This window comes from Arachis hypogaea, chromosome 11, assembly GCF_003086295.3.
Source record: "Arachis hypogaea cultivar Tifrunner chromosome 11, arahy.Tifrunner.gnm2.J5K5, whole genome shotgun sequence".
In the NCBI taxonomy this organism is placed as follows: domain Eukaryota; kingdom Viridiplantae; phylum Streptophyta; class Magnoliopsida; order Fabales; family Fabaceae; genus Arachis; species Arachis hypogaea.
This window is the reverse complement of record NC_092046.1, coordinates 37526967-37599055: the sequence shown is the minus strand read 5'-3', so window position 1 is coordinate 37599055 and position 72089 is coordinate 37526967. Positions and strand designations below refer to the sequence as shown.

The window sequence follows — 72089 nt, the reverse complement described above, 5'->3', positions numbered from 1 at the left end:
AATAACTCTAAAATACTCCAAATAATACAACAAAAACACATAAATAATTACGCACCTTATGTTTATAGGTCAATGATGCCAAAAAAATAGTTTGAAATGTGTATCAAAAAGATGTAAAATAGTTAGTAAATATAAAATAATGTCCAAAAAATTTATGAAATTCAACAAAATTTTCCCAAACAGTTTTATCACAAAAATTAATTTAAGATGATTATATTATACACTAATAATATAAGATAATTAGGTGAACCGACTGAACCGGTAGGGTTTATCAAAAGACCGATTCTCTAAAAAAAATTGAAAACCCCACCCCCCAAAACACCCGACCCTCTCTCCCATCTGTCTCACTCTCACATAGAAAACAAAATCTCTAGTTTGCTTAACCTAGGGGAGAAAAGACCGCCGCCAACATTAGCCCCCAGGCAACGCCCCACTAGCCACTGTCAGGTCCCCCAGCCACCGCTACTCATCTCTTCCTCACCGTATATGCTCGTCGCGATTCCCCACCAACCATCGTCACCCGTAGCCGCCGCCAGTCTTCTATTCACCTTCTATTAGCTCGTCGTGAACGCCGCCTCTGTGATCGTTGTCATCGGTAGTGACAGCGGTCAACATCGCAACCACCGCCAGAGCGAGTTGCTGTCGCGAGTGTCTTCCTACCGGCGCCAGCTCTGTTCGACCGTTCTACCCCAGCCACTGTTCCCGTCGCCGCCAAATCTGCAGTCTTATCTGTCTTTCAATAACATTAGGTAAAAACCTAATTTGAAGTAATAATCTGCAGTCTTATCTGTCTTTCCTGGAATATTTGTTCAATATTTGGATGCTGTCAGTGCTACTGAGATTGAAATTTTAAATCATTAGTTAAATCTACTCCTGTTGTGTATTATAGTTTTTTTTATTGATTCATTGTATGATTTGTTGATTTTTCTTAGTTAATGTTTCTAAAAATTACTGCTTTAGTTCATTGCTGAATCTTGTTAAGCTTGCTTTAGTTCTGAAGTTGCTTGTTGCTTAAATTTAAAGGGATTGTGAATTTGGATTTAAGCTGTTATTGAAGTTTCCTTCGTTAGGGTGTTCTTCAGTTTCCAAGTGAAACTTTCCCTTTGGCAATCTAAGCATACACGTTCGATTTAGAGCACCCGATAATGCTGATTGTTAGATATTTCTTTCGTTGATGCTTTGTTTTCAATATTCCTATAGGTGTTGTGTTGTTGTTGTGTTTTAAATATTCTTTTGATTCTTTGTTGTGTTGTTGCTGTGTTGTATTTCTTTTTAATTGAACATTTCTACTGATTAGCTTTCTGAGGACCTGCACACCGACTAGTATTATTGCAATAAAGCTTTCCCTGTTAAAACTTTTTGGCAATAAAAACTTTGACACAATGCGATAAATTTAAATACATCTGGAGTTTTCTTATTGTGTAGGAGAGATTTTAGAAACCTATTTAAAAATTTAGGTGAAGCACTTAATAACTAACGAGTTTCGGGGGATAGAGTTTAAAGATTTAGTTTGGAGCATAGCAATTACTCTTAAAGACGAAACCGGAGCTAATAGGATAAAACAAGCAATATTGTCATACGAATGAAAAAAATTAGTTAAATAACTCTAGTACTGAGATTTTGAATTACTTGAAAAATTAAGTACAACGAAACCTTGATTTTGACAATTGAAAAGGAGATTAGAGTCTAACACTGAAAATGGTGGTACCTGGACGAATGTGTAGTTGGAAATTGATGAAACCCACAGACGACTGTTGTTGGCACCCAAAATTTAAAAAGAAGAAGAGTGGAGTTAATGAGTTTACAATTATACTTAAGTGAAATCTGTTATTATATAGTCGACCAAACTCATTTAAAATATAAGTTATTATCAAGTCTGTTTTGAAGATAAGTAAAGAAAAAAATGAATTTGCCTATATTCTCCGGATTTACAGTCTATTTTTGAACAGAAGGCTTTTTTTTAGTTACAAATAATTAAATAGGAGGATAAATTAATTAAATAAAAGGTTAAATTAAGTAGTAGGAGAAACGGGCTACTCAACTCAGATAACAAAAAAATTTAAATTTGAAATCAAATAAGCTAGTTAAGTAAAAGCCGAAAAATCTGATTGAGATGAAGTTGTTAGGATTTCAAAAAACCACCCAACGTTTTAGCAAAATTTGAAATCAAATAAGCTAGTTAAGTAAAAGCCGGAAAATCTAATTGAGATGAAGTTGTTAGGATTTCAAAAACCACACAATATTTTAGCAGTCAGTGTTTCCCCTCTTCATAACCTACTCTGCGCCTCCTTCACCCCGAACCACTTTATAATTCTTATTTCAGATAGATTTTGCACGAAAACTGAGCTTATTCCTATGCACAGTAATCATGTCATTTTAATCATTGAGAAGAAGGCTCTTAAATTTAACCAAGGGGTTGAACTGATTCTGAAACCGTGATTTTTGGTTCTATAATTTCTGCCCGGTCACCTAAGGTGAATAAATTTTCCATCATTGTTCCTTTTTCACTCTTATGTAATTAATTTATATTGTTTATATCTTTCTGCAATTCATGATTAGTTTGATGATGATTTCTCCTATGTAACAGATTTTCGTCTTTTGCATTAGCTCTTTTTCGTAATGTTTTTCTGTTGTTACTGCAACATAGTTCCAAACAACAAAGATAAGCATGGGTCACGTTGTTATCATTTTTATTCTCTAAATTGTGCCTTCAAAAATTTTTATCTTCTTTTCACGGAGTTCCAGCACTAGCAGAACAAGCAGTTATAGCACAAGCACTACAAGCAGGAGCCCTTGATTCTCTTTTTTCCACAGAGTTCCGACACAGTTCCAGCACACCGGCACTTGCCGCCTGTATCAGCGTCCTCCATCCACCACCGCTGCAGCACCCCTGTCCCCTTTCTTTTTGCCCTGTTCTAGTTCTATTCTTCTAGATTCTGGTCCATTTTTCTGTTTAATTTTACTAAGTTTGATTAATTTGGTTAATTATTTGATTTTGGAGCGAACACACTTGGACCCAACTTCTCAAAGTTCTTCATTCATCTTCGAATTAACTTGAGGCAAACACTTTTGTGGCCGAATTTCTCCTTTCCCATTTATTTATTTATTTATTTTTATCTATTAATGTCTTTTATCTATTTGTCTCTCTCTCTCTTTTTTTTGTCTTACAGAACATACACACTCTCCCTCAGTTTAACCCAAAATTCGAACCCTTTTTAATACGATAGATATTTACATCTCAAATGTTGCTATTTAACAAATTCTCTAATGCTCGATTTGCTTTGATTTAATCAAGGTTACATTAATTTCTCATTTTACTTAGACAAATATTTGTTGGGGATGAAAAATTGTTGCCATGTCATCTTTAACACCACAGAGTTTGTCTCCTTTATTAGCACCTTTGAAAGTTGATAACAGACTTTTCATGATTATTTAATTTCATTTATTTATTATTATTCAGCAACAAAATTGCTATATAATGTTTTAAATGTTGTTTGAAACTTGATTGATATAATTGGTATAGTCATTGTGCACTATTTGGTTTTCCATTGGCGTTCTATTGCTGGTTCTCTAAGGACCTTGTGTTGTGTAAAGGAATAATCAAATGCCAAGGAAACCTTGGTACACCATTAGTAATGCATTCGGAACTGTAGCTGGCCTTAATAGTCAAACCCATGCTACTCCAGTGAGTTATTTAATTCACCAGTTATTTAAAATGTTCATTTGCCTTGTAGTATATACACTTTTTCAATATAATTTGTGGGAAATTTGAATAAAATAAATTGATATTCTAACTACTTTTTTTTAGCAAACGGATGGAACGCATGATACAGGAGCAGATACTTCAAGTGCACAGCGACGTGCAAGAGCCCCTCCACCTCCGCTTTCCGGCAACGGTGCTCGACAATCCGTGTTAACGCTATACCGTTTTGACCACCTCACAATGAAACACGGCTGGCTTCGTCAAGTGACATTGGGGACGCTCGAGCTCCTGCGACAAATAGAAAGCATCCACTGGATTCACATGAAGGTGTAGATGACCATTAAGAAGATGAAGACTATGACCCGGAGGTGGATGAGATCGAGTCATTCGATGACCATCTAGACAACATATTTGCCGCACATGAAGTTGAACATCAAGGCAATGCCAATAGTAAAAAAAAAAAAAAAGACACTGATTATTGGGTTGTTGATGTCATAGGTATTCTTCTGATGCTTTCTTCTTAGTAAATGTAATGATTCTTCTCCGTGCATTATATTCTCTTAGTAAACTAACATTTGAAGTTTGTTCATTGCTGTTAGAAAATGGTGTGATCTCTTCTATGGAGCTGACTGTTTAGGAGGCATTAGCACTTCCTCCTGGAAAGAAGATCATTCTACACCATAACAGAGAGTTGTAACAAGTTGGTCAGGCAGCGGGCTTATTGAGCGGGTTCTTGGGGACATTAGGGTCTAATTTTTAACAATTACCAATTTGTGCAAAGAGTTAGAAGACAATGAGAAAGGCTTCCAAGGAGCATGCGTATGACCATGTTAAGGTAATGTTTACTCTTTTGTTTGATAAAGTAAGGCACTACCAATGCTCGATGTAAATTGCTGTTTTTTTACATATTAAATGAACAATAGAAGGAAAGATTAAGACGCACACACATGATATCGACCATACGGACTTTTATAGAATATTCAATAAATTTCTAAGGAATTTTTTGTATAGTTTAAATTGCACTATATAATTATATAGCTTAATCCCCAATTAATCTGATCCTTCGTGTATAGCAATGTAACTAATAATTATAGTAATAATAATAACAATAATAATGATAAAACTTATAAACCTCATGAGAATGTTAAAGCTGCTCCTATTGCTATTAGTTAGAGAGTGACTAGCTATTATTTATGATTTTCGGTTAGATGAAAATGTCTGAGGAAAATAAATTTGGAACACATTTGCACAAGTTGATTATGTTACCGTCCTAACTTTAAAATTTTGAATGTTTATGTGGTTTTAATTTTTTCTTGAGAGATTATTTCATTGTTTCCTAGCTATGGGGATGCTATTTTTTTGTGATGCAACTCTCCGTTAGTAGGTGGATTTCTTTGGTTTTCTATTTTATTTGTTTTAGTTTGATAAATTAGAGAAGGATAGTGCATGTTGGGTTTCTTGTAGTTGATTTCTGTGAATTTTGTTGTCGAGAATTATTGATGTCATAAAGTATGTCTTTTGATAATACATTAGTCTGTTTGAGGTGGTTAATTATTACATGTTGTCTTTTGATCTGAACTACTTGTAGCGAGTATTCCACTATGAGGACGATAAAAAAGGGTGGATAAAGCTGGGAATTTTACAAAGAATAGGAAGCTGCTGGAGGAATTCAAGAAATCATTTGTTCCATAAGGTTTATGACGAAGAACTAACTTTTGAGCAAAATATCAAGCGTAAGCCAGCAAGAATAGAGGCAAATCACTGGAAAAAGTTTCTTCAATATCGGTTGGACGAGGACACGAAGGTAACAAATATGTAGTTGAAATTTCATTGTATGCGATTTTAAATGGTAATGAATTACTACTAAATATGCTAAATTTATTGTGATAGTGGAAAAACTACTACCAAAAGTTCATCACCAAATCATTTTTTTGTTTCCTGAAGTTGTACGCTCAAGGCTGATTTATAAAATCATTAACAGTGTAGTAATTTATCCCGATAACATTTATTTTTCTTCGTTTTGTGTGTAGGAGAAGTGTAGAAAAAAATACCGTTAATCGTTCAAAGCAACAATACACACATACTGGAAGTTCTAAAATGATGGCAAGAAAGAGACACGAAGAAGTAATTAATTTAACTTCAGTTCAAGAATATTGACGTGTTTCTGGTAATACAGTGTTGTCTTTAATACAAATGTGTGTTGATGATTGTTATAGGAGCAATGACAGGGAAGGCCTATTGGGAGAGGAGAGGGATGGACCATGAGTCATAAAAAAAAGAATGGAAAGTATATGAATGAAGAAGCACGTTTGGTTGGGGTAAATCATGTTCATTACTTTTTCAAATTTCCCTTTGCGATTACTATCATTGAATTTAGATTAGTGTAAATCTGGACCTCACATGTTTGCAGGAAGCAATTGAACTTATTGAGAGCCAAGACCCCTCTAGCAAGGAATTTTCACAGAATGATTCCCTTGCACAAGTGCTTGGAAAGGAGCACCCAGGAAGAGTTTGTGGACTCGGTATTGGTACATGTCCGAGTCGGTGTTTTCGTAACATTCCAGAGCAGTCGGACTACGGTGTACAGATTGAGGAGTATCAGATGGAGATTGTGAAACTCAAGGTGGAGGCAGCAGAACTCAAGGCGGAGGCAGCAGAACTCAAGACGGCAGCAGCAGAGGAAAAGGCAAAGAGACAGAGAATGGAGACAGAGGTAGTTGAAGAGAAGGCAAAAATACAGACAATGGGAAATTTGTTGACATACGTAATCCAGCAACAAGGAGGTAATTTGCCACCTGAAATAGTTGCGGATTTGGATTCTTTGAGAAGTGCACCAACCTCATCCCATGCAAGATGATGTGTGGGCACTAATGATTTGACTTATCAGTGTTGGAATCGGAATACTCTTTTATTGTTTACTTTCATAATGACTTTTGAGATATTTATTTGTAGTTTTTTATCTTGTTGACTTTATTTGTAGTTTACAGTAATGGATGCACTGAATGCAAATTATCATTATAATGATTCACCTTCGCAAAATTAATTATGTTTCGTTTCGTGTGTTGTTTTTGGATTGGCTGTTGGTTATTTTAATAAATTAACGCAATTGAGTGGATGAACATATAAAGAATAAAAGAGTTGTCATATTTTATTATAAATTCTGGTTTTTTTTTTTTTAAAAAGTGTTACTCGACATTTGACAGCGGTTTTAAATTCGCTGCTATATTCATAACAGGATTAGTAAACGTATGGCATTTTGCAGCGGTTGACAACCGCTGCAATCTCCCGTAAATGATATTTTCACGATTTAGTAGCGGAAGAAACCGCTGCAAAATAATGTCGCTGCAAAATACCATTTAGCAGCGGTTGTACCAGCGGTTACTAATAACTAGTAACCGCTGCTAAGGGTTTGGCCGCACACTATCTTCCATCGGATTTATCAACCGCTGCTATCCGTTTGGCAGCGGTTAAAAACCGCTGCTAATCCTGTACATAACCGCTGCTATTTGTCGGATTTGGTGTAGTGATTACATCAACACATTTATCTGCTAATTTGTTGATACATGCTTTTTAACCATCTTTTTGTTTTCATATTTTACACACATTATTCTTATAAAAGACGTTTATTTTATTTTATTAATATTAAAAGATTTGATTCTTTATGTTAATACAATAAAATAAATATTTTGTTATGCAAAATTTCTACACTTAACTTATTTTTGTTTGTGGTTTAGTTAACTTAATTTTGTTTGTGATTTAGTTCGGTTTTTTTAAAAAAAGTCATCCAAATTAATTATATGTAAAATGTTCAGTTTAATTTAGTTTTTTAAGCCAACTAAATCAAATAAATCCAACTAGAATTTGATTGATTTGGTTCATTTTTTATTTTAAAATAATATATTAAAGTATCAAAAATATATGTTTTTCATTTTAATGAATTTTTTCTTTTTTCTTTTTTTTTTAGTTTTTCGAAAACACTTGTTAGAATTTCATTTTAATAGTTTTTACCTTTATGTAATAAGAAGAAACTTACTTTGTGCTTAATTTTTCTATAACTAGATCTATATTTTAGTAAATTAATTTATGTAATACGTTTAAGTAGTGTTTGCAAAACTTGTATTTGTATAGATTTTAAGATATGTAAATAATTGAGTCAAACATATTTTTAAATATGGAATATAATAATTATATGTGTGTCATATATAAAATAATTTTTTGTACTTATAGAGTTATAGTTATAGTACATAAAATTTGAATTCTAATTTTTTAAATTATAAAATTATTTTTGTACTTATAGAGAGTTATAGTTATAGCACATAAAATTTGAATTCTAATTTTCCTAAATTATACTCTCAATGAACAAATGAGGGATATTTTTGCAAAATTAAACTAAAACTAATAAATAATTAAATATCGAAGTAAAATTTGACAAACGGGAGCAGTAATTATCACTTCTCTAACTACAGGAAAGTTCAAATTTAAATTAGTTAAAATAAAATTTTTAATAAGTTATATTTTATTGAATTAGACTTTAGATATATTTCTTAAAATTAATTAAATTCAATACAAATAGTATAATATATCATAATTTATTATTTTATCAAAACTAGAATATTATTTATAATATATTTAATTTATTACATAATTTGTTATATAAGTAAATGTAAAATTAATTTATTTATATTATTTTATAAAATATAGGTTGCTTAAATCTAAATTTTCTTTTACAAATCCAAATAAATCGATACAATGTAAATTATATTAAATTGTAAACTTTAAATTAGATTGATTTTTTCTTTTAAGGTTGAACATTCCTTATTATCTATATGAGAGACCTTTTTATTGATAAATTTTACTTTGTATTTTTGTTTAGAAACTATAGTTTTCTTGCAGAAGTGTAATCTCTCTATGTACAACAGCAAAAATGTTAAAATTAAAAAAAAAATAAAAGAAAAAATATAGAGGAGCGTGGAAACACAGCAAAGATGCGAGTGAAAAAGTGCAAAATCGCCGAACAATCTAATATTACATGCTCTTTTATATTATTTTTTTGCTAAAACTTCTATGGTTTCTCTTTTCGTTTCTATATTTAGTCAAAATTTACTTTAAAAAATATTTTATAGAAACTTATTAAATTTAAATCTTTAATCTAGCTATTATAATTATTAAAATAAAAAATTTTAAAAATAATAATTTAATTTTTTTTCTTTTATCAGTAAATCTTATTTTTTACTGTGGGCCCCGAGATCTAGGTTTCTGACGTTATTTTCATCACTTTAATTGATTCTTTTATCGTTTCTATTCCATATAGTGCACCCAATATCATTGAACTTTTTGGGTCCCACACATACGATGATTGCTATTGCGTGGGCTTCTTCCATGGTTTTATGGACTTTTTGGAATTTCTCAGTAAAGTATTGTGGAGAGAGAGAGAAAGAAAGAGAGAGAAAGAAAGAGAGGACGTTTATTTTATTTTATTAGTATTAAAAATTTTGATTGTTTATATTAATACAATAAAATAAATACCTTGTTATGCAAAATTTCTACACTGATTCTTTTTTTTTTTGCGTGGTTTCGTTCGAATTTTTGTGGAAAAAAATCATCCGAATTAATTATATGTAAAATTTTAATTTAATTTTTTTTAAGCCAACTAAATCAAACCAAACTAACTAGAATTTGATTAATTTGGTTCATTTTTTTAGTTTAAAATAATATATTAATATATCAAAAATCTATGTTTTTTATTTTAAAGAAATTTTTCTTTTAATTTTTTCTTAATTTTTCGAAAACACTTATTAAAATTTCATTTTAATAGTTTTCACTTCTATATAATAAGAAGAAACTTACTTTGTGCTTAATTTTTTTATAACTAAATCTATATTTTAGTTAATTAATTTATGTAATACGTTTAAGTAGTGTTTGTAATTTTTAAAAAATATTTTATTAGAAATATCTTAGTGTATCATGATTCGATATACCTTTTTAATTTAATTACTATTTAATGATAGTGTAAAAATTTATTCAAATATTTGTATTTGTATAAATTTTAAGATATATAAATAATTGAGTCAAACATATTTTTAAATATGGAATATAATAATTATATGTTGGTCATAAAATATTGTTTTTGTACTTATAAAGTTATAGTTATGGTATGTAAAATTTGAATACTAATTTTCCTAAATTATACTTTGAATAGAACAAATGAGAACTTTTGTTTTAATATTGTATTATTAGAGGTGAAATTCTTTATTATGAACCAAATTGTGTGTTATATTATTGTGGCTATTTACAAAACGTCAATGACATTTTGTGTTTTTCAATTAAAATAATATTTTTCTAACAAAACGTTAGTAATATTTTATGTTTTAATAATTAAAATAATATTTTTTATTACAAAAAGTTAATAATGTTTTGTTTTTTTATAATTTAAAATTTTATTTATTACAAAACGTCAATGACTTTGTGCTACCACCACAACTATGTAGAACATTAAAATAATAAAATATTTTTGTATTTCACATTAAAAATATCCATATATAAAAATTTTAGCCAACAAATGAAGGAAATGTTTGAAAAAAAAAAAACTAAAACTAATAAATAATTAAATATAGAAGTGAAATTAGACAAACGGGAGCGGCAATTATCACTTCTCTAACTATAAGAAAGTTTAAATTTAAATTAATTTAAATAAAATTTTTAATAAGTTAATTATAATTTATTTTATCAAACTTAGAATTTGATTGATTTGGTTCGAATTTTCAATTTTAAAATAATATATTAAAATATAAAAAAATTATGTTTTTTTATTTTAATTAATTTTTCTTTTATAATTTTTTTTATTCTCTAAAAATGTTTGTTAGAATTTTATTTTAATAGTTTCCACTTCTATGTAATAGTAAGAAAAAACTTATTATGTGCTTAATTTTTTCTGTAACTTGATCTATACTTTAGTAAATTAATTTTTGTAATCCGTTTAAGTAATATTTTTTTTTAAAATTAAAATTTTATTGAATGAAAAAGAAACGCTTGGATCTACGATAGACCTGGCTAAAACTAGGATCTTTTACAAAAAGATTTATTTAAAATAAACAAGAAGATAAAGATAGTAAAAGAAGTAAGAAAAGCAAAGGAAACTAGAGAGGATGCTCATCGTCTTCATCGAGCTAAGACATAAAGCTGACCAGGAACTCAACATTGTTACTCCTCGTCAGATTTAAGATGCACTGTTCATTACTAATGTCATCTACTATTGTCATGCTTTTGAAATTTGTTGTAAATCAGGAATTTCAATTTATGCATTGGTCCAAACTGCGCAAGATTTTACAGAAAACCAAACAATGAAGGAATAACTCCTCCACAGCAAGACATCTTCTACAAACCAAGGGATATAGAGTGAATTCTATCGTTTAGAAAAGAGTAATTACCTAAATTAATTCTCAACGATCTTAAAAGTAGATATTTTAGTTGGTAAAAAAAATTAATACACAGAATCAATCTTTAATGTTTTATTAGGACAAATAAATCAATCTTCAGTCTATTTTTTGGTAAAGTAATTATTCAAATTAGTCTCCAATGATTTTAAAAGTGGGTATTTTAGTCCATAAAAAAAATTAATACAAAGATCAATTCCCAATATTTTTTCTGTCAGGCATATATATAACAGTCTTTCGTCTATTTTACTTTTATTATATACCAACCTTTTTTATTATTAACTTAACTTTGTGCATGTGGACGATGATACTAGCATATTAATACACTCTTTTTGTGGGAAACAAATAATATGAATAATGATGCTTTGAAATTCAAATTAAAACATTTTCTTTTAATACAAACATATTTTTAAAATAGGACATCTTTTAATTATATTAAATACAAAAATAGTCACAAAAAAAAAATACAAAAATATCAAATAGTTTTAACTTTGAGTTTCTTATAAAATAATTTCTAATAATTTTATTGAATATTATTAATTATTATTATTATATTATAAATACATACATAAAAATCTAATCAATAAACTTATGATTATTTTTGTTCAAAAAATATAAAAAATTATAGTATAATATTGTGCAAATAATAATAATAATAATAATAATAATAATAATAATAATAATAATAATAATAATAATAATAATAATAATAATAATTTTATTTTATTTTTTTTATGGATGGAAGACTGTTATATGACGGAGAAAAATATTAAAATTAATTTGTGTATTAATTTTTTTGGGACTAAAATATTCGTTTTTAAAATTTTTGAGACTAATTTAGTAATTATTCTGTCAAAAAATGAATTAAAGACTGATTTATCTGTCTGAATAAATTTTAAAATATTTTTGTGTATTAATTTTTTTGAGACTAAAATATTTGTTTTAAAAATTCTTAGGAATGATTTGAATAATTACTCTTTAATTTTTTATTCACAAAGATTCTAGTATTACACTATTAAATTAATAAAATATATTATTACGATAAATATATAATTATTCATGTAGGATGTAGCTTCTATCAATCTAACTAACTTTAATTTTTAGAACAAATAAATTATGATATAATATCAATATTTTATAATTTAAAATTTAAAATTTAATTTTTATTACTTTTAACATACTAAATATAATAATGGCATCATATTCGAATTTGTATGATTTAAAAATTTAGAATTATTAGATATGGTTATTCCCTTTCAAACAAATGATATCATAATAGTTTATTCAATTTTATAAGCTAATTGACGATAACTGATATTTTAATTAAGAAACGAAAAAAAAGGGTATAATATTATATTAAGCATTGTAGACTAAGATCAGAAAAAGACTCGTGAAGACATTGAGAAGAAAACAAATTAAAGAAAATAAAATAAGAACTAAAAAACTTAGGACAAATGAGAAGCCTTTTAATAGTACTGAAATGAAAACCATCAGCTGAGCACACAACAATTGGAAGAGTGGGAAATATACATTAAAAACATACATAACAAGACTTCAACATATTTGATATTTTTGGCAGCTGCTAGATAACAGTTGTCTTTGATGGTGATATGTGGAAGATTCCTTTGGGTACATAAATAAATTATTGGATTATTATTATGGTTGTCTTATAATGGAATAAGTTTTAAGTGATTATATAATTACTATTAGCAGGACACGGTACTATTCATCATTAACATGTACATTGTTAGTAGTCGAGAAATTGGTAGTTATTTTGTGTCTAGGAAATATATAAGAATAATAATAAGTTGAGGAAAGGAAAAAAGTCCATGAACCAAGATAATTAACGAGAAACGTTGAGCCCAGAATTGGACAAAAGAAATCTTCAAGGATTCGAATTAGAGTCAATAGTCAAAATCGTCCCTAAAAGATACTCTAATCTCTATTTTTGCCTCGAAAGATTTAAAATTAATTACGTTAGTCTCTCTGTCTATTCTATCACTAACAACATTAATTTTGCTGATGTGGTACGTTAATTTTTTTTTTTTTGTCTTTTTGGTCAAAACAGAAACAGAACCTTAACTATCCAGAATCCGACCCACTCGTACCCGCCCCGAAAATCCCTCCTCAACTTGTCTGAGCAGCTTCGAGCCTCCATTCCGTTCCGCTGCAACACAACTCCCACAATGGTGGTTCTTCAAGCTTCACGCTGCGCACCGTCTCCAGTAACCACTGCCATTGTCGTCGGATGTTGCAAAGATACCACGTCTTGACTGAATGCCAACTTCCGCCACCTATCAAGCGTCTTAGATTCTCTGCTCCACAGCTGCTCCCACCGTTGCATCAATGGTATAGTACTCGCTTTCCACCCCATTCCAATTCGTTGCCCTGTCGCTTTTAGCGGAAATTTTGGACTTGGGGTTTGCTTTCAAAATTACACCTTTATTGCCGTTTGCGTGCTTCCTCACATTGATGTAGTTCTTTATGGTTTTATTCGCATAAAACATCTGCAGTGTAGGGTATTGTTGTAGTTGATAACTTGCTGTAGTGTAGATTGTATCGTTTTTTCTTTGGTTTGTTGATTTTGAAGACTATGAAGAGGCAGAAAACTGAACCTTCCAATTCGAGGAGGTTTAGATTGTCCCAATTTTTGGTTTCTGTTTGGGTGTCATATTTGGTTTTCATTTCGTGCAAGTTTCCTCAAATTCTGAAGATTGTGTCAACGATAAGTGGGGATGAGATTTATGATGGATTGGATGGTGCCGCTGCTGTTGGTGGCTCAGAAGGTTCAGAGTTGAGCAAGCCTTTTGTTAGTTCTGTTTATCGAGATTCACTTCACCGGAGGCTAGAGGATAGCATGGACAAGGATGCTCCCTTGAGACCCAACAAAGTTTCACTGAAGGAGGAAGAACATGGTGGTGAATCCGTGGAGTGTGTTCCTCAGAAGTATGGCAGGATTACTGGAAGAATCATGCGGCAAATGAATAGGACAAACAATTTATTTCTGCTTGAGAGAATGACAGATGAGGCATGGACATTAGGGCTGAAGTTTTGGGGAGAATTAGATACGGCTAATGACGTGGATTCCGGAGAGAATTCTATCATTGAAGGAAAGCCTGAGTCCTGTCCTTCTTGGATATCAATGACTAGGGATGAATTGTAGAAGAGAGATGGCTTGATGTTTCTACCTTGCAGGCTAGCAGCAGGTTCCTCAATCACTGTGGTGGGGACACCCCATTTTTGCTCATAAAGAATATGTTCCTAAGTTTGGGAACTTGAGAAAAAATGATGGATCGGTTGCAGTTTTACAGTTCATGGTTGAGTTACAAGGACTAAAGTCAGTTGAAGGGAAAGATTCTCCAAAGATTCTTCACCTGAATCCTCGGTTAAGAGGGGACTGGAGCAAACGACCAGTTATCGAGCATAATACCTGCTATCGAATGCACTGGGAACAGCTAAAAAATGTGATGGCTTGCCAACTGAGGATGATGAAGGAATGCTTGAAGAACCACCATTGCGGGGGTTGTGTTGTAGCGGGACGGGAATGGAGGTTCGAAGGTACTCAAACAGGTTGAAGAGGGATTTTCGGAGCGGGTACGAGTGGGTTGGATTCTGGATAGTTAGGGTTCTGTTTCTGTTTTTTGAGCTTAATAATTCATGACCAAAAAGACAAAAAAAAAAAAAAACTAACGTGTCACGTCAGCAAAATTAAGGTTGTTAGTGATAGAATAGACGGAAGGACTAATGTGATTAATTTTAAATTTTTCGAAGACAATTTTGATTAAATTTATCTTTCGAAGACGAAAATGGAGATCGAAGTATACGATTTTGACTATTAACTCTATTCGAATTAATATGTAAAATTACGGAGGATTACATGTAATGCTGTAACGTGTAAACGGCTAACCAATACACATCAATTAACCATAAAAACCTAATAAAGAGCATAAACCGTTAGTAAAAGAGCTGATAACATAAGCATAAGCTGAAAAGCAACTATGGGAGTACACTACTGTTCTTTTCTAAAAACACTTTACATGATCAAACTTTAGTCATTTAGGCTTTGGAGTGTGTTTGTAGACACAAACTCCAGCTCATGTACTAAAAAGCGGAGATGAGGTCCCGAGTTTTTTAGTTAGTGAATTCACTATACTTTCGGGAAAAAAAAAACACACACATATATATATTTGATAATTAATTTAATGATTAATTTTAATATATAAATATATAATTTTATATATACATATTTGACTAAAAAATTATGTAATGCATTTTGTTTATTACAATATTATTTACATAAATATATATTTTTTAATTAGTAAATTGTATAGAAAATATCAATTACTAAAAAAATAAGTAAATCGCGCTCCGAAAAACTATTTTAACCCATTTTAGAAACTAAATAAATTGCACTATCGGGTAGAAAATTTAAAAAAGTACTATAATCTACCTTATCAATGCTATTTATATATAAAATTTGGATTGAACAAACTCTTGAATTGCCATAGATTTTACAATTTATCATGTGTCAGAAATCGTAGTCACCTACTGCGATTTGTGAGTTTTGAGTTAAAAAATGATTGTGATTTATGAGTGAAAGAAAGGAATTCTAATAAGCTAATGTGGTTTATATGTAGCCACAAAAAAGGATAACCTATCATGAACCATTGTTATTTATATCAATTTTCACCAACTGTTGTGACTATACATGAAGAGAAAACGTTTTCAGATGTAGCACTTTTGTTAGAATTCACCTCAAATGATAAAAAATTATTTTATTGTTGCCCATTACAATAGTAAAATTATAGAAAAGGTTAACTACGATTTTGGTCCCTAAGGTATAGACTGAATTTTTTTTTTCATTTTCAACTTCTTTTGTGCATACAAAATCGTCTTTAAGATTTAATTGGTTTTAAAATCGTCATTTTTACTTAAATCTTAAATTTTGTTACCAAATTACTCTTACCAAAAAAATTATAAAATAAAAAAAGAAAAAAATGAGAAAGAGAGTTCTGGAGTTGAGAGAGAGAAGGAGAACCACGGGGAAGAGGAGAAGAAGAAGAGGGAATGGAAGACGAAGAAGGGGGAAGTGCCGTTTCTGCTACTCTTCCTTGCTAGCTCGCCGATCGCCGCTGCTCCTCACCAATCATCGCTGCTCCTCGTATATAGCCGTTGCTCCTACCTTTTATGTCATCGCTGCTCTGTTCCTAGTCGCTGCTTTGTGTCCGCACCGCAGCTTTGAGAGAGACATTGATGAAATTTGGGAACAATACTGATGGAAGGGCGAGGTAGGCTCAATCACGTGTCCTAGATTTAGAGCGGAAGCTATTGTTGTTGCAGGTATATGTATATATATATAGGGAGAGAGAGAGAGAGAGAGAGAGAGAGAGAGAGTTTTTGTTGAATCTCTCAACCATTGGTATGATTTTTTCCTTCTAACAATATTAATCAAGAAAATATTTTAATGCTAATTAACGGGACTGTAGGGGATTTATACAATTTGTATGCTTTTGAGTCTGTGCTAAAGCTGATAAAGATACACTTCTCGCCTTTGTCATCTAACTTTTTTCTTAATTGATCTGGTACGTGGGCATAAGCAATACACCCAAAGACTCTGAAATGATGGATGGAAGGCTGCTTTCCACTCCAAGGTTCCTCTGGAGTTTTATCACGAACACTTTTTGTTGGACACCTGTTTAAAATATGAACTGCTGTTGCGACTGCTTCTGCCCAAAACACTTTAGGCATTTATTTTTACTTGAGCATGCATCTGACCATATCCATGATGGTTCTATTCTTTCTTTCAGCAACTCCATTTTGTTGAGGAGTGTATCTAGTTGTTAGTTGGTGTTGAATTTCGTGTTGCTTAAAGTAATCTGAACATGCAAGATATTCTGTTCCTCTGTCTGTTATGAGAATTTTGATTTTACAGCCACTTTGTTTTTCGACAAATGCTTTGAATGTCTTAAAGACGTCACATGCTTATGATTTCTGCTTCAGAAAGTATACCCATGTATATCTACGAAAATCATCAATAAAAGTGATAAAATACCTGCTACCACCATTGCTTGGAATTTCTACAGAACAGAGATCTGAATGCACAATTTCAAGTAATCTTCTGGCTCTCCATGACTTTCCTGTAGGGAATGGATCTCTGTGCTTCTTTTCCAGTTGACAAATCTCACAAACATAATTGGGAATATGAACCCGTGGTAGACCAGAAACAAGTCCTTTTCTTGACAGGTAGTTTAGGCCAGAAAAATGAAAGTGCCCAAACTGCATATGCCACAACCAGTTATCATCAAGTATCACAGAACTCATGCAAGAGGGATTGACATGTTGAATTTTTAATGGAAATATTTTGTTTGAAGTCATCTTTGATTTATCTATGAACCTTCCATTGTTGTCAAATACAGTGCAATATCCATGATAAGTTATCATCTTATATCCCTTCTCAGATAATTGTCCCATACTCAGTAAATTGTAATCAAGTTCAGGAGCATAAAAAATATCAGAAATATAACTCAGAGAACCATCCTTCAATCTAATTGGTATGTGTCCTTTTTCTTCAATAGGGATCTTTGAATTATTACCAAACTTCAATAATAGTTTAACTGAATCATCTAATAAAGAAAATAACTCCTTTCTACTAGACATATGATTACTACAAGCATTATTCAAATACCATATATTTTCATCTTCAGCATATGAATTACTTGTAAAAGATAAAGTCTGAGTATCCAAATTATCATCAGTATTTTGATGCTGATTTTCTGCAACGTGTACTTGATTGTTATTCACCATTTTAAATCTGCAATCTGCTGCTTTGTGTCCATACTTTCCACAATGAAAACAGTTGAAATTGGTTCTTTCTTGATAAAAATTGCCTCGACCTCTTCCTCGGTTGATAGGCCTAAAATTCGTTCCACCTCTTCCTTGATTAGGTGGTGTAAAATTATTGTAACCCCCTTGGTTGTAATTGTCACGACCTCTACCTCTGAAACTTCCTCCACCTATACTTTGAAAATTAAAACAACGACCTCGTCCTTCTTGTGTACGGCTTGATTCTGCAACATTGTTTAAATTCACACGACTTTTTAGGGCTTCCTCAGTTGATTTTTTTGACTTCTCCAGTATTCTGCTGATGTGGCTTTCCATGGTTCCTTGCAACTTTGCAATCGTCATAGTATCCATATCGTGGGACTCTAGTATCGTAGTCACCACATGGTCATACTTCATCAGTATGGTGCGAATAATTTTCTCCACCACTTTGCTATCAGGCATATCTTTTCCATAGACTCTCATTTTATTGATAAGATCTATAACACGAGTAAAATATTGCTCAACAGTTTCTGAGCTAGACATCTCGTACCTTTCATATTCTCTTCTCAAAGACTGTAACTTTGCTCTCTGAGCTTTATCTATACCTTTGTATGATAGCTTCAACGTGTTCCATGCTTCCTTTGCACTTCCGGCATTTGCTATTTTGCCAAACACCGTATAATCTACTCCTTGATGAATTTGAGATAACTCCAATTGATCTCTTCTTTGTTGGACAGCATCTGCTCCTTCTTGCAAACCCGGTTCAATAAAATTCCACAGGTTCTGGGCCTTCAAATGGGTAGACATCAAAGTCTCCCAATAACTATAATCAAGTTTCCCATCTAACTTGGGACCGGACACCACAATATTGAAAGTATTTGCCATACCAACTCTATGAATAAACAACTATGTGAGAACTCTCTCACACCTCACAAACTCTCAAATACCAGGCGCTCGATTAACCAGCTCTGATACCAATTGAAAGTATAATACCCACAACTTAATTGGCCCCAAAATCACTCACTCTCATAAGTAACACTATCATATTTTTAGTCTCTCAAACTCACCAACACTCATGGAACAAAAGAACACTTCTCATAATTATATTTACTCATTTCAAGGAACACACAATACACAAGGCATATGTGCCTTTATATAGGCAATGCTTTCTACTAAAATAATAATTTATGAATCACAACTCAATTTTGTAATGACCACTATTTCATGAGTTGGCTTCATGAATCTTCTTTTAACTTGTATTCATGTAGTTTCCATAATCTTCTAATTTAGGTTGCTTGACTTCCAATTTCAATTCAATTTGATTTTGAATTTTTTCAATGTTGTAGAATGTTGTAGTTGTACTACTCTCTTGAATGTTCTTCAAAAATCTTCAAGCTTCCAACATCTTCTAGTAAATAGATGATTATTATTTTCAACTCAAACTTTGCTTCTTCAAATTTTTTTAACCATATTTCATGAAGATTTTAGTCCATGCAAGTTGATTTAAAATTTTTAATCAATAAAGTATTATTTCACTACCAGTCTAGCTTTTTGAAACTTTAGAAAATTGAGTTGTTTATAAAATTTGAGGAGATATTTGTGAGTTATAGAGGATTTGTGCCAAATGTACAATCAATGAGAATGGAAGGAAGTTCTAGTTCAAGATATGAGCAAGTGAGATAGCCTTCTTTTAATGTTTACAATGTGAATGATGAACATGAGATAATTATAGGGGATGATTGGTCATTTGGAGCAACTATTAATTGCAATGATTGAACCACCAATCCAGCATCCACCAAAGTATGAATCCTTTATGGAATTATAGATGTTGCAGAGGATGTCATTCTAGACAATCTCAGAAACTCAAGGTTCTACTTCTAAGACACATCAATATATAAGTCATTTTTTGATGTTGAATCTAATGGTCATGCAACAAGTTGATTAATACCCTGACTAACAAACTCGTTATGCTGTAGTCATAACAGGTTATTAATGAGGACATTACTATGACCGGTAACCTATAACTCTTAAACATATTGTTAGGGTGGAGCTCAGAAATAATAATAATAATAAGAAGAAATGAGGTATGTATTTATATTTAATTGAAGGAATTTACAAGTAATTGGTAAGTGAAGAACATATATAAGTGTTGTAAGAAGAAATAGAAAAATAAAAGGGGATAGTGCAGCAGAATGATGCAGAAGGGTATAGTAATTTTTCAATTTCTCCAGCATAACAGTACCTGAAGAATTAGAAAGAAAAATAGTTGAGAAAGGGAATAGAAGGGAAAAGAATAAGGAAATAGGGAAGAAGAGAAGGGAACAACACAAGGGGAAAGCAAATGTACCAGCAATCCCTGCCCAACATAACCACCCAACCCCTTGCTTTTAGTTCTCTCTCTAGTGCTCCTTCTTGGACCCGCATCATGCTGATTGAGTGCCAGCTGTCCTTCTATTGTAACAATATTTCCTTCTGAAGTTGTAAGCTTTTTATTTATGTGCTCTTCCTCATTCCTGCGCCTAACATTACTCTCCTCATCAAGAGCAACCTTGTCCTCAAGGTTGAATGCAGGAAAGAGCTTGAGGAATTGATCAACATCCTCCCAACTCGTTTCTGTGACAGCCCCTTGTCCCCACAGAATTTGCCACTGTAAAATTTCCTTGTCACCACGCAAAATGGAGCGTTGTGATAAAATCTGATAAGGCTCCAGGATTGGTCCGAGTTCCGTTGTAGTTAAAGGCAGTGGTAGATACTTTGATTCTTGGTCACCACGAAACCTCTTGAGTGCTGATATATGAAAAACATTATGGATACGGGCTTCTGGCGGTAATTCCAACTGATAGGCTACCTCACTGAGTTTTTTCCCAATTTTAAAAGGGCCAAAATAACGCAATTCCAACTTCTGATGCTTCCACAGTGCCACTAAGTGTTGGCGATATGGCTGCAATTTGACTAGCACTAAATCACCTTCTTGAAATTCTAAGTGGCGTCGATGTCTATCCGCAAAATGCTTCATGAATTGTTGGGATCTGCCAAGATTGAGTTTAAGCTGATCAAGCAATTTATCTCTAGCTAATAGTAGTTCCTGCAAGGATGGCTCATCCTCATGAGAGAGTTCATACCTAACAAGGGAAGAGGGGTCTCGATCATAGAGTGCTTTGAATGGAGTCATTTTGATGCTGCTATGCCCAGGGAAGTAACTCTAGCCACTTCTTAGGATTGTCAAAATAGAAACACCTCAAGTACATCTCCAGGGTTCGATTACATACGTCACTCTGGCCATCCGTCTGCGGATGGTAAGCTGAACTCATGGCTAAGCGAGTGCATTGTAACTTGAAGAGATGTTGCCAGAATTTGCTAACAAAGACTCTGTCCCTGTCGGAGACAATTGATTTTGGAAATCCATGCAACTTCACCACATTAAGAATAAAGGATTCAGCCACTGATTTACTAGTAAAATCCGATTTTAGTGGGCTAAAATGAGCATATTTAGTTAAGCGATCAACGACAACCATGATCACAGAAAAACCACATGAAGCAGGCAAAGAGACAATAAAATCTATGGAGATATCCTCCCACACCTGCGAAGGAATAGGCAATGGTTTGAGCAGCCCTGCTGGCGCTTTAGCCTCATGTTTAGCTTGTAGGCAAGTGCAGCAAGTGAGAACATAATGTCTAATGTCCTTTTGCATGTTAGGCCAATAAAATTGAGCACAAATTTGTTCGACTATTTTTGCAATTCCCGCATGGCCTCCCACCACACTATCATGCTATTCATGAAGAATGAGTTTGATCAAGTTGCTATTTGGTAGAATAACCAAACGGTTCTTCCACAATAGTGACCCACTGTGACAAGTATAATTAGAATTCTTGGTAGAATTAGAAGTACATTTCTGTATCAACTCATAAAGAGTAGCATCCTTCTCAATTGCAACTTGAAGGTGCTACAAGAAGTCCACATGAGGTGTAGACCAAGCACCAGAAAAGCTTCTTGATAAGGCATCTGTAGCCACGTTCTCGGTACCGGCTTTGTACTGAATCTCAAAGTCGTAACCCAGGAGTTTGTGAAGCCATTTATGTTGTTCAGGTGTGTGCAAATCCTTCTCCAAAAGAGATTTCAAACTCTTGTGATCCGTTCGAATAATAAATTTCTTGCCCAAGAGATAGTGTCAAAACTTAGCAATTGCTTCAGTTATTGCATAAAACTCTCTAATATAGGCGGATTGCTTTTGCAAGGTAGGGGGAAGTTTCTTTGAAAAATAAGCTATAGGATGTCGCTGCTGAATCAAAACAGCACCAATACCCGTACCTGACGCATCGGTCTCTACCTCAAATAGAAGGTTAAAATTAGGTAGTGCTAGCACTGTTTTAGTGGAGATCGCTTGCTGTAATTGATGGAATGCCAACATGGCTTGATCAGACCAAACAAAAGTGTCCTTTTTCAACAAATCAGTAAGAGGAGCAACTAAGGTTGCATAACCTTTAATAAAATGGCGATAATATCCCATGAGGCCTAAAAAAGCACGAAGCTGCTTAACACTACTAGGTTGAGGCCAATCTTGAATTGCTTGCACTTTAGTCGATTCCATGAGAACACCACTACCTGTAATCGTGTGGCCTAAGTAATCCACCTCATTAGTTCCAAAAAGGCATTTAGAGAGCTTGGCGAAGAGAGTTTTCTGTCTTAGCAGCTTCAATACCAATTCCAAATGCTCAAGATGACTATCAAAAGAACTGCTGTATACCAATATGTCATCAAAGAACACCAACACAAACTTACATAAGTATGGTTTGAAGACATCATTCATAAGGCTCTGGAAAGTAGCAGGAGCATTAGTAAGGCCAAAAGGCATTACCAACCATTCGTATAAGCCATGATGAGTACAGAAAGCCGTTTAAAATGGTCCTCAGGTTTAACCAAAATATGATGGTAGCCGGATCGTAAATCCAACTTAGAAAAGACAGTGGCCCCAAACAATTCATCCAATAACTCATCAACAGTTGGGATAGGAAAATTGTCTTTAATAGTGACACTGTTCAATGCTCTATAATCAGTACAAAATTGCCATGTGCCATCCTTTTTTTTTTACCAAGAGGACTGGTGATGAGAAGGGGCTCTTACTGGGTTGGATTATCCCCTCTTGTAACATGTCTTGTACCATCGATTCAATTTGCGATTTCAAGCTATGGTGATACCGATAAGGACGAGCTTTCACAGGTTCAGCCCCAGTCACTAATGGAATGCTATGGTCCTGAGAGCGTTGTGGAGGGAGACGTGATGGCGTGGCAAAAATAGCGACGTACTTACGCAACAGGGAAACCAAAGCAGGGTCTAAAGAAGCAGGAAGTGGTAAGCTGGCCTGTGAGGTATCAGCTGGTGTTTGGAGTTCCAAAGAGAAGGCTTCGGCAATTGCATGTGTAGAGACCAGCCTTTGAATGTGATGGAATTGAATCTGAGAAGCCATAGAACTCTTCTCACTCCAAATCGTTACAAACTTTCCTTGGTGCACAAAGCGCAAGAATGAGGCATTATAGTCCACAATATGTGCTTTTAAGGTCATCAACCAAGTAGTTCCTATGACCAAATCACCACCTGCCACATGAAGGACATATACCTCAGGTATTGAGATGGTACACCCTGCCACATTGATGTCTAGATTAGCAATTTTTCCTTCTATTGTCAGAATATTGAAATCTCCAACAATCACCTTAATTCCTGGAGCAAGTTCGATAGGAAGATTCAAAAACTTAGCGATGCATGGCTGGATAAAGCTATCAGAGCTACCACCGTCAATTAAGGCCTGCACTTCTAAGCCATTGATGGAAACTTTGACACAAATGGTAGATGGTCCTGAAGTACCGAGCATTGCATTACAGGACAAATGGTGGTCCAGCACCTGACCTTCCAAGGATTCAAGTGTGTTATCCGCAAATACCGGTTCTGCAAGGTCACCAACAGGAGCCATATTCTCGTCCAATTCTAATTGTAGCCACATGAATTGATGATTTGTGCAGCGGTGGCTGGCAGAAAATCATTCGTCGCACCAATAATAAAGACCCTTCTCCCGTTTACTCTGAATCTCAGCAGGGGTCAACCTCCAAACTGGGTTTTTGAGTGGTAGAGTGTGAGAGCGTTGTGATGGTGTCGGAAGTAATGTGGGAAGAGTGTTGCGGTTGGGTGGCCGTGGAGATGGAGAAGAATTGGGAGTTGTGAATTGTGGTTTGTGAGCAGCAGGGCCATATGTGGTTTTTGGCGAAGAAGTCAATTTCTCTTCATAGAGTCTAGCTAAGGACACCGCCCTCATCAAAGATGGGAGACATTGAGCTTTAACCTCCCGCCGTACCTCAGGTTTCAGTCCACTAACAAAACAGTCTCGGAGCGCCTCAGGAGGATCAATGTGAGTACGATTTGCCAAAGTAACAAATTCTGAAAAATACTCGCTTACCGTGCCACCTTGCTGCAACTTGAATAACAATTCTCGTGGTGACTCGAACAGTGACGGGCCAAATTCGAGCTCAATCGCCCGCTTCACTTGGTTCTGTGAGCGATACTGAGCAAAACGTTGGGACATTTGAAACCAAGGGATGGCAGCACCAGTCATGTGAATTGCAGCAATTCCGATTTGTTCTTCTTCGGGAACTTGAAAAAAATCAAAATGCTGGTCCATTGAAAAAATTCACCCCAAAGCATCAGTACCATCGAATTTCGGCAAATCGATATTCACTCAACGAGAATGCAGAGATGAACGATATCTGTGCTGGTTCTGAAGAAGCTGCGTAAGAGAATCCTGGATGGCGTCGATTTTGAGATTAGTGGCTTCGGAAGCACGAGCGCATTCATATCTGTTCTTCTCTGTGATGGATTCGAACATCTGGAATAGCTTTTTAATGTCGGCCTCCGTGCTTTTAATCCGCGTGTTGTCAGCTACGGCCATGGTGATGAAAGCACCAATTGTTAGGGTGGAGCTCAGAAATAATAAGAAGAAGAAGAAGAAATGAGGTATGTATTTATATTTAATTGAAGGAATTTACAAGTAATTGGTAAGTGAAGAACATATATAAGTGTTGTAAGAAGAAATAGGAAAATAAAAGAGGATAGTGCAGCAGAATGATGCATAAGGGTATAGTAATTCTTTAATTTCTCCAGCATAACAGTACCTGAAGAATTAGAAAGAAAAATAGTTGAGAAAGGGAATAGAAGAGAAAAGAATAAGGAAACAGGGAAGAAGAGAAGGGAACAACACAAGGGGAAGGCAAATGTACCAGCAATCCCTGCCTAACATAACCACCCAGCCTCTTGCTGATTGAGTGCCAGCTGTCTTTCTGTTGTAACAATGTTTCCTTCTGAAGTTGTAAGCTTTTTATTTATGTGCTCTTCCTCATTCCTGTGCCTAACACATATATAATAATGTTAATAATACATAAATAAGAGTCTGAGTCATTTTTTTATACCTACATATACCATTCAAGATTGTAAAAAAAGTGGCACGAGTTGACTAATAGAAGAGATTTCAGATGAGAGGTCTAATTTAAACAGTACAAAATTATAAAGTACATATAAGTATATATATAGGAATAGAATCCTAAAGCTTGGCCGTGGAGAGGCCACCTAAACTGGTCTTCAGGCTAGATTGACCTAATTAAAATAAAATTGTCTCTCAAATGAAAAACACATATAGTGGATACAACAATAATGAGAAAAGACTATTATGATCAGAATAGATAAAGGACGTAGAGTGAATTCGCCAGATGTGAATTTGCGTATCACTGAAGTCCGCCAAGATCTGAAAAGGAGAAGTATATAGCCACATGTAAGAACATGATGATTTCTAGAAAGATTCTGAAATCGAATACAACTAAATAAAGAAACATAGTTCCTAAGCATCCTAAGTCCGAACCCCTCAATCTCAATACCTTAGGTCAATCTAATCCTTTAAACAAGCTATCTTGTACAAATCCAAATATTCTCTTGCTTTAAATCTAACTCCTTTTCCTTTTCATTATAATTGAGATTAAAACCTAATGTCTTCACTAATCTTTAATATGTCAATATTTGCATGCATCCAACAAACATAAGCAACACACACAATATCAATCACAAAAATTCACAAGTGGTTCAAGTAGTACAAGTAGCATATAAGTAAACAAGTAGAAAAACTCAAATAATTATACACTCAAACAAAATAAACAAATACATTACACGTATGATGTGTGGCAGTCCTATCAGCCATGAACTAACGTGTTAGTTATAAGACCCGTTTGGAAAGCTTTAAAAATTACTTTTTTGAGCTTTTAACTTATGAAAAGTAGAAGTATTAATGTTTGGTATAATTTTTAAAATTAAATTGTAGCTTTCTAAGAAGCTATTTAAGTGTTTATAGAGAAGTTAAAAAAAATAACTTCTCTCAAAATAAAAAGCTTTTTATCATATTTCTTTTAAAATAAACACTTTTAGAACTAAAAAATCAAACACAAAATAACTGATTTATAAACTACTTTTAATATAAACATTTATTGTTTAATCTAATTTTTCGAAAGGAACTTAATTAAGTTGTTTCAAACTGGACCATAATACTAGAACCTAACACATCTGGTAGTCAAATTAAACATAGTCTTTCTATTGTGCATTCCTAAAAGAAATACCTTGAACTTTCCAGAGGTCAGTCTCAAAGGTAGCACTATACAGGAATTATATGCTCGATCAACCTTACAATCAGAACAAATATAGTGAGTAAAAACCAATATCTCCACATAGAACCAATAGCAAGTATGGAAGAATCCTTTATATATCTCACACATAGCATCACATAGCACTGAGCAAGGAGATCGAAACCACAATCCTTGCAAGGCATAAGCATAATTAATATCATCACACAAGTAGGACGAAATTCACATTCTTGTCAAAATCATCATTAATAATAATAGTCGTCAATCATAACCACTGATGAGCGGATAATTTATACGCTTTTTGGCATTATTTTTAGTAGGATCTAGTTACTTTTAGGGATATTTTTATTAGTTTTTATGTTAAATTCACATTTCTGGACTTTACTACGAGTTTTTGTATTTTTCTGTGATTTCAGGTATTTTCTGGCTGAAATTGAGGGACTTGAGCAAAAATCAGATTCAGAGGTTGAAGAAGGACTGCTGATGCTGTTGGATTCTGACCTCCCTGCACTCAAAATGGATTTTCTGGAGCTACAGAACTTAAAATGGCGCGCTTTCAATTGGGTTGGAAAGTCGACATTCAGGGCTTTCCAGAAATATATAATAGTCTATACTTTGGCCGAGTTTAGATGACGCAAACGGGCATTGAACGCCAGTTCTACGCTGCAGTCTAGAGTTAAATGCCAGAAACACGTCACGAACCAGAGTTGAACGCCAAAAACACGTTACAACTTGGCGTTCAACTCCAAAAGAAGCCTCTGCACGTATAAACTTCAAGCTCAGCCCAAGAACACACCAAGTGGGACCCGGAAGTGGATTTATGCATCAATTACTTACTTCTATAAACCCTAGTAGCTAGTTTAGTATAAATAGGACTTTTTACTATTGTATTTGACATCTTCGGATCATCTTATGATTTTTAGTTCATCTTTGAATCATATTGATCACCTTTGGGGGCTGGCCTCTCGGCCATGCCTGAACCTTCATCACTTATGTATTTTCAACGGTAGAGTTTCTACACTCCATAGATTAAGGTGTGGAGCTCTGCTGTTCCTCATGAATTAATGCAAAGTACTACTGTTTTTTTATTCAATTCAACTTATTCAGCTTCTAAGATATTCATTCGTACTCCAACATGAATGTGATGAATGTGACAATCATCATCATTCCCCCACGAACGCGTGCCTGACAACCACTTCCGTTTCACCTTAGATTGAATGAATATCTCTTGGATCTCTTAATCAGAATCTTCGTGGTATAAGCTAGATTGATGGCGGCATTCATGAGAGTCCGGAAAGTCTAAACCTTGTCCGTGGTATTCCGAGTAGGATTCAGGGATTGAATGACTGTGACGAACTTCAAACTCGCGAGTGCTGGGTATAGTGACAGACGCAAAAGGAGGGTGAATCCTATTCCAGTATGGTCGAGAACCTCAGATGATTAGCCGTGCTGTGACAGAGCATTTGGACCTTTTTCACAAGAGGATGGGATGTAGCCATTGACAACGGTGATGCTCTTACATAAAGTTTGCCATGGAAAGGGGTAAGACTGATTGGATGAAGACAGCGGGAAAGCAGAAGTTCAGAAGAACGAAAGCATCTCTATACACTTATCTGAAATTCTCATCAATGATATACATAAGTATCTCTATCTTTATTTTCTGTTTATTTATTATTATTATTCGAAAACTCCATAACCATTTGATATCCGCCTGACTGAGATTTACAAGATGACCATAGCTTGCTTCATACCAACAATCTCGGTGGGATCAACCCTTATTCACGTAAGGTTTTATTACTTGGACGACCCAGTGCACTTGCTGGTTAGTTGTGCGAAGTTGTGAAGTTATGTTTGGACCATGGTATTGTGCACCAGTTATTGGTGCCATTGCCAGGGAGAGAACGAACAACAAATTTTACAACTAAGGATCACAATTTCGTGCACCAAGTTTTTGGCGCCGTTGCCGGGGATTGTTCGAGTTTGGACAACTGACGGTTCATCGTGTTGCTCAGATTGGGTAATTTTCTTCTTATTTTGTTTTCAAAAAGTTTTCAAAAATTTTTCAAAAATATTTTCTTCTTTTTCGTTTTTTTCCTAATTAATATTAAAAAAAAAATTTATAAAATAAAATATATTTTTCTTTAGAATTTTTAAGAATGAATTCTAGTGTTTCATGAAGCATGTAGAAGCCTGGCTGGCTGTAAAGCCATGTCTAATTCTTTTAGACTGAGGCTTCCACTTATAAGTATATGAAGTTGGATGAAGTTTCAGCTGTTGTATGCCTGATTTGTATTTTCTAAAGCTTGGCTGGCTATTAAGCCATGTCTAACCCTCAGATTGGAGCTTTAGACTAAAGAGCACAAGATTCCTGGAATTCATATTAAAAATTTTGGAATCCTTATTTTTCTTTTTCACATTAATTTTCGAAAAATAAAAACATTTTTTAATAAAATCATAAAATTAAAAATATTTTTTGTTTCTTGTTTGATTCTAGAGTCAATTTTTAAGTTTGGTGTCAATTGCATTTTTTCTAAAAAATTTTTATGCATTTTTCGAAAATTCATGCATTCATAGTGTTCTTCATGATCTTCAAGTTGTTCTTGGCCAGTCTTCTTGTTTGATCTTCATATTTTCTTGTTTTGTGTCTTTCCTTGTTTCTCATATGCATTCTTGCGTTCATAGTGTCTATACATGAAAAATTTCTAAGTTTGGTGTCTTGCATGTTTTCTTTCCTTGAAAACTTTTTAAAAATAAGTCTTGATGTTCATCTTGACATTCAAAGTGTTCTTGGTGTTCATCTTGCCATTCATAGTGTTCTTGCATGCATCATGTGTTTTAATTCATAATTTTCATGTTGTGAGTCATTTTTTTATATTTTTCTCTTTCTTCATTAAAAATTCAAAAATAAAAAAATATCTTCCCCTTTTTCTTCTCATAAATTTCGAAAAGTTGGATTGACTTTTTCAAAAATTTTTAAAATTCAATTATTTCTTATGAGTCAAATCAAATTTTCAATTTAAAAATCTTATCTTTTTCAAAATCTTTTTCAAAAATAAAATCTTTTTTATTTTTCTTATTTATTTTCGAAAATTTTAAAAATATCTTTCAAAAATCTTTTTCTTAATTTTATTTCATAATTTTCGAAAATCTCATCAAAAATTAATGTTTTGATTCAAAAATTTCAAGTTTGTTACTTGCTTGTTAAGAAAGATTCAAACTTTAAGTTCTAGAATCATATCTTGTGATTTCTTGTGAATGAAGTCATTAATTGTGATTTTAAAAATCAAATCTTTTTCAAAACTAATTTCAATCATATATCTTTTTATCTTATCTTTTTCAAAATCATATCTTTTTCAAAATTTTGATTTTAAAATATCTTTTCTAACTTCTTATCTTCTTATCTTTTAAAAAAATTGATTTTCAAAATTTGTTTCAACTAACTAATTAACTTTTTGTTTGTTTCTTATCTCTTTCAAAACTACCTAACTAACTTCCCCTCTCTAATTTTCGAAAATACCTCCCTCTTTTTCAAAAATTTTTTTTAATTAATTAATTGTTTAAATTTTAATTTTAATTTCAATTTTCCTTTAATTTTCAAAAATCATAAACTATTTTTCAAAATCAATTTTCAAAATTTCCTCTCCCTCATCTCCTTCTATTTATTTATTCATCTACTAACACTTCTCTTCACCAAAAAAAAAAAAATTCGAACCCCTTCTTCTCCTCTGAGTTCGAATTCTTCTCTTCTACATTCTTATTCTTCTTTTCTTCTACTCACCCAAAGGAATCTCTATACTGTGACATAGAGGATTCTATATTTTCTTTGTTATTCCCTTCTTTGTCATATGAGCAGGAGTAAGGACAAGAACATTCTTGTTGAAGCAGATCCTGAACCTGAAAGGACTCTGAAAAGAAAACTAAGAGAGGTTAAAATACAACAATCCAGAGACAACCTTACAGGAATTTTCGAACAAGAAGAGGAGATGTCAGCCGAAAATAATAATAATGCAAGGAGGATGCTTGGTGACTTTACTGCACCTAATTCCAATTTACATGGAAGAAGCATCTCCATCCCTACCATTGGAGCAAACAACTTTGAGCTGAAGCCTCAATTAGTTTCTCTGATGCAATAAAACTGCAAGTTTCATGGACTTCCATCTGAAGATCCTTTTCAGTTCTTAACTGAATTCTTACAGATATGTGATACTGTTAAGACTAATGGAGTAGATCCTGAAGTCTACAGGCTTATGCTTTTCCCTTTTGCTGTGAGAGACAGAGCTAGAATATGGTTGGATTCTCAACCTAAAGATAGCCTGAACTCTTGGGATAAGCTGGTCAAGGCTTTCTTAGCCAAGTTCTTTCCTCCTCAAAAGCTGAGTAAGCTTAGAGTGGATGTTCAAACCTTCAGACAGAAAGAAGGTGAATCCCTCTATGAAGCTTGGGAGAGATACAAGGAACTGACCAAAAAGTATCCTTCTGACATGCTTTCAGAATGGACCATCCTGGATATATTCTATGATGGCCTGTCTGAATTAGCTAAGATGTCATTGGATGCTTCTGCAGGTGGATCCATTCACCTTAAAAAAACGCCTGCAGAAGCTCAAGAACTCATTGACATGGTTGCTAATAACCATTTCATGTACACTTCTGAGAGGAATCCTGTGAGTAATGGGACGCCTCAGAAGAAGGGAGTTCTTGAAATTGATACTCTGAATGTCATATTGGCTTAGAATAAAATATTGACTCAGCAAGTCAATATGATTTCTCAGAGTCTGAATGGAATGCAAGCTGCATCCGACAGTACTCAAGAGGCATCTTCTAAAGAAGAAGCTTATGATCCTAAGAACCCTGCAATAGCAGAGGTAAATTATATGGGTGAACCTTATAGAAACACCTATAACCCCTTATGGAGAAATCACCCCTCATGGAAGGATCAACAAAAGCCTCAACAAGGCTTTAATAATGGTGGAAGAAACAGGTTTAGCAATAGCAAGCCTTTTCCATCATCCACTCAACAACAGACAGAGAATTCTGAGCAGAATCCACCTAGCTTAGCAAAATTAGTCTCTGATCTATCTAAGGCCACTGTGAGTTTCATGAATGAAACAAGATTCTCCATTAGAAATTTGGAAGCACAAGTGGGCCAGCTGAGTAAAAGAATCACTGAAACCCCTCATAGTACTCTCCCAAGCAATACAGAAGAGAATCCAAAAGGAGAGTGCAAGGCCATTGAATTAATTACCATGGCCGAACCTGTAAGGGAGGTTGAGAACGTGAATCCTAGTGAGGAAGACCTCCTGGGACGTCCAGTGATCAATAAGGAGTTTCCCTCTGAGGAACCAAAGGAATCTGAGACTCATCTAGAGACCATAGAGATTCCATTGAACCTCCTTACGCCCTTCATGAGCTCTGATGAGTATTCTTCTTCTGAAGAGAATGAGGATGTTACTAAAGAGCAAGTCGCCAAGTTCCTTGGTGCAATCATGAAGCTGAATGCCAATTTATTTGGTAATGTAACTTGGGGAGATGAACCTCCCCTGTTCACCAATGAACTAAATGCATTGGATCAACTAAGATTGCCTCAGAAGAAATAGGATCCTGGAAAGTTCCTAATACCTTGTACCATAGGCACCATGACCTTTGAGAAGGCTCTATGTGACCTTGGGTCAGGAATAAACCTCATGCCACTCTCTGTAATGGAGAAATTAGGAATCTTTGAGGTACAAGCTGCTAAAATCTCATTAGAGATGACAGACAATTCCAGAAAATAGGCTTATGGACAAGTAGAGGACATATTAGTAAAGGTTGAAGGCCTTTACATCCATGCTGATTTCATAATCCTAGATACTGGGAAGGATGAGGATAAATCCATCATCCTTGGAAGACCCTTCCTAGCCACAGCAAGAGCTGTGATTGATGTTAACAGAGGTGAACTAGTCCTTCAATTGAATGAGGACTCCCTTGAGTTTAAAACTCAAGGACATCCTTCTGTAAACATGGAAAAGAGGCACAATAAGCTTATCTCAAAACAGAGTCATACAGAGCCCCCACAATCAAACTCTAAGTTTGGTGTTGGGAGGCCACAACCAAACTCTAAGTTTGGTGTTGGGAAGTCTCAACAATGCTCTGAATATCTGTGAGGCTCCATGAGAGCCCACTGTCAAGCTATTGACATTAAAGAAGCACTTGTTGGGAGGCAACCCAATTTTTATTTATCTAATTTTATTTTTATTTTTGTTGTTCTTTCATGTTTTATTAGGTTCATGATCATGTGGAGTCACAAAATAAATAAAAAAATCAAAAACAGAATCAAAAACAGCAGAAGAAAAATCACACCCTGGAGGAAGGACTTACTGGCGTTCAAACGCCAGTAAGGAGCATCTGGCTGGCGTTCAACGCCAGAACAGAGTATGGATCTGGCGTTGAATGCCCAAAACAAGCAGCATCCTGGCGTTCAGACGCCAGGAATGCACACTGAGGAAAGCTGGCACTGAACGCCAGAAACAAGCATGGAGCTGGCATTCAACGCCAGAAACATGCTATATCTGGGCGTTGAACGCCCAGAACAAGCATCAATTCGGCGTTTAAATGCCAGAATTGCATGCAAAGGTGTTTTACATGCCTAATTGGTGCAGGGATGCAAATCCTTGACACCTCAGGATCTGTGGACCCCACAGGATCCCCACATACCTCCACTCACCTTACCTCCTCATAATCCTATATCACTCTTTCCCAAGAACCCTTCACCACTCACATCCATTACTCCCCTAAAACCATCATACAACCCACCTACACCCACCCACTCAAATTCAAACCATCAACTCACCTCCATATCTTCTTCTTCTTCTACTATTCTTTCTTCTTTTGCTTGAGGGCGAGCAATATTCTAAGTTTGGTGTGGTAAAAGCATAGCTTTTTTGTTTTTCCATAACCATTAATGGCACCTAAGGCCAGAGAAGCCTCTAGAAAGAGAAAAGAGAAGAAAAAAGCTTCCACCTCCAAGTCATAGGAGATGGAGAGATTCATCTCAAGGGTCTATAGCTCAGTGGTAGAACATTTGACTGCAAATCAAGAGATCCTTGAGATACCTCAAGGGATGCACTTTCCTCCACAGAACTATTGGGAGCAAATCAACACCTCCCTAGGAGAACTAAGTTCCAACATGGGACAACTAAGGGTGGAACATCAAGAGCACTCCATCATACTCCATGAAATTAAAGAAGATCAAAGAGCTATGAGGGAGGAGCAACAAAGACAAGGAAGAGACATAGAAGAGCTTAAGGACACCATTGGTTCCTCAGGGAGAAAACGCCACCATCACTAAGGTGGACTCATTCTTTGTTCTTAAATTTTCTGTTTTTTGTTTTCTTATGTTAAATGTTTATCTATGTTTGTGTCTTTATTACATGATCATTAGTGTCTAAGTGTCTATGCCTTAAAGTAGTGAATATAAATCCATCACCTCTCTTAAATGAAAAATGTTTTAAAAACAAAAGAATAAGAAGTACATGAGTTTCGAATTTATCCTTGAACTTAGTTTAATTATATTGATGTGGTGACAATACTTTTTGTTTTCTGAATGAATGCTTGAACAGTGCATATGTCTTTTGAAGTTGGTGTTTTTGAATGTTAAATATGTTGGCTCTTGAAAGAATGATGAACAGGAGACATGTTATTTGATAATCTGAAAAATCATAAAAATATTCTTGAAGCAAGAAAAAGCAGTGAATACAAAAGCTTGCAGAAAAGACAAGAAAGAAAAAAATGGCGAAAAAAATAGAAAAAGAAAAAGCAAGCAGAAAAAGCCAAAAGCTCTTAAAACCAAAAGGCAAGAGCAAAAAGCCAATAACCCTTAAAACCAAAAGGCAAGGGTAAATAAAAAGGATCCCAAGGTTTTGAGCATCAGTGGATAGGAGGGCCTAAAGGAATAAAATCCCGGCCTAAGCGGCTAAACCAAGCTGTCCCTAACCATGTGCTTGTGGCATGAAGGTGTCAAGTGAAAACTTGAGACTGAGCGGTTAAAGTCAAGGTCCAAAGCAAAAAAAAAAAAAAGAGTGTGCTTAAGAACCCTGGACACCTCTAATTGGGGACTTTAGCAAAGCTGAGTCACAATCTGAAAAGGTTCACCCAGTTATGTGTCTGTGGCATTTATGTATCCGGTGGTAATACTGGAAAACAAAGTGCTTAGGGCCACGGCCAAGACTCATAAAGTAGCTGTGTTCAAGAATCAACATACTAAACTAGGAGAATCAATAACACTATCTGAACTCTGAGTTCCTATAGATGCCAATCATTCTGAACCTCAATGGATAAAGTGAGATGCCAAAACTATTCAAGAGGCAAAAAGCTACAAGTCCCGCTCATCTGATTGGAGCTATGTTTTATTGATATTTTGGAGTTTATAGTATATTCTCTTCTTTTTATCCTATTTGATTTTCAGTTGCTTGGGGACAAGCAACAATTTAAGTTTGGTGTTGTGATGAGCGGATAATTTATACGCTTTTTGGCATTGTTTTTAGTATGTTTTTAGTAGGATCTAGTTACTTTTAGGGATGTTTTTATCAGTTTTTATGTTAAATTTACATTTCTGGACTTTACTATGAGTTTGTGTATTTTTCTGTGATTTCAGGTATTTTTTGCCTGAAATTGAGGGACTTGAGCAAAAATCAGATTCAGAGGTTGAAGAAGGACTGCTGATGCTGTTGGATTCTGACCTCCCTGCACTCAAAGTGGATTTTCTGGAGCTACAGAACTCAAACTGGCGCGCTTCCAATTGCGTTGGAAAGTAGACATCTAGGGATTTCCAGAAATATATAATAGTCCATACTTTGGCCGAGTTTAGATGACGCAAAAGGGCGTTAAACGCCAGTTCTACGCTGTAGTCTGGAGTTAAACGCCAGAAACACGTCACGAACCAGAGTTGAACGCCAAAAACACGTTACAACTTGGCGTTCAACTCCAGAAGAAGCCTCTGCACGTGTAAACTTCAAACTCAGCCCAAACACACACCAAGTGGGACCCAGAAGTGGATTTATGCATCAATTACTTACTTCTGTAAACCCTAGTAACTAGTTTAGTATAAATAGGACTTTTTACTATTGTATTAGACATCTTATGATTTTTAGTTCATCTTTAGATCATATTGATCACGTTGGGGGCTGGCCTTTCGGCCATGCCTGAACCTTCATCACTTATGTATTTTCAACGGTAGAGTTTCTACATTCCATAGATTAAGGTGTGGAGCTCTGCTATTCCTCATGAATTAATGCAAAGTACTACTATTTTTTTATTCAATTCAATTTATTCCGCTTCTAAGATATTCATTCGTACTCCAACATGAATGTGATGAACGTGACAATCATCATCATTCCCCCACGAACGCGTGCCTGACAACCACTTCCGTTCCACCTTAGATTGAATGAATATCTCTTGGATCTCTTAATCAGAATCTTCGTGGTATAAGCTAGATTGATGGCCGCATTCATGAGAGTCCGGAAAGTCTAAACCTTGTCTGTGGTATTCCGAATAGGATTCAGGGATTGAATGACTGTGACGAACTTCAAACTCGCGAGTGCTGGGCGTAGTGACAGACGCAAAAGGAGGGTGAATCCTATTCCAGTATGATCGAGAACCTCAGATGATTAGCCGTGCTGTGACAGAGCATTTGGACCTTTTTCACAAGAGGATGGGATGTAGCCATTGACAACGGTGATGCCCTTACATAAAGTTTGCCATGGAAAGGGGTAAGACTGATTGGATGAAGACAGCGGGAAAGCAGAAGTTCAGAAGAACGAAAGCATCTCTATACGCTTATCTGAAATTCTCACCAATGATATACATAAGTATTTCTATCTTTATTTTCTGTTTATTTATTATTATTATTCGAAAACTCCATAACCATTTGATATCCGCCTGACTGAGATTTACAAGATGACCATAGCTTGCTTCATACCAACAATCTCCGTGGGATCGACCCTTACTCACGTAAGGTTTTATTACTTGGACGACCCAATGCACTTGTTGGTTAGTTGTGCGAAGTTGTGAAGTTATGTTTGGACCATGGTATTATGCACCGGTTATTGGCGCCATTTCCAGGGAGAGAACGAACAACAAATTTTACAACCAGGGATCACAATTTCGTGCACCAACCACCATCAATCGTAATCATCCAACATAATTCTCATCAATAATAACTATTATCATCAATCATAACCATCATTATGTGGCTCAAATCATACAAAATTTCCATTAAAATATTTAGAGCCAAATACGGATATTGATGCCTTGGCATCTTTAATGATTTTTACATATGTTTTTAAGTAATTTTTTTTATGTTTAAATTGAAGTTTTTATGTTTTAAATAAAATTTTCATAGCTAATCATATATTTGAAATTGTTTTAGAATTATTATGCATTTAGGATTATTCTTTAAAAAAATAAGGTGAAGAGAAGCAAATAGGAAAGGCATATGTTGAACTCCCAAATATAATTTCTGAATGCACAATAATTCTAAAATAATTTCAAATATATGATTAGCTATGAAAACTTCATTTAAAACAAGAAAACTTTCAATTAAACATAAGAAAACTACTTAAAAAGATATGTAAAAATCACTAGAGATGCCAAGGCATCGCAATACTAAACTTCAAACTTTATTTTTGTTTTTTCAAGCAAAAAGAAAAATAAACAGAGGTTATCTTAGTGATAAAAATGGAAGAGTTTATTAATTCAAATCCAAGTCGAATATTAAAAATAAAAAGGAGGTTTATAATAATCCTTATGATCACATGTAGACTTTTTCTATCTTGATGAATCTTGCATACTTATTAGGGGTGTAATCGGTTCGGTTCTACAATGATGTAAACCGTTTGGTTTGCTACTTTTTTGATAACCGAACCGAACCAACAGCGGTTTGGTTCGGTCAGTTTTTTGGTTTTTTTAAACCTAATAATCAAAATTTAAATCACCATAAAATGAAGTTTAAATCCGTCAATAAACTAGAATAACAAGAGTATATCACATCCAAATTCAATACAATTTCAACTTGTCCTAACAATTAAACATAAAAACAAAGACAATTAAAAATGTCTAGCAAACAACAAAAACAAACACACTTTAAAACATACTAAAAACTGAAATAGCCACTTTAAACCAAATAAAAACAAAAAAAGCCACCATGCTTAATCTAAGGCTGGGTTTGGTAAAGCTTTTGCTTTTTAAAAGTAGCTTATGAAAGCTGCCTTTTAAAAAATAGCTTTTTAAAAGCTGTAGCACTTGCGTTTGGTAAAATCAAATTAAAAATGACTTTTAATAAGTACAAGCACCACAATTGTATTTGGTAAAACAACTTTTAAAAGTTAAAAAAATTATAATAAACATGTTTATAACAAAAAATAATTTCTTTTTTCAAATTTTTTAAAAATTTATATAATATTTTAAAATAAAATAATGTTAAAATAAAAAATTCATAATAAACATAAATATAATAAATAAATTCTTTTATTTTTTAACTTTAAAATTTTATATAAGTATCATAAAAATTTATTTTATCCTAAACATCATTACTAAAAATACTAAATTACCTAAATCACTATAACCTAATTTTTTCCACCAATCAAACTTGATGCTATATTATTTCGAACCATCTCCATAGTTCCAAGAAACTCATCTCCAACTTTTTCAACTCCATTTTCAGCTTCACCTTCATCGCCATATCCATCTTCTTCTTCAAGCTCAACGTCCATTTGATCATATTTTTTAAACTTACGATCACTTGTAGAATAACGTCTAATGTAGTTATGCAGAGCCATTGTTGTAATAACAATTTGAATTTGTTTTTTATAGCTAAAACTAGGCATATCTCGTAAAATTTTTTATCTCTTTTTTCAAACTCCAAATGTACGTTCTATCACGCTTCTAAGTGAAGAATGAGCATAGTTATATATTTTGTAGTATCCAGAAGGTCCATTAACACGACGAAATTCTGGCAAATGATATGTTGCTCCTTTGTATGGTCCTAGATAACCTTTCTTTTCTGGATAGCCTGCATCTACTAAATAGTATTTACCTGTATATTATTAAATGAAAGAAAACATGATAAGAAATTAAATCTATATATGGAGTATATAATTTAATCTTAAAGATAATCAAGTATTACCTGGTGGAGGTTTTGGAAAGTTCAACTCAGATGTACCAATTGCATGTAAAAATACTCTTGTGTCATGAGCTGTCCCTTCCCAACCGGCCAAAGCAAAAGTAAATTCCATATCAAAATTACACGCAGCCATAACATTTTGGGTTGGAATTCCTTTTCTACCAATAAATCGAATTTGGTCTTCAGTAGACACAATCACTGGCACATGAGTTCCATCTATAGCACCAATTGCATCCTATGATTAACATGATTAGAGTATCAATTTTACAAATACTATAAAACAAATTTAATACCAACACATGCAATGAAAGATAATATTTTTTTTGTAATTATTTATAATATTTTTTAAAATAAATAATATATAAATTACCTTAAAGTGAGGCCAATATCTATCATCATTCCTTAATTTTGTAGGCACTTCTTTAAAATCACGATCCTTTGGTTGTATAATGTCTATGGCCATTTTGCACACAGCTTGGAGCACTTCTTCAAATTTTCGACTTATTGTTTCACCAGAATGTTGAAACCGCTCCTTAGTTGACTTATTTGAGTTTCCACCTCCTAGTACAAATAGGAACATTGCTAGCATTTCTGCAGCACTTATTCTCCTTGAGGCACATAAACCATAGTTTGTTTCCAAATCATAGCATAGTCTTTTGAAAATATCTTTTTCCATCCTAAACATGCTGCAACAACGATTATTATTCCCTTCTAATATCTCTTTAAGCCATTTGTTTCCTGTTTGTGTAGAAGTCATGCATGGTCTTTTATAGATATACTTATTATAATATTGGAAGACCAAACATACTGTGGAAGTTAAAACTCGATCAAATTCTTCCTCTTCCTCTTCATCATAATCAATTTCCATATTCCAATGCACTGTATAATAATTATATTAAAAGAAAGAACACAAGGATTAAAAAAAAAATAGAATAATATATCAAGAAATGAAAGTATTGTAATTTTTATTTGCAATAAAAAAGATCAAATAAAATAAACAAATCCAAGCAAATGAATATAAATAGCAGACACAACTCATGGTCTATAAAATGAATGTAAAAAAATCTTAAAAAAGCTTTGTAAATAAACTGTTCTCCTTCTCCTCTTGGACATTCTTTTCATTCATTAACCACGCAACTTTAACTTCTTTATGCTTTAAGGCAACGAACAACTCTCTTTTATCTTTATCCAAGAAGAGTCGAGTTGCAAACATATAAATTTGTCCAAGTGGAACTATATCCGGTATAGCATCCAGTTCTTCTATTGCTTGAGTTATACTAGGTCCCAAAGTATCATTTTTATTGGAGCTCCTACGTTTCACAGCCTCACAAAGTTTATCAATTTGGTGTGACAATTTCTGAGTACCTCCAACTTTTTTTGCTTTCTTGTAAGTATTAGCGTTAGTGAAATTTTCCCTTTTTCTTTTAATGTTTATAACACTAGACTCAGGCTCTATATCAAAATCCTCACTATCTTCAAGTTGTGTATCTTTCTCAATTGAAGAAGAAACTATTCCGGAAGATGGAGTCCAAGCATCTTCTCCTGTTGCAGCTGTTCTTTGAAACATCCTATCCAATGTTGCCTCAAAATCTGGATGAATCCCTTCTTTTCTAAATTTTTTAGCCTTTGGAATAACCTACATAAAATATTGATACTTAGTACTAATTATATATATATATATATATATATATATATATATATATATATATATATATATATATATATATATATATATATACACTACTATACTTACCAAACTAAGCTTAAGATTACTAACCGCTAATTTTTTAGCCCACCACTCTTCACTTGCATCAATTGTCTTTTTAGTAGAATCCCATCCAAGTCCAGTCTCGTTCTCTTTCAATTGCTTCCAATTCTTCCAATCTACTTTTAACTGATTCCATTTGTTTCTCAATTGTTTTCTATTATATTCTTTTTCCGTAACTTTTGTGAATTCAGCTATCAATTGTTTCCAACCTTTGGTATCAAAATGTGTGCCCGGTTTGCTACCAGCTTCAATACTTTTCACACACAAAGCACAAAAGATATCTACTAGATTTTTGTTCCATTGTGCAATTTCTTTTCCATCATTTTTTTCTTCAGATGTGATCAAATTCATTGTTGTATCCATCAAAACTTATCATATGATAACAAAAATTATTCCATAAGTTCATACAAAAATTGAAAGATTGAAAACAAAGTAAATCATAAAATTTTAAGTCAGGTATACCTTATACTTGTTATGTGTTACACAATAATAAATTTTATAAAATATTATTATCAATTAATAAGACTAATAAACATACAATATTATTCTATTCTAGTAGGCCAATAATAACACAGGAACCAGATATATTATAAAAACAAAAGAATCATAGAATAATTAATTAACATTACTTGAAAAAAAAATCACAAGAAACAATAAACTGATAATATGATTCATGAATCAAATTTTGGAGTTCTAATTGAATTAATTAACACTTTATTTTGATACTAACTCAAATTTTAGAGACTAATAATTAACATATTTACTTAATTTATTCTCTGTACTAATATAAATAGATTTATCATTAGTCAATAATAAAATTTGTATGTAATCCAATGTTAGTATTGGGTACGTTCATTACCCACCTATATATATTGGCTCACCTTTACAGATCACAAAAAATAGGATACTTATCTCAAATAAACTACTCTTATAATTATATATCTATATTTACATATGTATATACATGTTGTTATTATAATTTTGACTAATGTTCATGCAAAGAAAATTTTATGATTGGTTTTCATAAACCAGCTCAACCTCTTCCCGTTTCAAAGAACAGAGAAAAACAAACATAATAGATCTACTGAAAAAATATAAAATTAACGCAAAAAAAAAAAACATAAATAGATAGAAATTCATACCTAATATATGATAGAGATGTATTTGTATTGAAATTTGTGAAGATTAGGTTGAAAAATAAAAAATATATGAAAATTGTGTTAGAATTTGTGAAGGTTAGGATGAGAAGTTAGAAATATGTGCGGGAAAATGAAAAAAATTTGGTAAGCATAAGCCAGTTTTGAAAAGCTCCCTTCTAGGTGCTTTCAAAAGTACCCCTAACTTTTAAAAGCCGTAAGCACAAGCACTTGGGCTTTTTAATTTACCAAACGCAAAATGACGAAGCACAAGCACCTCTTAAAAAAACTTTATCAAACTCAGCCTAAATTCACACTAGATTCATCATCATCTTCTCCAAGTTGGTGCAATTCCTTCAAAAATAAAACAAAAAAATTCATGTAGATTATAAAAATAAACATAATATAGATTATAAATTATAATAAAATATTAAACCATAATAAAATAACGAAGTATTAAACCATAATAAAATTGACGATATTTGAAAATATAGCTATAAAATCTTAAAATGAAGAAGTCTTGACCCAAAGAGAACAAAAAAGTGAAAAACTAATCAACTTTAGAGCATTTTGTTAAAGACCTACACACAATTGAAAAGATTAATCCAAAAGTACTAGCTCCTCACTTCGTAACCAATCTCCATTGAATCAGTTCAAACAAGCATTAGGTGAAACTAATAGAATAGACTTACCAGGTATTGTAACAAATATTTTGCAAGTAACTAAAGGCAATCACTAATCAGTAATCACTTAATAATTTTACTGTTAGCAGCCACCGGTCTTAAATTTATGTTGAAATTAAAAAAAATTCAAGTGCTTGTTGCTATCATAAATGACATGAAAATAATCCATTACGACAGTATAAACGAAACTATTATAAGTCACCCACCAATGTCTCTTGATTACTATTTTTCTTGTCTTTTTTTCTTCCTTTTTTTTCCCTCTCCCAAACGATGACAAAGGAGAGGTCAAGTCCTCGTAAAGAAGTGGAAGTTCATGACGGTAAACAAGTCATAGATAGAGCCATATAAAGATCAAACTTAGACACAATAGAGAAATTTCCTTTCAGGCTCACATCATAGAGCCATAGAGGGTTGCCCTAGCTAGTCATCATCAGTACCAAACAAGAACTCAAAATCATAATAATTCACCTAAAAATAAAGCAACAGCAACAGAAAATTAATCCAGCAACAGCAACATAGTTTATTAAACATACTAAGTTATTAAAGCAACAGCAACATAGTTTATGAAACAAAATAAACAAGTTGTGACTATACTTTTCTTCCAACAGACCAGTAATAACATCTAATAACTTGCAACAAATTGTGAATATACCAAGTTACTCACTTCAGAAGAAGACATCGTGAGTTGCTGGAGAGGGCTCGGACTAAGGCTGTTGCTCTGCGACGGAGAAGAACGTCTCAGTTTAGGGTTTGCTGCGATGGCTACAGACTACTACTCTTTCCCTTTTTTGTGAAGGACCAAGCAAAGAGGTAGTTGGATAACCAACCGAAATCTAGCTTAAAAACTTGGAAACAGCTAGTAGATAAGTTCCTGAATCATACTTCCCTCCAAAGAAGCTAACCCAGCTAAGGCTGGACATTCAGGGCTTCAAACAAGAGAACAATGAATCTGTTCATGATGCTTGGAGAAGGTATAGAAAGATGCTACGAAAATATCCCACTGAAATATTTTTAAAATGGGTACAGCTAGACATCTTCTACTATAGACTTTCAGACATGGCCAAAATGTCTCTGGACCACTCTGTTGGTGGTTCCATACATAGGAGAAAGACCATTGAAGAGGCTCACGAGCTTATTGAGACAGTTGCTAATAATCAACATCTGTACTCAGCTGCTGAGACTTCTATGAAAGGAGAGGTTAAGGCAATATCTACTGAACCTAACCCTCCGGAACAGAATGGCCCACTGACTCAGCAACTACACGCCCTTGCCCAGCAACTGCTGGAACTGCAAGAGGCTTTGCGAGAAACTCAGGCTTCCAACAGGAATGTAGTAGCCCAGTAGAGTCAAACAAGGCTGCAGTTATCTAAGAAGATAACAGAGGAATGTCAGGATATTCAACTGAGGAGTGGGAAATCCTTAGACACCCAACCTCAGTACAACAAGAGATCAAAGGAAGAAAAGCTCACAGAGGAACACCAGACTACTGACCAAGACATCTCTGAGGGCGTTGAACACCCAAAGAGGAATGTCATTGGTGTTCAACGCCACGAAGGGGTATTCCTCCCTGGCGTTGAATGCCCAATTGGGGGCAGCAACCTCGGCTTTGAATGCCAAACGGGGATGATGTCCCTGGCGTTGAACGCCAGGAAGGGGGCAGCAACAAGGGCGTTGAACGCCCCAGCAAGGGTGGTCAGTCACATACTGATAACAACCCTCCTAAGCAAGCTAGTAACTCCCCTTCCAATACACAAGGCACTTGGCCTCCATCAACCAAGATTGATGAGTATAAGGCCAAGATGCCATTCCCACAGAAACTCCGTCAAGTAGAAAAAGATAAATAATTTACCCGCTTTGCGGATTATCTCAGAACATTAGAGATCAAGATCCCTTTTGCAGAGGCTCTTGAACAGATACCTTCTTATGCTAAGTTCATGAAGGACATCTTAAGTCATAAGAAGGATTGGAGAGAGGCAGAAACAGTCCTCCTCACTGAAGAATGCAATGCAGTCATCCAAAACAGTTTACTAGAGAAACTTAAAGATCTTGGGAGTTTTATGATACCATGCACTCTAGGGAATGCTTACACAAGGACAGCCCTATGTGATCTTGGAGCAAGCATCAAACTAATACCTGCTTCATTAATAAAGAAGCTCTATTTGACTCATGAAGTCAAACCAACCCGCATATGCCTTCAACTTGCTGAGGGTTCTGTTAAGTTCCCATCAGGCGTAGTTGAAGATATGATTGTTAGGGTTGGACCCTTTGCTTTTTCCACTGACTTTGTGGTATTCGATATGGATGGGCATAGAAGTGCATCTCTTATCCTGGGCAGACCCTTCCTAGCTATAGGAAGAACCCTCATTGATGTTCAGAAAGGAGAAGTAACCCTGAGAGTCAATGAGGATGAATATGTGCTAAATGCTGTCAAAGCTATGCAGCATCCAGATACCCCAGAGGAATGCATGAGCATAGATATCATAGATTCCCTGGTGGAAGAAGTAAACATGGTTGAGAGACTCGAAAAAGAGCTGACTGATATCTTTTATGATGCCGAGCCTGATTTAGAGGAACCAGAGGAGATAAAAGAGCCTCTGAACCCCCTAAAGAAGAGGAAAAACCTCATAAACTCGAGCTCAAGCCATTACTATCTTCCTTGAAATATGCATTTCTAGGAGATGGAGATACTTACCCTGTGATCATAAGCTCTGCCTTAGAGCCACAGGAAGAAGAAGCACTAATTCAAGTGCTCAAGACACACAAGACCGCTCTTGGGTGGACTATAAGTGACCTTAAGGGAATTAGCCCGACCCGATGCATGCACAAAATCCTGCTGGAGGATGACGCCAAACCAGTGGTGCAACCACAAAGGTGACTATATCCAGCTATGAAAGAAGTGGTGCAGAAGGAAGTCACTAAGCTATAGGAGGCTGGGATTATTTATCCCATTTCTGACAGCTCTTAGGTGAGCCCTATCCAAGTTGTTCCCAAGAAGGGAGGCTTGACAGTGATTCATAATGAAAAGAATGAACTGATTCCTACAAGGATAGTTACATGGTGGTGTATGTGCATTGACTATAGAAGGCTCAATAACAGCACCAGAAAGGATAATTTTCCTTTACCATTCATTGATCAAATGTTAGAGAGACTAGCAGGACATGCCTTTTATTGTTTCCGGATGGCCATTCCGGTTACAATCAAATCGTAGTAGATGCACAGGATCAAGAAAAGACAGCATTTACATGCCCATATGGTGTGTTCGCTTATAGGCAGATGCCATTTGACTTGTGCAATGCACCTGCCACTTTTTAGAGATGTATGCTCTCTATCTTCTCTGATATGGTAGAGAAGTTCCTTAAAGTGTTCATGGATGACTTTTTTGTCTTTGGAGATTCGTTCGACTCCTGCCTTGACCATTTGGCCTTGGTTTTGAAAAGATGCCAAGAAACAAACCTGGTTTTGAATTGGAAAAAATACCACTTCATGGTGACTAAAGGCATTATTCTTGGACATTGAATTTCAAACAAGGGGATAGAAGTGGATCAAGCTAAGGTGGAAGTGATTGAACAACCCCCACCTACCAATGTGAAACCAATCAGAAGTTTTCTAGGACATGCAGGATTTTACAGGAGGTTCATAAAGGACTTTTCGAAAATTGCAAAACCCCTGTGTAACCTCTTGGCCACTGATGTTCCATTTGTCTTTGACCAAGAGTGTCTGCATGCCTTTGAACTTCTGAAGGCCAAGCTTGTCTCTACCCTCATCGTCTCTGCACCCAATTGGGACTTGCCCTTTGAGCTGATGTCTTATGCCAGTGACCATGCCATTGGCGCAGTTCTGGGGCAGAGATATGATAAGCTTCTGCACGTTATTTATTACGCCATTCGTGTTCTGAATGACGCGTAGAAGAACTATACCACCACAGAAAAGGAATTAGTTGCAGTGGTTTATACCATTGACAAATTTAGATCCTATTTTAGGATCTAAGGTCATTATCTACACTGACCATGCTGCTCTGAATTATCTACTCACTAAGCAGGATTCTAAACCCAGGCTCATAAGATGGGTATTACTCCTGCAAGAGTTTGATATAGAAATCAGAAACAGAAAGGGTACAGAAAATCAAGTAGCTGACCACTTGTCTCGGATTGAACCAGTGGCAGGGACTTCTTCTCCCTCCACTGACATATCAGAAACCTTTCCAGATGAGCAACTCTATGTCATCTGGACAGCACCTTGGTTTGCAGACATTGCAAATTACAAGGCTATAAGATTCATTCCCAAAGAGTACAATAGGAAGCAAGCTCGGAAACTCATGCATGATGCAAAGTACTACTTGTGGGATAAACCATATCTCTTTAAGAGAGAATAATTTGACGCTGTGTATCTGAAGAAGAGGCACAGAGAATCCTATGGCATTGCCATGGATCAGACTATGGAGGACACTTTGGAGGTGAGCGAACAGCCACAAAGATTCTCTAAAGTGGCTTCTACTGGCCCACGCTCTTTAAGGATTCTAGAGAGTTTGTCCGTAACTGTGACAGTTGCCAAAGGGCTGGCAATCTCCCTCATGGTCATGATATGCCTCAATAGGGAATCCTAGAGATTGAGTTACTTGATGTGTGGGGTATAGACTTCATGGGACCCTTCCCACCTTCTTATTCAAACACTTACATCCTTGTGGCAGTAGACTATGTATCTAAATGGGTTGAAGTAATAGCATCACCAACTAATGACACTAGAGTAGTAATGAAGTTCCTCCAAAAGAACATCTTCAGCAGATTTGGTGTCCCTCGGACGCTGATCAGTGATGGAGGTACTCATTTCTGCAATAGACAGCTTGATTTTGTCTTAAGCCGTTACGGAGTTCGCTATAAAGTGGCAACACCATATCAACCCCAAACAAATGGGCAAGCTGAAGTCTCAAATAGAGAACTAAAGCGAATCCTAGAGAGGACAGTAAGCGCCTCTAGAAAGGGTTGGGCTTGAAAGCTTGATGATGCTCTATGGGCATACAAAATAGCTTTCAAAACCCCCTATAGGAACATCACCATATCAACTGGTGTATGGAAAATCCTGTCATTTGCCAGTGGAACTAGAACACAAGGCCTATTGGGCAACTAGATTCCTCAACCTTGATACTAAAGTAGTAGGAGAGAAACGGCTACTCCAACTAAATAAGCTAGATGAATTCCGCTTAGCTGCATTTGAAAATGCAAAGATCTATAAAGAAAAGCAAAAAGGTGGCATGACAAGAAGATATCTTCCAGAGTCTTTGAACCAGGACAAAAGGTTCTGCTCTTCAACTCAAGACTCAAATTATTCCCTGGAAAACTCAAATCTTATTGGAAGGGACCATATGTGATTACTAGTGTATCACCTTATGGGCACATAGAACTTCAAGGTAAATATTCAGACAATAGGTTCACTGTCAATGGACAGAGAGTCAAGCATTACCTTGAAGGAGATATTGAGCCAGGAGGCTCAACACTGCTACTAAGTTAAGAATAGTGAAGTCCAGCTAAAGACATTAAAGAAGCGCTTGTTGGGAGGCAACCTAATAATTAATAGCATATTATTTTCTATTTTTTTAATTGTTCCTGTTTGAATTAATTTTGTTCATAATTAAGTTTTATTAATTTGTTTTTAGTGATCATGAATATTATTTAACAGAGACAGAATGATGCAGAACAGAAAACAGAACACCTTGGAGGAAGCACTTTTTTGGCGTTAAACGCCAGAAATGGGTGCCCAGCGGGTGTTTAACGCCCATGGAGGGGTGGCAACTCAGCGTTGAATGCCAGCCAGGGAGCCTGGCTAGGCATTCAACGCCCAATGAGGCAGACATACCTGGCCAGCCAGGGGCACTGGCTGGGCGTTCAACGCCCATAAAGGATCGGTAGCCTAGCGTTGAATACCAGAATGGATGCCATTCTGGGCGTTCAATGCCCAACAAGAGGAAACAGCCAGCGTTAAACGCCAGGATCCAGCCATTCTGGGCGTTCAACGCCAGACAAAGGGCCAGGAAGGTAACTTGTTCAAAACCTTATCTTTTTCTCTTCTTCTCCATTCAAACTACCATTTTAAATTTTAATTTTGAAACTCCATGACTTTTTCAAATCTTTTTCAAATATTTCAAACTCAAATTGATTTTAAATTTAAAATATTTTCAAATCTTTTTCAAAACCTCATATCTTTTTCAACTAGTTCTCAAATTCTTTCAAATCTTTTCTTATCTTTTGAAATTCTTATCTTTTAAACTTTAAAACCTTTTTATTTTCTATCTTATCTTTTACATCTTTTTCATATCTTTTATGATTAATCAAAATTTAAAAACTTATATTTCTCTATCGTTTTTAAATCTTCCTTATCTTTATTTGAAATTAATTTTCGAAAATCTCTTCACCCCCTTCCTATATATATTCGTGTTCACCTCTCTCTTCTTTACCCCCTCTTCATTTGAATACTCTTCTCCTCTTCTCCTCTCCTTCATCTTCTTCATCTTCCTTTCTTCCTTTTTGCTCGAGGACGAGCAAACCTTTTAACTTTGTTATGGAAGGAGCCTTGTTCTCTCATTAAAATTCGAACACCATGGCTCCAAAAAGTGGTAAAACAAGAAGAATGTTATCATAAGATAATAAGTAACAGGCCAGTGATTCCTGAGGTTAGATTCGAATTAGGAGAAGAAAAATACCTGGAGATTCAAGAGCAAATTCGAAAGAGAGACTGGGAGATTCTAGCCAATCCTGAGATCACTGTTGGATTCAACATGATCCATGAATTCTATGCAAATCTGTGGATGACAAATAAGCACAAGAAAGATGGAATAGCATTCCATACTTTTCACACTATGGTCAGGGAAAAGATCATTTATTTTTATCTGGATAGGGTGAGAGAGATCTTTAAATTACCCTTGCAAAAGGATGACCCTGATTCCTACAATAGAAGGGCGGTAGCTAATCGAAAGCTGGATTAAGTCCTAGAGGACATATTCCTGCCTGAAACTCAATGGATTGAGGATGCAAAAGGCAACCCAAATCAGCTGAAAAGACTGGATCTCAAGCCAATTGCTAGAGGATGGCTAGACTTCATTGGGCGTTCTATACTCCCAAAAGGAAGGCAACTGAGCCTCCCCAAGAGATCCCTCCAATTGAATATTGGGATCAGTTGAAAGCATCCGTGATGCAACTGTAAACCACCTTGGATCAACTAAGAAAGGAGCAAAAAGATCATACTAGCATCATTTGCAAACTGGTCAAGGAACAAGAGAAGCAAGGGCTTGAGGTAGAAGAGTTGAAGCGCCAGAAGCTCTCCTTCAAAGAGCCCAGCGCCTCCCATGCTTAAGGTGGTTGAGTTCCACCTCCCATATTTCTATTATTCTAATTCCTATTCCTCATATTTAAGTTTACATGATCACTAGTAGTATTTAAGTCTTTATTTTTAGTTTTTTTCTGCCTTTCAATTTGAAGAATTGCATAAGCATTAGTAATAATTAAGTTTTACTTTCCAATTAGCTATAAAATATTTCTCTTATCATCATTAAACATAAATAAAATAGTGAATTTTTTTAGAAGAATTAGAGATACATAAATTTTTGAGTTATATAATAAGAATGGTTCAATTATTTTGATGTGGTGGTATTGCTTTTGTTTTTTGAATGTATGAATGAACAGTGCATATTTGAAATTGGAATTAAGAATGTTGGCTCTTGAAAGAATGATGATAAAAGTGAAGTATTATTGGTGATTTGAAAAATCCAAAAATTGATTCTTGAAGCAAGAAAATGTAGCAAAAAAGAAAGATGCAATAAAAAGAAAAAAAAACAATTGCATGCAAAAAAAAATGAAAAAAATAAAGTAGAAAAAGCCAATAACCCTTTAAACAAAAGGTAAAGGTAAAAGGATCCAAGGCTTTGAGTATCAATGGTTAGGAGGGCCTAAAGGAAACAAAATCCTGGCCTAAGCGGCTCAACCAAGCTTTCCCTAACCATATGCTTGTGGTGTGAAGGTGTCAAGTGAAAAGCTTGAGACTGAGCAGTTAAAGTCGTGATCCAAAGAAAAAAGAGCGTGCTTAAGAACTCTGGACACCTCTATCTGGGGATTCTAGCAAAGCTGAATCACAATCTGAAAGAGTTCACCCAGTTAAGTGTCTGTAGCATTTATGTATCCGGTGGTAATACTGGAAAATAAAGTTCTTAGGGCCACGGCCAAGACTCTAAAAAGCTGTGTTCAAGAATAAAAAAGAACTAAACTAGGAGAGTCAATAATATCATCTGGATTATAAGTCCCGCTCATCTAATTGAAACTGAGCTTCATTGAAAACTCTGAAATTTATTGTATCTTAGTCTTCCTTTTATCCTACTTTATTTTTGGTTGCTTGGGGACAAGCAACAGTTTAAGTTTGGTGTTGTGATGAGCGGATATTTTATACGCTTTTTGCCATCATTTTCATAGGTTTTAGTGTTAAATTCACATTTTTCGATTCTACTTTGAGTTTGTGTATTTTTGTGCAATTTCAGGTATTTTTTGGCTGAAATTGAGGAGCTAGAGCAAAAGTCTGATTCAGAGGCAGAGAAAGTGCTGCAGATGTTGTCAGGATCTGACCTCCTTACACTCAAAAGAGCTTTTCTGGAGCTACAGAAATCCAAATGGAGTGTTCTCAATGGCTAAGGAAAGCTAACATCTAGGGATTTCCAGAAATATATAATAGTCCATACTTTGCTTCAGAATAGAAGGCCCAAAACTGGCATTCAACGCCAGCCATCTACCCCAGTCCAGGCGTTCAACGCCCACAAGGGAGTAGCCAGCGTTCCAATGCCCAAGAAGGACCTCCAAGCAGGCATTCAATGCCAAGGAGCCACCCTAGCTCATGGAGACACTCAAAGCTCAGCCCAAACACTCACCAAGTGTGCCTCGAAAGTTGATTTTTACACTGAATGACTATTTTACCCTTCTTATGTAATCCTTAGTCATTAGTTTAGTATTTAAAGGATATTCTACATCATCTTAAGGGACTTTTGACACTTTACACGTTTACATTGTATTTTCTATTAGTATGAGTCACTAAACCTCCTAAGTTGAGGCTAGGAGCTCTGCTGAGTTTTATGAATTAATAAAAGTACTACTGTTCTATCTCAATTCGTGTTTGATTTTATATTCTAAGATGTATCTTCGTTCTTCATCCTTATGAATGCATTGAACCGGCACAAGGTTATCTCATTCTACATGGGTTTGGAGTGAGTCTTTCATCGGACAATAATGAACCACTAGCTTGATCATACATCTCTTAGATGGCTAATCCACGACTTCATTGGGGACTTCTCGAGACATGAATTCAGCCGAGGCACGGGAAGATTAGAGTCTTTGTGGTAAAGGTTAGAACCACAAGGCACAGCATTCCCTGATTCGGAAGATTCGACCTTGTCTGTGGCGTTTTGAGTAGGATCATCAAGGGGAATGAACTGCCGGAGCTTCACCCTCAATCAAACTGGATCTGCACTAACCATGGGGTTCAGCACTGGAGGAGAATTGGCGACCTCTCAATAAAGGCGTTGATCACATACAGCCTGCCATAGAAGAAATCATTAACAGTTGGAGTATACAGTAAGACCGGATTAATCCAGAAAAATAAAGCATCTCTGAGGCTTTAACCATCTTCTTATCGTTGCATTCACCTTCAATTGAGTAACGTTATCTTTATTTTACTTTTATTCACTTTAAACAAACAAACAACTTTTCTATCTACCTGACTAAGATCTACAAGACAACCACAGTTTGATTCAAATCACAATCTTCGTGGGATCGACCCTGACTCACTCAGGTATTACTTGGACGACCTAGTGCACTTGTTGGTTCAGTTGTGCAAAGTTTAATTCTGCACACCACTCTCTCTTTTTAAAATAAAAAAATAAAAAACTACTTGATCACAGCTAAATGTTGGTTCAGAAATTCACAAGTTATAAAACTTGAATTCGTCAATAGTATAGTTCTAAACCGACAAATAACCCTATTAAAGTTTAGAAAATTGTCACAATTAAAATCAAATACTTGGAGTTTTAAATCCCGGGTCATTCTCCCACGGAATGGCAATTGGGTGTACAAGTATTAGCTATGAAAGATGGGAGTTGATCGTAATAAACGGGAATTTAATTTGCAAGAAAGTAAATAACGAGCAATGAGCAAAAGACAAAGGGAATTAAACTAAAATCAATTAAAACAAGGTAAAGGAAATTCAAGCAAAAAGGATCTTGGCAAGGGTTGAGAGTCAAGGATCACTATCCTTATCATTATCCACGAACATGGCAATTGTGAAAAGTTAATCCCACTTCATCATCCCTTAAATATCGGGGAAAATCAAGCATGTATAATTGATCTCAATCCACAAATCCTAACCAACTTACGAATTAAATTTGGTAAAAGATTAGTCTTAGTGGAAACTAAATCAACTAACAATGCTGAATCACCAATCAATATTGGATATCAATGACTCAAGGTCACCTAAGTCCTCAATCTCAAGCCAATGATGCAAAATTCTTCTCTATAACTAGGTGAGATATTTCATCAAACACTTAGAAGGCATAAAAGAAAAACATCTTAAGTTGCTAGAATCAATAAAATCTATAAAAAAATTAAAAAGAAAGAAAATGCGTAAAGTGGAAATGGGGAAGGGAAAACGCGAAGGGAGAAGGGTGGGGGGAGGAGGGTTCGGGAAGAAGTGTGGGAAGGGAAAGGGAAGGGTCCTCGCCGCCGCTGCTCCTGCTCCTCGTCGTTCGGTCCTCCCCTCGGCGTCGCCCTTGTGTCGCCGAACCTCGACCTCGCAGCGCCGTGACTTGAGCCCTAGCCTCTCCGCGACCCACCCTCACCGCGACGTGTCTAGCTCGCGCCCTTGTGTTCCTCGTCGTCATCGAAGAGGTGGTGGTTGCCCTCATGTTCCTCGCGTCCTCTAGCAGCGTCCTTCAGAGGGATTTTTGGTAATTATATTTATGGATTTTTGGTTCTTGTAATTAAAGATGAATTTCAGGATTTTTTTATTATTGTAATTGCATCTGAGTTTCATCTAAATTTTAGTTCCGAGTTTTGTTAATGTTTCTGAGTTTCGATGATGATGAGGATGATTTTCTTATTTTTCTGAGTTCTGAGTTCTGGGTTTTTATTTTTCTGAGTTTTGAGTTCTGCTTTCTGAGTTTTGATGATGATGACGATGATGATGATTTTCTAAGTTCTGGGTGGGGTGGTGCAGATAGTGATGGAGTGGTAGTGGGTGGGAGGTGGTGGTTTTCAGAGTTCTGGGGGTGATGCATGTTCTGGGGGGGGGTGTGATGCAGATGCAGTTGTAGATGATGATTTTCTGAGTTCTGTGGGTGATGCAGATGCAGATGAAGATTTTTTGAGTTTCTGGTTCTGCTTTTGCTTCTCGTTGATTTTGGGGAAGAAGGGGGATGGGTATTTTCTTCTAAAGGACGATTTTAGAACTAAAGTAAATCTTCGATACCATTTTGTAGCAAAAAAAAGGCCGCGGACGAAATAAATTTTCAGCCCCTATGATGAGCGGATAATTTATACGCTTTTTGGCATTGTTTTTACATAGTTTTCGGTATAATTTAGTTAGTTTTTAGTATATTTTTATTAGTTTTTAAATAAAAATAACATTTCAAGACTTTACTATGAGTTTGTGTGTTTTTCTGTGATTTCAGGTAATTTCTGGCTGAAATTAAGGGACTTGAGCAAAAATCAGATTCAGAGGTTGAAGAAGGACTGCAGATGCTGTTGGATTCTGACCTCCCTGCACTCAAAGTAGATTTTCTGGAGCTACAGAACTTCAAATGGTACGCTCTCAATTGCGTTGGAAAGTAGACATCTAGGGCTTTCCAGAAATATATAATAGTCTATACTTTGCCCGAGTTTAGATGACGCAAACTGGCGTTTAACGCCAGTTTCATGCTGCATTCTGGAGTTAAATGCCAGAAACAGGTTGCAAGGTGGAGTTAAACGCCAGAAACAGGTTACAAACTAGCGTTCAACTCCAAGAAAAGCCTCTACACATGTAAAGCTCAATGCTCAGCCCAAGCACACACCAAGTGGGCCCCAGAAGTGGATTTCTGCATCATTTACTCATTTCTGTAAACCCTAGTAACTAGTTTAGCATAAATAGGACTTTTTACTATTGTATTTATATCCTGAGTTTTATTTTTAGATCTATCCTTAGTTTTGATCTTGAGATCACGTTTGGGGGCTGGCCATTCGGCCATGCCTGAACCTTCATCACTTATGTATTTTCAACGGTAGAGTTTCTACACACCATAGATTAAGGTGTGGAGCTCTGCTATTCCTCATGAATTAATACAAAGTGCTATCATTTTTCTATTCAATTCAAGCTTATTCCGATTCTAAGATATTCATTCGCACCTCAATATGAATGTGATGATCGTGACAGTCATCATCATTCCCAACCTATGAACGCGTGCCTGACAACTACTTCCGTTCTACCTTAGATTGAATGAGTATCTCTGGGATTCCTCAATCAGAATCTTCATGGTATAAGTTAGAATCCATGGACGGCCATTCTTGAGATCCGGAAAGTCTAAACCTTGTCTGTGGTATTCCGAGTAGGATCTGGGAAGGGATGGCTGCGACGAGCTTCAAACTCGCGAGTGTTGGGCATAGTGACAGACGCAAAAGGATCAATGGATCCTATTCCAGCATGATCGAGAACCTAGCCATGCAGTGACAGCGCATTGGACCATTTTCACTGAGAGGACAGGATGTAGCCATTTGAGTCTAGTGTCAATTTTTAAGTTTGGTGTCAAATTGCATGTTGTTATTTTTCTTGCATTTTCGAAAATTCATGCATTGCATTCTTCATGATCTTCAAGTTGTTCTTGGTAAGTCTTCTTGTTTGATCTTTAAAATTTCTTGTTTTGTGTCTTTTCTTGTTTTTCATATGCATTTTCAATTTGTTAGTGTCTAAAAATAAAAAATCTTTAAGTTTGGTGTCTTGCATGTTTTTCTTCTCTTCACAATTTTCAAAAATAAGTTCTTGGTGTTCATCTTGACATTCAAAGTGTTCTTGGTGTTCATCTTGACATTCATAGTGTTCTTGCATGCATCATGTATTTTGATCCAAAATTTTCATGCATTGAGTCTTTTTGATGTTTTTCTCTTTCATCATTAAAAATTCAAAAATAAAAAAAATATCTTTCCCTTTTTCACTCATAAATTTTCGAAAATTTGAGTTGACTTTTTCAAAATTTTTTAAAATTTAGTTGTTTCTTATGACTCAAATCAAATTTTCAATTTAAAAATTCTATCTTTTTCAAATCTTTTTTCAAAAATCAAATCTTTTTCATTTTTTCTTTCATATTTTCGAAAACTTTATGATTGATTTTCAAAATCTTTTTCTTATTTCTAATTCATATTTTTGAAATTAATGCTAACAATTAATGTGATTGATTAAAAATTTTTAAGTTTGTTACTTGCATAGTAAGAAAGGTTCAATCTTTAAACTTTAGAATCATATCTTTTTAGTTTCTTGTTAGTCAAGTAATCAACTTTAATTTTCAAAATCAAATTTTTTTTAAATTTCTTTTTCAAATCTTTTTCAAAATAAATTTCAATCACATCTTTTTCAAAATCAATTTCAAAATCTTTTCTAACTTCTTTTCTAACCTCTTATCTTTTCAAAAATTGATTTTCAAATCTTTTTCAAACTAATCCTATCTTTTTGTTTGATTCTTATCTTTTTTCAAAACTACCTAACTAATTCTATCTCTAATTTTCGAAAATCACCTTCATCTTTTTCAAAATTCGTTTTTAAATTAACTAATTGTTTTACATTTAATTTAATTTGATTTAATTTTTCCTTTCTTAATTTTCAAATTTTTTTTATTTTAATTCTAATTTAAAAACAAAAATACTTTTATTTTATTCTATCTAATTTTCGAAAATTCTTCTCCCTCACCTCCTTCTATTTATTTATTCATTTACTAACACTCCTCTTCATCCAAGAATTCGAACCTATTCCTCACCCTTGTGTTTGGATTCTCCTTCTTCTATTCATATCTTCTTCTACTCACATAAAGGAATCTCTATATTGTGACATAGAGGATTCCATATTTTCTGTTCTCTTCTTTTTCATATGAGCAGGAATAAGGATAAGAACATTCTTGTTGAAGCTGATCCTGAACCTGAAAGAACTCTAAAGAGGAAGCTAAGGGAAGCTAAAGCACAACTCTCTGGAGAAAATTTGACAGAAATTTTCGAAAAAGAAGGAGACATGGCCGAAAATAATAACAATGCAAGGAAGATGCTTGGTGACTTTACTGCACCTAACTCCAACTTACATGGAAGAAGCATCTCAATCCCTGCCGTTGGAGCAAATAATTTTGAGCTGAAACCTCAACTAGTTTCTCTGATGCAACAGAATTGCAAGTTTTATGGACTTCCATCAAAAGATCCTTTTCAGTTCTTAACTGAATTCTTGCAAATCTGTGATACTGTTAAGACCAATAGAGTTGATCCCGAGGTCTACAGGCTTATGCTTTTCCCATTTGCTATAAGAGACAGAGCTAGAATATGGTTGGAATCTCAACCTAAAGACAGCCTGAACTCTTGGGATAAGCTGGTCACGGCTTTCTTAGCCAAGTTCTTTCCTCCTCAAAAGCTTAGCAAGCTTAGAGTGGATGTTCAAACCTTCAGACAGAAGGAAGGTGAATCCCTCTATGAAGCTTGGGAGAGATACAAGGAACTGACCAAAAAGTGTCCTTCTGACATGCTTTCAGAATGGACCATCCTGGATATATTCTATGATGGTCTGTCTGAATTATCAAAGATGTCATTGGACCATTCTACATGTGGATCTATTCACCTAAAGAAAATGCCTGCAGAAGCTCAGGAACTCACTGACATGGTTGCAAATAACCAGTTCATGTATACTTCTGAAAGGAATCCTGTGAATAATGGGACGCCGCAAAAGCAGAGAGTTCTTAAAATTGATACTCTGAATGCCATATTGGCTCAGAACAAAATATTGACTCAGCAAGTCAATATGATTTCTCAGAGTCTGAATGGATTGAAGGAATCATGCATCCAACAGTACTAAAGAGGCATCTTCTGAAGAAGAAGCTTATGATCCTGAGAACCCTGCAATAGCAGAGGTGAATTACATGGGTGAACCCTATGGAAACACCTATAATTCCTCATGGAAAAATCATCCAAATTTCTCATGGAAGGGTCAACAAAAGCCTCAACAAGGCTTTAATAATGGTTGAAGAAACAGGTTTAGCAATAGCAAGCCTTTTTCATCATCCACTCAGCAACAGACAGAGAATTCTGAGCAGAATCCATCTAGCTTAGCAAATATAGTCTCTGATCTATCTAAGGCCACTGTAAGTTTCATGAATGAAACAAGGTCCTCCATTAGGAATTTGGAGGCACAAGTGGGCCAGTTGAGTAAAAGAGTCACTGAAACTCCTCCTAGTACTCTCCCAAGCAATACAGAAGAAAATCTAAAGAGAGAGTGCAAGGCCATTGATTTAACCATCATGGCCGAACCTACAAGGGAGGGGGAGGACATGAATCCTAGCCTGGGACGTCCAGTGACCAATAAGAAGTTTTCCTTTGAGGAACCAAAGGAATCTGAGGCTCATCTAGAGACCATAGAGATTCCATTGAACCTCCTTCTGCCCTTTATGAGCTCTGATGAGTATTCTTCCTCTGAAGAGGATGAAGAAATTACTGAAGAGCAAGTTGCTAAGTACCTTGGTGCAATCATGAAGCTGAATGCCAAATTATTTGGTAATGAGACTTGGGAAGATGAACCTCCCTTGCTCACCAATGAACTAAATGCATTGGATAAGCAAAAATTACCTCAAAAGAAACAGGATCCTGGCAAATTCTTAATACCCTGTACCATAGGCACCATGACCTTTGAGAAGGCTCTGTGTGACCTGGGGTCAGGAATAAACTTAATGCCACTCTCTGTAATGGAGAAACTTGGGATCTTTGAGGTGCAAGCTGCTAGAATATCATTAGAGATGGCAGACAACTCAAGAAAATAGGCTTATGGACAAGTAGAGGACGTGTTAGTAAAGGTTGAAGGCCTTTACATCCCTGCTGATTTCATAATCCTAGACACTAGGAAGGAAGAGGATGAATCCATCATCCTTGGAAGACCCTTCCTAGCCACAGCAAGAGCTGTGATTGATGTGGACAGAGGAGAGTTGGTCCTTCAACTGCATGAGGACAACCTTGTGTTTAAGACTCAAGGATCTCCTTCTGTAACCATGGAGAGGAAGCATGAAAAGCTTCTCTCACTGCAGAGTCAACTAAAGCCCCCACAGTCAAACTCTAAGTTTGGTGTTGAACCCCCACATTCAAACTCTAAGTTTAGTGTTGGGAGGTTCCAACCTTACTTTGATTATCTGTGAGGCTCCATGAGAGCTCACTGTCAAGCTATTGATATTAAAAGAAGCGCTTGTTGGGAGGCAACCCAATGTTATCTAATTATATTTATTTATTTTCTATTGTTATTTTATATTTTCTTTAGGTTGATGATCATGTGAAGTCACAAAAACTACTGAAAAATCAAAAACAGAATGAAAAACAGCATTGAAAATAGCACACCCTGGAGGAGAGCAGTCTGGCGTTTAAACGCCAGAAACAAGCATCTGTCTGGCGTTTAACGCCAGAAACAAGCATCTGCCTGGCGTTAAACGCCAGAAACAAGCTACATTTGGGCGTTTAACGCCAGAAACAGGCAGTAGTCTGGCGTTAAATGCCAGGATTGCATAGCAAGGGCGTTTTACACGCCTAATTGGGGCAGGGATGTTAAGTCCTTGACCCCACTTAATCTGTGGACCCCACAGGATCCCCTCAGGATCTATGGACCCCACAGGACCCCATAGGATCTGTGGACCCCACAGGATCCCCACATTTTCTTCTCTCCTCTTCACACCTTTTCATAACTCTCTTCCCCAAATACCCTTCACCAATCACCTCAATCACTCTTTCCCATCACCCCCTCACCACTCACATCCATCTTCTCTTCCCCATAAACCCCACCTACCTTCAAAATTCAAACTATTTTCCCTCCCAAACCCAACCCTAACGGCCGAACCCTAACCCTCCCCACACTCCTATATAAACCCCTCATTCCTTCTTTATTTTCACACAACACAACCCTCTCTTCTTCCCCTTGGCCGAATACACCCCTCTCTCCCTCTCCTCCATTTCTCTTCTTCTTCTCTTTTTTTCTTTCTTCTTTTGCTCGGGGACGAGCAAACATTTTAAGTTTGGTGTGGTAAAAGCATAGCTTTTTATTTTTCCATAACCATTTATGGCACCTAAGGCCAGAGAAATCTCTAGAAAGAGGAAAGGGAAGGCAATTGCTTCCACCTCTGAGTCATGAGAGATGGAGAGATTCATCTCAAAGGTCCATCAAGTGAAGTTGTGGCCAAGAAGAAAGTGATCCCTGAGGTTCCTTTCAAGCTCAAAAAGAATGAGTATTCGGAGATCTGACTTGAGATCCAAAGAAGAGGTTGGGAAGTTCTCACCAACCCCATTCAACAAGTCGGGATCCTAATGGTTCAAGAGTTCTATGTAAACGCATGGATCACTAGGAACCATGATCAAGGTGTGAGCCCGAATCCAAAGCATTGGCTTACCATGGTTCGGGAAAAATACTTAGATTTCAGTCCGGAAAATGTAAGGCTGGCGTTCAACTTGCCAATGATGGAAGAGAACGCACGCCCCTACACAAGAAGGGTCAACTTTGATCAAAGGTTGGACCAAGTCCTCATAGACATATGTGAGGAAGGAGCTCAATGGAAAATTGACTCAAGAGGCAAGCCGGTTCAATTAAGAAGGCATGACCTCAAACCAGTGGCTAGGGGATGGCTAGAGTTCATTCAACGCTCAATCATTCCTACTAGTAACTGGTCTGAAGTTACTATAGACTGGGCCATCATGATCCAAAGTATCATGATTGGAGAGGAGGTGGAAGTTCATGAGATTATACCTCAAGAACTTTACAAGGTGGCTGACAAGTCCTCCACTTGGGCAAGGTTAGCCTTTCCTTACCTCATATGCCACCTCTGCAATTCGGCTGGAATTGACATAGAGGGAGACATCCTCATTGAAGAGGACAAACCCATCACTAAGAAAAGGATGGAGCAAATAAGAGATCATGGACCTCAACAAGAGCATGAGGAAATTCCCCACCATGAAATCCCTGAGATGCCTCAAGGGATGCACTTTCCTCCACAAAACTATTGGGAGCAAATCAACACCTCCCTAGGAGAATTAAGTTCCAATATGGGACAACTAAGGGTGGAGCACCAAGAGCATTCCATCATCCTCCATGAAATTAGAGAAGATCAAAGAGCTATGAGGGAGGAGCAACAAAGGCAAGGAAGAGACATAGAGGAGCTCAAAAGCACCATTGGTTCTTCAAGAAGAGGAAGATGCCATCCTCACTAAGGTGGACTCATTCCTTAATCTCCTTGTCTATTTATTTTACTATTTTTCGATTTTTGAGCCTTATGTTTTATTGATGTTTGTGTCTTTACTATATGATCATTAGTGTTTAAGCGTCTATGTCTTAAAGCTATGAATGTCCTATGAATCCATCACCTCTCTTAAATGAAAACTGTTTTAAAAACAAAAGAACAAGAAGTTCAGGGTTTCAAATTCATCCTTGAAACTAGTTTAATTATTTTGATGTGGTGACAATACTTTTTGTTTTCTGAATAAATGCTTGAACAGTGCATATGTCTTTTGAAGTTGTTGTTTATGAATGTTAAATATGTTAGCTCTTGAAGAATAAGGAAAAAAGGAGAAATATTATTTGATAATCTGAAAAATCATAAAAATGATTCTTGAAGCAAGAAAAAATAGTGAATACAAAAGCTTGCAGAAAAAAAAAGAAAAAAATAGCAAAAAAAAAAAGAAAGAAAAAGAAAAAGCAAGCAGAAAAAGCCAAAAGCTCTTTAAACCAAAAGGCAAGAGCAAAAAGCCAATAGCCCTTAAAACCAAAAGGCAAGGGTAAATAAAAAGGATCCAAGGCTTTGAGCATCAGTGGATAGGAGGGCCTAAAGGAATAAAATCCTGGCCTAAGCGGCTAAACCAAGCTGTCCCTAACCATGTGCTTGTGGCGTGAAGGTGTCAAGTGAAAACTTGAGACTGAGCGGTTAAAGTCAAGGTCCAAAGCAAAAAAAAAAAAAGAGTGTGCTTAAGAACCCTGGACACCTCTAATTGGGGACTTTAGCAAAGCTGAGTCACAATCTGAAAAGGTTCACCCAGTTATGTGTCTGTGGCGTTTATGTATCCGGTGGTAATACTGGAAAACAAAGTGCTTAGGGCCACGGCCAAGACTCATAAAGTAGCTGTGTTCAAGAATCAACATACTGAACTAGGAGAATCAATAACACTATCTGAACTCTGAGTTCCTATAGACGCCAATCATTCTGAACTTCAATGGATAAAGTGAGATGCCAAAACTATTCAAGAGGCAAAAAGCTACAGGTCCCGCTCATCTGATTGGAGCTACGTTTCATTGATATTTTGGAATTTATAGTATATTCTCTTATTTTTATCCTATTTTATTTTCATTTGCTTGGGGACAAGCAACAATTTAAGTTTGGTGTTGTGATGAGCGGATAATTTATACGCTTTTTGGCATTGTTTTTACATAGTTTTCAGTATAATTTAGTTAGTTTTTTGTATATTTTTATTAGTTTTTAAATAAAAATCACATTTCTGGACTTTACTATGAGTTTGTGTGTTTTTCTGTGATTTCAGGTAATTTCTGGCTGAAATTGAGGGACTTGAGCAAAAATAAGATTCAGAGGTTGAAGAAGGACTGCAGATGCTGTTGGATTCTGACCTCCCTGCACTCAAAGTGAATTTTCTGGAGCTACAGAATTTCAAATGGCGCGCTCTTAATTGCGTTGAAAAGTAGACATCCAGGGCTTTCCAACAATATGTAATAGTTCATACTTTGCCTGAGTTTAGATGACGCAAACTGGCATTCAACACCAGTTCCATGCTGCATTCTGGAGTTAAACGCCAGAAACAGGTTGCAAAGTGGAGTTAAACGCCAGAAACAGGTTACAAATTGGCGTTCAACTCCAAGAAAAGCCTCTACACATGTAAAGCTCAATGCTCAGCCCAAGCACACACCAAGTGGGTCCCAGAAGTGGATTTCTGCATCATTTACTCATTTCTGTAAACCCTAGTAACTAGTTTAGCATAAATAGAACTTTTTACTATTGTATTTATATCCTGAGTTTTATTTTCAGATCTATCCTTAGTTTTGATCTTGAGATCACGTTTGGGGGCTGGCCATTCGGCCATGCCTGAACCTTCATCACTTATGTATTTTCAACGGTAGAGTTTCTACACACCATAGATTAAGGTGTGGAGCTCTGCTATTCCTCATGAATTAATACAAAGTACTATCATTTTTCTATTCAATTCAAGCTTATTCCGATTCTAAGATATTCATTCACACCTCAATATGAATGTGATGATCGTGACAGTCATCATCATTCCCAACCTATGAACGCGTGCCTGACATCCACTTCCGTTCTACCTTAGATTGAATGAGTATCTCTGGGATTCCTCAATCAGAATCTTCGTGGTATAAGTTAGAATCCATGGACGGCCATTCTTGAGATCCGAAAAGTCTAAACCTTGTCTGTGGTATTCCGAGTAGGATCTGGGAAGGGATGGCTACGATGAGCTTCAAACTCGCGAGTGCTGGCCGTAGTGACAGACGCAAAAGGATCAATGGATCCTATTCCAGCATGATCGAGAACCGACAGATGATTAGCCATGCAGTGACAGCGCATTGGACCATTTTCACTGAGAGGACAGGATGTAGCCATTGACAACGGTGATGCCTAATAATAGCTTGCCACAGAAAGGAGTATGAATGATTGGATGAAGACAATAGGAAAGCATAGGTTCAGGAGGAACGAACGCATCTCTATACGCTTATCTGAAATTTTCACCAATGAATTACATAAGTATCACTATCTTTATTTTATATTTTATTTATCTTTTAATTATTAAATCTCTATAATTATATGAATCCGCCTGACTGAGATTTACAAAGTGATCATAGCTTGCTTCAAGCCAACAATCTCCGTGGGATCGACCCTTACTCACGTAAGGTTTATTACTTGGACGAACCAGTGCACTTGCTGGTTAGTTGTGCGAAGTCGTGACAAAGAATTAAGATTATGAACGTGTGTATTGAGTTTTTAGCGCCGTTACCAAGGAATAGAACCGTCACGATTTCCGTGCACCACCTACCTTAGGGACCAAAATCGTACTTAACCTTAATATAACAACTTAAGCAAGCATTAATAAACATGAAAACATCAAATTGCATTAAAGGTAAAAAAAATTCAATAGGAGTTCATAAAACTAAAATGACAAGAACAATAAAAACTAACATGAAAATATATCAAACTACGGTGGTAGAACAATAAAATGTAATAAAAACTAAACTAAAACAAGATTAAAACCTAATTTTAGAGATAAATTAAACTAAGAAACCCTAAATTTTAGAGATAAGTTGGAACTTCTCTCTCTAGAATTCTACCTAAACATCATAGTACACTCTAATACTCCTTCTCACTATTTGGTTGATTTCCCCGGAATTCTTGCTTCAAATGCTTCAGAAATGAGTTGGATTGGGCCAAAATTAGGCCAGAAATTGCGAGCTACGTGTTCTTTTAAATGAGTCACGTGCTACAAGTCGTGCGTATACATAAGCCATGCGTATGCACGAATTGGAGGAGATGCGTATGCACGACCCATGCGTATGCACAACCTGGCAGATTTTCAAAACTCATTTTCTTCATGAATTCTCCACTTTTGCATGCTTTCTCTCCACTTCTTCAAGCCATTCTTACCTTCATCACTCAACAAACACATCAAGGCATCGAATGTGATATAAGTGAATCAAATTTTAACAATTTAATGGTCCTAAAAGCATGTTTTTAACACAAAAGCACATTTAGAAGAAATTTACAAATGCATTCTAAATGAATAAGAGCAAGATAAGTTGATAAAATCTACTCTTTTCAACCCAAAAATTAAGATAAAATATGGGTTTATCACTACTTTAATATAAAAGAGAAGAAGAAGGAAACTAACTATGGTTGGGTTACCTCCTAACAGGCGCTCTTTTAACGTCTTTAGCTTGACTCACAACATTACTAGGGTGGAAGTTGGATTGCTTCACAACACCTTTTTCAAACATTTTCCTCCATTGAATGATCATCCTCTAACTCTTCTTTGTTTTTAGAGCTTGAGTGTTGTAGAGAGTTCTCAAGGGTTCTTTTATCAACAATTTTTTGGACTAATAAATCAATTAGATTAACCCTCACACAACTTTCTGATTCACTTGGGTGTTGCATGGGTTTAAAGACATTAAAAACCATCTGTTCCTCATGCACCCTTAGTGTTACCTCACCTTTCTGGACATCTATGAGAGCTCATGCAGTGGCTAAGAAAGGTCTCCCAAACATGATAAAAGCATCCTCATCCTCTTTCATGTCAAGGATCACGAAATCAGCAAGGAAGATAAACTTTTTTACTTGGACCAATGCATTTTCTACTGTCCTATGTAAAAACTTTATTGATCTGTTGGCCAGTTGCAAGGATATATTTGTTGGCTTGACTTCTTCAATTTCTAGCTTCCTTATCATAGACAGAGAAATCAAATTAATGCTTGCCCCTAAATCACAAAGATCCTTTTCAACGGTGACATCCCCAATTGCACAAGGAATTTGGAAACTTTCTGGATCTTTTAGCTTTTGAGGTAGTTTTCTTTGAATAAGGGCATTGCATTCTTTGGTGAGTTTCACTATTTCATCCTCCTAGATGGTTTTTTTCTTATATATGAGTTCCTTCATGAACTTGGTATAGAGGACATTTATTCTAAGGCTTTTGTAAAAGGAATGTTAACTTGCAGCTCCTTAAACACCTCTAGAAATTTGGAGAGTTGATTCTCCTAATTCTGCTTCTGTAGCCTTTTGAGGATATGGAATCCTTGGTGAATAGGCCTTCACATTCTCTTTTTTTATTTATTTATGTAAGAGTATTCTCTTTTTTTTATTTCTCCTCATTTTTCTCTTCTGAAGGCTCCTCAGCTTGTCCTTTATTCTCCTTGAGAATCTTCTTGTTAACTACTCTTCTGCTTCTCAAGTTGATACTCTTGCACTCCTTTCAAGGGTTTGGTATTGTGTCACTCAGAAAAGGATTTGCTAGCTTCTCTGTCAATTACTTGACATCTATCCCATTTGCACTTCTATATTTCTGATGGATGCTTCTTGATTTCAAGTTTGCTCTTGTTTCTTGCATCAAGTTTTGGGTTTATTGCACAAAGGTAGCAGTGGATTGGGAAGTTTTTCTATTGCACAAACGTAGCATGGATCATTGAAGTTTTTTTCTCCTTGATTTCTCCAACTAAAATTAGGGTGATTCCTCCAGTCAGGGTTTTAAGTTTTTGTGAACGGGTCATTCTTTGGCTTTGAAAAATATCCCATGAAATTTACTTGCTCAGTAGATAAATGGACTTCTTTGAATAATTCACACCCTTCCCTCTGAAGTGCCCCTTCATACAAGCCACATGTAGCTTGTGTTCCTATGGCTGAAACTTACCTCTATTCTAGTTGTTTTGTGAGTGAAGAGAGTTGCTGAAATATAATTCTGTATTGTATTAGGATTATATTCATGGTGTCCAATGCCATCACTAATTTTTTATGATTTTTTCGTATGAGTACATGAAATTGTTAGCTGCCACTTTTTCGATAAACTCCAATTCTTCTTTAGGTGTCTTTCTATGTAATGAGCCTCCCGCGGATGAGTCGATGATGGTTCTTGAGGCTTGAAAGACTCCACCATAAAAAGTTTGGATTTACATCCACTCAGAAAAAGCATGATGTGAGCATTTTTTGAGTATCTCCTTATATCTTTTCTATGCTTGATAGAGTGATTCATCATCCTTCTGGAAGAAGGAATTTATGTCCTTCCTCAATCGAGACAACTTCTGGGGTAGAAAGTATTTAGTTAAAAATTTGTTAACTAAATCATCTTATGATGTTATGCTACCCGGAGGTTTAGCTTGGAGTCATTGCTTAGCTCTATCTCTCAAAGAGAATGGAAATAGCCATAACCAGAGGGATTCAAGGCTAGCTCCATTATTACTCTTTATTATAACACATAGATATAGAAAACTAGCTATGTGGACATTCAGATCTTCTTGAGGGTTACCACTGAATTGATCTTGCTTCACTAATTGGATTAGTAAGGGTTTTAGTTCAAAATTATTCGCTTGAACTGTGGGTCTCATTATGTTACTTTCAGAACTATTAGTGGCAGGTGTGATGTAATCACGAATGGTCCTTCTCACATTATTGTTCTCCTCTACCATTCTCTCTTCCACTTCTCTCCTAGTCATTGATTTCTTCCTTAATTGTGCAAGTGTTCTTTCTATTTCAAGATCAAAGAGTGTGCAATCTTCTCTCCCTTGCATGCACAAAAACAAAAAAAGAAATAAAAGATGCCGTGTAGAATAAAGAAGAAGAGGAATAAAAGAAGTTAAAAGATCTAACTCAGTGATTCATCTAAATGTGTGTTGTCAATCTCAGTTAATCCTCGGTAATGGCACTAAAAACTTGATAGTCCGAATCTTGATGGCACTAATCTTGGCAAGTGCACCAAATCACTTCAAGTAATACTATGGTGAGTAGATATAATTCCCATGATGATTAAAGGAGTGAGCAAGTAACTTCTAATCGAATCTTCTAATTAGATCAACCGAACCTTTGCAGGAGGAAGGATGTGAATCTTGAAAAAATAACAGTAAAGTATAGTGTGTTTGGTGTGAGTGAATGCTTATGAAATAGTTAGAGAAATAAACAGTGGAATGAGATGTTAAGGTTTTGGAGATGTTTAATTTCTAGAAAAGGCAACATTATGTTTATTTACTTTGATTCATGCAAGATAATTTCACGATAAATCATATACAATCAAACTCCAATTCTTTGGCAATTCAATTTCTCTTTATCTTATTTAATCGCCAATTCATTAGTCAATTAATTAAGAAAAAGAGGTTAGTACAATTTCAATTTAATGTCGCACAACCTTTTAAAAGCTATCCTTAGTCAATTTGAAAATTTATAAGAAAGAGTTTCAAGCTAATCCTGATATTAACTTTTCCAAGAGAATAAAGAGATCCAAAATAGAATTAAAATATTTCCCAATACTTCTAACCATTAAGATGAAGAATAAAACTCAATTCTTGAAAAAGTATCAATGCATTAATCAAAATAAAATGAACAATCAAATTACCATTCCATGAAAATTAAACAGAGCTCCTAACCCTAACAAAAGAGGATTAGTGACTCGTGATAAACAGAAAAATAAACTAAAACTCCTAAAGCTAACAAACTCCTCTTTTAGAGAATTACCATTTTTCTACTTTTCTTTAACCTTCTTACCCTCTAACAAATTCCTCCAACCCCAAGAGGGATTGTTCCTAGCCTCTACTTTTAGAAATTCAGAATACCTAAAATATTTGTTTTTATATACTCGATGCAATAGCGAATTCGTTCTTGTCTGTAACCGTCATTCTTGATTGCGTAACATAGTTAAATTAAAGGCTCTGATATCTTTAAAATTCAGTCCTCCTCGATTCTTTGGTATACATACTACACTCTATCTCACCCATTGCACATTCTTCTTTCCGCATCCTGTTGATCCTAGCAAAACTGTATGATCATTCTAAGAATTTCTTTCACAAGGGTCTTTAAAAGATTGAAACAGCTAAGAGTATACGTAGGTATTGTCATTGCCACTACTTTGATAAACACCTTTCAACCACTCGCTAATCATAAAGATTGTTTCCGTTGTTGAAGATTATTGAAAACCTTAAGTATAATTGTATTTTTTTAATAGAATATTCTATTAAAAATGTCTTAGTGTATCATGATTTATAATATTTTAGTTTAATTATTATTTAATAATAGTATAAAAATTTATTCAAATATTTGTATTCTTATAAATTTTAAGATAGGTAAATTATGGAGTCAAACATATTTCTAAATATAGAATACAATAATTATAGGTATTTTATAAAAAAATTAAAAATAATAGTTTAATTTTTTTTCTAAATATACCTTGTTTTTATTGAATTCTCCACAAAAGTAATATGATGCAAAGGGGACAAAATAGAAGACAATTTGAGAGGACTCTATTTCGGAAGAGTAAGTGTTCCTCTATATAGATATGAAACACTTGGGTTTCTACTCTTTTAGAGCCACAACACGTATATTTGCGACACCTTACTTTACATTAACACATGTATCTATTAATTTTCTGGCAAGTACTTTTTAATCATTTTCTATCTCACATCTCACATTATTACTTTTATGGGAGACATTTATTTTAATTTATTAGTATTAACATGTTTGATTCTTTCTAATACAATAAGATAGATACTTAGTTATACAATATATTTACACCGAATTTGATTATGTTTGTGGTTTGGTTCAGTTTTTTAAAAACGAGTCATCCAAATTAACTTTACATAAAATGTTCGGCTTAATTTGATTTGTTTTTCTTTAAGCCCACCAAATCAAATTAAAGCATACCAATTAGAATTTGATTAATTTGATTCCGTTCTTTATCAAATATCTATGTTTTTATTTTAATCTGTTTTTTTATAATTTTTTTATTTAATAATTTTTTTAATTCTCCAAAAACACTTACTAGAATTTCATTTTAATAGTTTTGACTTCTATGTAATAAGAAAAAATTTACTACGTGCTTAATTTTTTCTATAAATAGATTTATGTTTTAGTAAATTAATTTATATAATACGTACAAGTAATACTTTTTTTCAGAGTTTAGATTTCATTGAATAAAAATGAAGTATTTTGGTTGATGATAGATCTCATTCAATGGCTAAAACTGAAATTTTTCACAAAAAATACTTGTTTAAAATGAATAACAAAAGAAAGAAAGTAAAAGAAGCAAGGAAAGTAAAGTAAAAGTAATCAGTGAGGACACTTATCTTCTTTATCGAGTTAGGACATGAAACTGGCTAGAAACTCAATGTTGTTACTTACCAGATCTAATATGTACTGTTCATCAAAAAGCTTCACCTTCAAAAATAAGTTTGATGCGTTCCTTCTAGAACTCCCACAGTATGTTAGCCACTTGTCTCCATTTCTGGATTTTATTTCTACTTCTCTTCATCTTCACCGCTAATTCTATCCATCACTGCCATGCTTCTGAAATTTGTTGTGTGATTAGAAATTTCAGTTCTTGCATTTGGTCTAGACTGTCCAAGATTGATCACAAAAAACTAAGCAATTGAGGATTGACTCCTTGACAGCAAGACATCTTTTACAAATAGGAAAAATAGTGTGAATTCTATTATTTAATTTTTTGCTCACTGAAATTTCATTGTGTATCACCTTTCATTAGAAGATTCTAATTTTTTATTTGCATTATAGGTCCCAAATAGAATTCTAAAGCTTTTTCTATTGGCACCGAATCAGCATTAGATAAGAGGCGGATGGTAAAATTGATGAGCTAGTGTATAATTTAAGGCAACAATGTAGCTATCGTTTCTTTCTAGTAGCCAGGTAACCACGTCATCTCCTTCCACAATTTCTATTTGTAAAATTGCTTTTATAATATCTAGAATAAAACTAAAATTTTTTGTGTTGAAATATTGATTTCATTGTCTATTCTATGTTTAAAGTTGGTTAACCCATATTAATTGAGAGTCACAATTACATAGAATCTGAGTAGTTAGGGGTGGAAAATTTTTAATCCAAGAGTTTTTCATAATACGCACTGAACGTCCTCCACCAATCCTTCATTTAACTCCTTTTTCTATAACCTTCCTACCCTCTAATAAACTCTTCCATCTCCAAGACGGATTGTTTCCAGTCTCTGCTGAATTGTGTATAAGTGAAAAAGCTAAACAAACCCGTTGGAAATGCTACAAGTCACCCTTGATTTGTGAGATTTAGTTATTTAATTATGAATTCATGATTCTTTACTTGCTTGAGGACAAGCAAGGTCTCAAGTTTGGTGTTCTAATGCATTCACATCTTTAACAATTTTTTTTCTTTAGAATTTCATTCAATAAGCTAGTAATTCTTCCTTGTTAACCAACCATTTTATTATTTAGTGCATAATACTTTGAGTTATTTGAATTGTTTAATTGTAGGAGATTATAAGAAGAAGTGAGCAAAATAGAAATATTGCTAAATCAAATAGAGAGCTTCTGGATCAAACAGAAACGTTACTGGACCAAACAGGGAGACTCTCATGGATGCCAATATCTTGCCATGTCCAACATGCCTCCTGATGTGTTCAACGTGCCAATCTAAAACACTACCAGGGACTTGCTTTCAAGCTCACGTTCAACCAAAGAAAGGCACGTCCAACGTGCCTCTAATGGAGCAAGCCTCACGTTCAACATGAAGAGAGCCACGTCCAGCGTGCCACTATAAGAGCTCCCAGGGACTTCCCTCCAAAGGTTGTGTCCAAGGTGAGCTAGGGCACTTTCAACGTGTGGTATGCGAAATTGCTACTCAGGTTGTGAATTGTTGTTCGAAATTGATTCCCTGGCAATGGCACCAAAAACGGATGCACAGGACCATGGTCTAAACATATCTTCACAACTTCGCATAACTAACCAGCAAGTGCACTGGGTCGTCCAAGTAATACCTTACGTGAGTAAGGGTCGAATCCCACAGAGATTGTCGGTATGAAGCAAGCTATGGTCACCTTGTAAATCTCAGTCAGGCGGATATCAAATGGTTATAGAGTTTTCGAAAATAATATAATAAAATAGGGATAGACATACTTATGTAAATCATTGGTGAGAGTTTTAGATAAGCGAATAGAGATGCTTTCGTTCCTCTGAACCTCTGCTTTCCTGCTATCTTCATCCAATCAGTCTTACTCCTTTCCATGGCTGGCTTTATGTGATACATCACCACTGTCAATGGCTACTTTCGATCATCTCTCGGGAAAATGATCCAATGCCCTGTCACGGCACGGCTAATCGTCTAGAGGCATCACCCTTGTCAATGGCTTCATCTTATCCTCTCAGTGAAAATGGTCAACGCACCCTGTCACGGCACGGCTATTCATCTGTCGGTTCTCGATCATGCTGGAATAGGATTTACTATCCTTTTGCGTCTGTCACTAACGCCCCGCAATCGCGAGTTTGGAGCTCGTCACAGTCATTCATTCATTGAATCCTACTCGGAATACCACAGACAAGGTTTAGACCTTCCGGATTCTCTTGAATGCCGCCATCATTCTAGCTTACACCACGAAGATTCTGGTTAGGAGATCTAAGAGATACTCATTCAGTCGAAGGTAGAACGGAAGTGGTTGTCAGGCATGCGTTCATAGGGAATGATGATGATTGTCACGTTCATCACATTCAGATTGAAGTACGAATGAACATCTTAGAAGCGAAACAAGATGAATTGAATAGAAAACAGTAGTACTTTGCATTAATCTTTGAGGAACAGCAGAGCTCCACACCTTAATCTATGGAGTGTAGAAACTCTACCGTTGAAAATACATAAGTGAGAGTCCAGGCATAGCCGAGAGGCCAGCCCTCAAACGTGATCTAAGATAGCATACAACTGATCAAAGATACCTAATACAATAGTAAAA

General features: G+C 35.3%; 1 protein-coding gene, 2 non-coding genes and 1 pseudogene across 3 annotated transcripts; 1 reads left to right on the top strand and 3 right to left on the bottom strand.

Moving 5' to 3' along the window:
- Positions 1–22127: 22127 nt before the first annotated feature.
- On the bottom strand, positions 22128–23924 carry LOC112721257 (uncharacterized). Its single transcript, XM_025772327.1, has 2 exons — positions 23118–23924; positions 22128–22772 (listed from the first exon to the last, which is right to left on the bottom strand). The coding sequence occupies exons 1-2, from the start codon at positions 23922–23924 to the stop codon at positions 22128–22130; spliced, it is 1452 nt and encodes a 483-aa protein (XP_025628112.1).
- A 7080-nt stretch (positions 23925–31004) lies between these two features.
- On the bottom strand, positions 31005–31112 carry LOC112726113 (small nucleolar RNA R71). Its single transcript, XR_003165179.1, has one exon. It is a non-coding gene; the product is annotated as a small nucleolar RNA R71 (small nucleolar RNA).
- Positions 31113–57030: 25918 nt separating this feature from the next.
- On the bottom strand, positions 57031–57138 carry LOC112725777 (small nucleolar RNA R71). The gene has a single exon (XR_003164860.1). It is a non-coding gene; the product is annotated as a small nucleolar RNA R71 (small nucleolar RNA).
- A 9169-nt stretch (positions 57139–66307) lies between these two features.
- On the top strand, positions 66308–66405 carry LOC112724877 (small nucleolar RNA R71; annotated as a pseudogene).
- Positions 66406–72089: the final 5684 nt, after the last annotated feature.

Coding starts and splice junctions, on each gene's coding strand:
- LOC112721257 (XM_025772327.1), bottom strand. CDS start 23,924: ATGGCTCCTGTTGGTGACCTTGCAGAACCGGTATTTGCGGATAACACA. Junction 22,773..23,117: donor AATCGCAAATTGAATCGATG/GTACAAGACATG, acceptor GCTACTTTCCAG/AGCCTTATGAATGATGTCTT.